This window comes from Taurulus bubalis (assembly GCF_910589615.1).
Source record: "Taurulus bubalis genome assembly, chromosome: 2".
NCBI classification, from domain to species: domain Eukaryota; kingdom Metazoa; phylum Chordata; class Actinopteri; order Perciformes; family Cottidae; genus Taurulus; species Taurulus bubalis.
This window is the reverse complement of record NC_136590.1, coordinates 38,978,552-39,050,640: the sequence shown is the minus strand read 5'-3', so window position 1 is coordinate 39,050,640 and position 72,089 is coordinate 38,978,552. Positions and strand designations below refer to the sequence as shown.

The following is a 72,089-nucleotide window of genomic DNA, read 5'->3' as shown; positions in this document are numbered from 1 at the left end:
TTTACTTTTCCTCAGTCTGACATCCAAGGTGCTAAATGCTGAATCATATGTAGTTATTTCAAGAATAAACATGGGGAGTTTGAAGTTTAAACTTCCGTTTGTATGAATATTGATTAAGAATCTCTGATTGTAACATACACCAACAGTAATAAATACAAATGTCATGGTGCTTCAGCTCATAAAGAAAATATGTGCTGTTCTAGAGTGCATTGACAAATTAAGCATTTAGTTTATTTTTGAGGGACATAGCACAACCTAATAACTGTCAAGAAGTCCTGTGCCTGACCAAGAAATACTCCTGCACGAAACCCCCCCTAAAGCCATGTTGTATTGTCAGTATTTGCAAATTAATTTAACATATTCATTATTTGGATTTAGAGGTGCCTGAAGATGGATTTTGTCACCCTTTGGACAGAGACCTTTGTTTCCAGGCCTAATGCTAAGCTAAGCTAACCGGCTGCTGGCTGTACACTGTAACAAGATGACTGTAGAATTTACAGTAACGTGCAGGCAGCAATTAGCAAATTAGTAACTGTAGTATATTTCACAGTATACTGTAAAATTAATCACAGTACAGTTTATAGCAAATCCCAGTTTACTGTAACATGCATCACTTTATTCATTGTAATACTGTAAATTAATAACTGTAAAATAACTACATACTGTAAAATGAAGACACAGTTTTTTTCAACAAAAGTAATTTATTTTAATATTTCAACAATTTAAATACACATTTAACATTTTGTTTTTAGTTTGTAAAAACATTTTTTGTAAACAACAACATTTTTTATGGTATTCTTGAACATACAACATTTTAAATGTTCCTCTTTCTTCAAGTTACTATGACAATTAGGACATGTTTTAAAGTATTTTGACAGTAAAGAGTACAATCCAAGCACTGGAAGCAATACAATATTCAGGTCAAGGGGGAAATGTATAAAAACAATTTGAACTGAAAAAAGTACAATTTCAAACAATAAAATGTCCATGACTGACTTTATTGTTACTGTATTGAACTGGAATCCTCTCCCTGGGCGGTCGTCTTCTCCATGAACTGGAGTCTTCTTCCTTGGCAGGAGTCCTCTTCCTTGCAGTGGAAGGACAGAGAGACATTGGTTACAGATTCTCATTAGAAATACCACAATATGTTTCTACTACTGACGATGTCAGCCTATGTTGTGTTTTGTCTGGTACTGGGATCTTACCAACATGATGAGCCTTGGAGTGCTCAGTAAGGACACCTGGGCCTCAACATCAGCCTGGGTGGAGGTTTCCTGCAACATAAAATAAACAAGCAATAGTACTGTATTCATAAGGGGAGACATGAAAGAAACCCTTACTTTGATTTTCCAGGTGTATTTAGGGGGAAAGTGAGAAGATAAGCATTGTTTAGTCTGGAAGGTGTGGTTCACGTGGGGGGATGGGCACATGAAGCAGGAAAGAGATGGTTCTCATAATAAACACCTGCTTTTTTGGTTTGAAGTTTGAAATGTGTACAACTTTATGGGACTGCGAACAGGTGTTCACACAAGTGTATGCAGGGCTCTCAAGTGTCACGCATTGAGCGTGACTGTCACGCATTTCGGTCTTAAGTCACGCCCTCCCGCCACACATCGTATTTCTCACGCTGAAAAAAACCTCTAGGCTATTTAATGTGCCGAGCGCACAAACATGACCTGGTCGCGCTGCCCTCACCATGGAGGAATCAAGCACGTCTCGGGTTTGTGTCTCTTGTGTAGCTATGAAGTATCCATGAGTTTCTATGAGCTGGGTGGCATCTTAAGCATGCACGTAAACTGTGGATGTTTTGGAGAAAAACTGCAAGATACACCGTAAATATTCAAATTGTATTTCTTATGAAAGAAAAGGTCCATAGTCCTGCGCGCTGCCTGGCAGCACTGAGTTCACTGGAACATTTTGTTCATGGACCTTCAAACTTTATTTCACGGACAATCTTTGTTGATTACAAGAAACATTAAGATTGTCGACCGAAAAGGCCTCAAAAACGCACCTCTAATATCTCACCTGCATGCCAACGTTAAGCCTGGCGTGTAATGTCTGGCTATAAAAAAAATGATAGTGTCCATCCATGGCTCATTTAGCAAATAAGATGATATCTCTTCGCATACCTGCCTGACAAAGTCACAGAGCCTCCCACTAATTTGCTTTATGACTTACTTCTCTGTGCTTGTGTGATAAGCTATGATAGTCACCTAATCTTGTAACTTCTTGGCAGCTGTGCGCTATCTCATCAATTAAAAACTCCCCAGTGGAGGATTGGATCCCAAAAGGAATTACTAAAAAATGATTATCCAATTATGATCTGCTTACAGCTGTGTAATTATACTTGACCACAGTTCGTCCTGCTGTGTCATGAGGGGATTGCTGAAGTCCATTTTTTTTAATTAACCTGGATGAATGTGGCTCAAAAACTTAACAGAACGGGCCGCCGCATTGGTCTGAGCTCAAATTATCAATCGACTGATCCCGCGTGAGCTCCAACCTGTGACATTTGCCGACTAATTATAGCTCATGTTTGTTGATTTCTGAAAATAGCTTCCACTCGTTTCTGTCACAAGTGAATGTGAACGCTCGTCTGTGCCTGTTTCACGTTTCGTGCTATTTAAGCAGGGAGCAAACGAAAAGCAACATCACAGGCTCTTTTAAATGTCCTGTTTCTTCTGCAGAGGATGTTGACACAAATCACAAGAGAAGCAGAGACTCAAATATGAAAATAGTAGAATTGACTGACACAACGTAAAGCGTTGTACCTGAAAAATGGAGCATGCACACTCTACATCCATCTTAATGGACAGGGCACATCCTGGAGGAATGTGGTTCATTTCCTGGGAGAGTTCCCTGCTCTTGTTTCCGATTGGAGGAGGATGGGGGAAAAACAACATTTTAGTCCAAAATGGACAGAAAGACACGTCGGCTTATCGGTGTTTTAATGCTTCGGCTTGTCGCTGTTTATTCATCTCCTCTATTGGTTTGTTAACTGAACACTCTGCGCCCGATGCTTCCTGCACCTACAGCTCCTTGCATCCCTATGCTAACTCCACTTTATGGACCTAAAAGCTTTTCAATGCATCTCAAAATATTTATGAATCTAAATACAGTTCTTTTGCTTCAGCAACTGAGTGCCGGCAGTGAATGCCGCAGAAACCGACCTATAGAGTCATATTTGCAGAGTCAAGCAGAAAAGTCCATTTGGGCAGTGCGAGAGACTATTGACTCACTATTGGGAGGATGGCTAATGGCACTGAAAGAACATGTTTTTGTGCGGGAGTGGATTAGGTTATCCCACCAGCTCATAGTGTGCTTTGCCACTTATTTTGAAAACACGGGCAGGGTTGTATAATTTTGAGGCACAAATACTTATTGCATGTATATGTGTGCGTGTGTGTGTGTGTGTGTGTGTGCGCAGCCATGCATGGTTTTGTGTGTTGGTACATGTTTTGTATTTGAGAGCATAATAAGCATCACGGCCCTCAATCTATTCCTTCTTTCTCAGCTTAACCGCGAGGCACATTGCCTTAGGTCTGTTTCATATTGTGAATTAATTATTCTCTGCTGGAATTGTGTTAGAGCGTGCGTGTGCGCGCATGTGTGTGTTTTTTTAGTGGCTGTGTGTGTGTGTACTTTGTTATTGCAAAGGAAATGACAGAGCATAGTATTATTTCCCATCTCCCACATCCAGACCTCATATTTTTGAATGTATTAACTCCATGGCTATTGCAAATGCATCTCCAATGCCAATCACATTCCTTTTGAATTTTCAAAGATGGAGAGAGCGTGAGGAGGGAGAGGGTGCGGGGGTGAGGGTGCAAGGTGGCTACTCCTCACTCTTTGTGGCTCTGTGCTTGTTAAAAAATAGAAAATAATTCTTAAATGCAGCTATGTGCACTGGAAAGCCTCTGCTTGCTGAATTTGAAAATACCTTTGGCTTCATTGTTTTTTTCTTTTTTCTTCTTCTTCCTCCTGTGTGTATACAAGCTGCAAGCAGTCACGCAGCTGTTTCCATGGCAATATCTATCTGTGTGAGGAATTCATTAACCCTTTCTCATAGGAGTTCCGTGTAGAAATCCCACGTAGAATACAGATAGGGAAAGAGGAAGGGATGCTACAGTGCTATTTTTGACTATACGCTACTATTTATATAATGCTACATATTTTTGGCGTGTAGTTTTTTTGCTCTGGTGTTGACATTCATTGTTCTGCGTGTTATGGAGACAACTGAAGGCTGTTGCATCAGGCTTTGACATTTAAATTTAAGGAAAAATGAAATGAGGACACTTTGAATGCAAATAAGGGAACTACACGAGTTGCCCTTTTGCCAGAGGAATACAAGAGTGACCAAATGAAGCCCCTAACTTACGGGCTTACATACAGAACTATATTGAGACTGTGTTTGATAAAAGATAAATCAATGGCATGCTTGAAATCCACCTAACTGAAATTCAGTGTAATATAAAAAATACATGGAGTGTAAAGAAACGAAGAGATCTATGACATACACATGCAGACTGCTTGTACCTACTCACACATGCAAAGACAAACAAGCACACTTACATACGCTCATTCTCAAGAGGGAGAGTGGGGTAACGCCGGTGACTAACTAGAGACTTTGCCGGACGACGTGCGCGTCACAGACGTGCCGTTTTGATATTGATAAAACATTGAGAAGATTAACCTCGTGTCAGACCTTTACAAACACTTAATTAATTATTTTGATTGTATCAATAAAAGGCCACCAGGGTCTGGTTAAATATGCACCACCCCAAATGTTCTATAAATGAAATGCACTGAGAGTCGCAAAGGGACGCGGGTGAGGTGTGGGACAGAATTACAGACTCGTATTAGTGTTTGTCCTCCATCAATAGCTATTTAGCATCGAGTGTTGTGCCCCGCCCATGCTAATTTTGGAGCTGGCGAGCCACGTGAGATGCGTACTCCTCCGGTGGAGAGGACGGATGAGTGTTTCAGGTCAGTTGGCTGTGTGGCGCCTGCAGAGGGAGGGGGAGCCTTAGTTTTCTCACTTAGAGGGATGAACAGGTAGATGTTAAGCTGCTTACATTGCATGTAATTGCACAAATTGCACAGAATTATAATTTATTTTTACAAAGGGTGGTGTGACACATCTAACCTTTTGCTTGGTCGGATAAGTATTGTTCAGACCCCCCGGGGACGAGCACCTCATGTCATCGCTATTGATAATTTTGAAATATGTATTATATTTTCCCTGCCTTTCTTTAAAGGGCCACGGCTCTCTTGTTTATGGTCAATCAGGACGTGTTCATTAATTTCCAATTATGTGGGAACATTGATACATTGCTGTGAGCAACTTACCACGGGAAGGAAACAAAGTGCTGAGTGCTGAAGGTGAAGGTGAATGTCTGTCAATTCTATGGCCATGTTTAATAATCGTGAATGGATGTCATTCTGTCTGAGGTCATAAATCATACAGGATTCTCATCTGCCATCCTGCAGTGCACCACATACAGTATTATGATCAATAGAGGATATTATTCATGATGCATCAGTCTGGCTTGTTTACATGATTGTGTTTTTTCCTTGCAGAATCCTGAGATGGACTAAGCGGAAGCATTAGCATGCATTTCCCCTTCTCTCTTGTGTGCTTTCTATGCTTTGAGTGTAAACAGCGCTCTTTTACAAGTATTTGGAACATTGTGGTGCAGTTCAGCCTCAACGAGCAACACACTGCACTTTGATTGGGCTTTCTGTATTAGCATAGCAACAATTGCCTGGTAGCCTGCTTCGAGGTAGTGCTTCAGAGCCGTGCGTTTTCAAAGCCTCCAATCTCATCACTGCGGTCAATGAATGGTGTGATGTACATTGAAGTTGAACCTTCATTTTCTCAAAGCTTGCCAGGTGTACTGTTACACAGCGGGGAGGTGAGCTCATGCAGCGCTGCTTTGAGCTGCCAGTGTGATCACAGTGTACGACTCCATGCCGAACAGTGAATAATCATCAAGTTTAGTCATACAGTGCATACATGCAGTACTCCTATACAGATTCAAGCTGACTCATCTGCCTTTCGAACTCCCATATACAGAACCTAGCACAGCGCTGGCATGGATCGCAACTTTTAACTTGACTCTAACTTTATAGTCAGATAATTAGGTCGTGACTCGGGGAGGTCAACTAAGCACCCAATTTTGAGAGGCTTGTGTGTGGCCGGGGGAATGGAGAGAACTGAAAACACACCTGTGGATCTGCTGGAAAACGTTGTGCCTCATTGGGTACATCCCAAGTCTCTGAATTGCATCCCCGTTTCCCTCACTCCTTTCCTTGCGTCTTAGTTATATACTGTGTTCTGTGTCCTGCTTATACGCGCAGGATCAATTTCTACCGGCGTAATGCGTCTTATTTATTTATTATTTACGTCGGTATGTTTTGAAATTCTGATTGTGACATCATTATAAAATAACCCACAATATAAATATGGTTGCTCTTCATTACGTGTTGTAAAAAGTGTTTCCTCTCTCCAGCTCTCTCTGATTTTAATCACATACATAATAAAAGTTATTGAGGGAAACAACAGATCAAATCTTTGAAGACAGTTGTTTGAGGTCCTTTTGTTATTCAGACCTACAATGAACATATTTGAACCAGATGGTGAATAAGAAAACAGATCTATTATATAACTTGAGTTTAATCTGTGATCCTCTCTGGTATGAAATTCCAGCGATCAGTCCGCTCAGCTGCAGCGTCCAATCACATAACAGATGAACAGTGAGGGGGCGTGTCCAGCGTTAAAACACCTTCTGGAAGCCTGCTCTCGGGGCTCCTCGATCATGGCTCCTCCGATTTCCCTCCTCGCTCCTCGCTCCTCGCTCCTCCGAGCAGAATAAGAGCTTTGGGACGGCCGTCAAGATGGCGCCGCAGAACCACTTCCGGTTCAATCGAGGAGCGAGGAGCGAGGAAACGACAATTTAGAGACTTGGGATGTAGCCATTGCATAGGTTTTGGTTTTCCTCTTGTGTCATGCTTCACTCCTCCATCTGCATTGAATAGCCTGAAATTTGATTGGCCACCGCAAGTGCCCCCATTGTTCTAAACTACGATTGGCTAACTGCCCCATCAGAGGCGGGGACCAACTGTTACGACTAAACCGGATTTTTATTTATAGGTGCAATTCAATCTTAAAACGGAGAGGTGACAATGCGCCAGAGCAGATAAAGTATGCTTTATATCAAATATGTATGCGTTTATCTTTTTAAATTGCAATTTTTAACATGATGAAGTAAAAAACTGAAAGATACTGCAAGGCAATTAAACTAGATGTGAGTGGGCCAGTTCAGACACACTACTGTCCATCTACTCCAGGTGAGTCTGGGCTTGGTAACACAACACAGTAAAGACAAAGGTTAACAAGTTCACACTTGAGTCGGGTCAATATGTCAGTCTGTCTCTCCGGGCAGGTTTCCTGCTCTGCTTTTCCAAACCAAAGTGAGACAGCCGAGACAGCGCTTTGATTCAACCAGTAGAGGAGAGCCCTCTCGCAGTGAGGTGGACCAAACATGAACTTGCGCTGTCGTTTCACCTCATAGTTACAGATTGCGTTGCCTTAAATTAAACCGAACTTCTTTGTGAGAAGCCCTGATTGTGGTCTCTAATCAAAGGGACTACGCAAAGTCCCACAACACATCAGCTCTAAGCGAACCCTCATTAAGTCAGCCCATTTTATGAAACTCACATATTCACTTATGCCACTGACTGATGGGGAAGTTGCCTGAAGAAAGGATGAAATGTTGAAATGTCTCTAAACACGTCGGTTAAATATATCATCTGTTACTTAGCAGATTGGGGTGTGTGACAGATATGAACAGCAAGAGGAACAGGGAGTGACTGGAAGGCACCAATGCATTAACCATGTGATACTATTTATATCATCGGAGCATGGGTGACCCAGTAACTCACGTGTGTTATGCAACATATGAATGGAGCAAAAAAGAGCATGGTACATCCCAGGGGCTGGGATCTCCTTGTCATAGATGCCAATTAAAGGTAATTGCAGTAATCAGGGAACGGGAGCACTATTGAGAGCGTAAAAACACGGACTGAGCATGCCCAGACATTGAAGCATGGTGCCACATAGGTTTTGACTCCATATTGCACATTGCTCTACTCTGGCTCTCACTAACATAACCTATGGGGGATGGACTGTCTACAAAGAATACATATATGGACAAAGTTTGCTTTTTCAGCAATTATTCAGCACACAATTACTGTTGCCTTGGCACCTATGCATGAATAGACTGATTAAAAAACGAGAGTACGTCAAGCTAGTTTATTCTCAAATTGCCTGGTGAATAATTTGCATTTAAATCACTGAATCCCATTTTGAAAACCAATGTGGTGCTAGTTAAGTAGCTACCACGGATTCAAAAGGTGGAAGCCCACTGAATTAGGTTACAAACAAACATACAGTATTCTCTCCATGTAGGGACTGCATGCAAATCATTGGAGGGTGTTTCACATCTTCAAAAACAAGGGTTATTAATATTTCTTTGGATTCTCCCCTCTCCACTCAAACCTAATTGTATGACTAATATGTTAATGCAAATTTGTTGCACATCCCAAATCACACATGAGGAATTACCACTCACCAAAATTATGGTAAACATAACAAATGGTGTGTCCGTTTAACCGAGCTGCTACATCAATGTTATTTGATTCCCTGAATAAGTGAACGGGGTGCAGGTGGCCACTCAGTTGCTGCTAAGGGGCTTCAGCACTATAATATATTTGCGTTGCTCGTTAACAGTTTTGGCTCTGTTGAAGATGCATTATGTTACAGCTTAGATAATAAAATGCTTATTAAGGATATTATTACTTGTAATAATTATTTGTAAGGCTGAATAAAGTGAAGGTGACGGTTGTGAAAAAATGGCTCACTATTCCATCCATCCATTATCAGCCGCTTATCCGGGGTCGGGTCGCGGTGGCAGCAGCTTCAGCAGGCCGACCCAGGCTTCCCTCTCACCCGCAACACTTTCCAGCTCATTCTGGGGGATCCCGAGGCGTTCCAAGGCCAGCCGGGAGATATAATCCCTCCAGCGTGTCCTCGGTCTTCCCCGGGGTCTCCTACCAGTTGGACGTGCCTGGAAAACCTCTAATGGGAGGCGTCCAGGAGGCATCCTGACTAGATGCCCGAACCATCTCAGCTGACTCCTTTCGACACGAAGGAGCAGCGACTCGACTCCAAGCTCCCTCCTGATGTCCGAGCTCCTTACCCTATCTCTAAGGGTGAGCCCGGCCACCCTGCGGAGGAAGCTCATTTCGGCCGCTTGTATCCGAGATCTCGTTCTTTCGGTCACGACCCAGAGTTCGTGACCATAGGTGAGGGTTGGAACATAGACCGACCAGTAAATGGAGAGCTTCGCCTTCCGGCTCAGCTCCCTCTTCACCAGGACGGACCGGTACAGCGCCTGTTTTATTGCTGCAGCCGCACCGATCCGTCTGTCGATCTCCCGCTCCACCTTACCCTCACTCGTGAACAAGACCCCGAGATACTTGAACTCCTTCGCTTGGGGTAGGCAGTTTGTCCCCACCTGGAGGAAGCAATCCACCGGTTTCCGGCAGAGCACCATGGCCTCAGATTTGGAGGCGCTAACTCTCATCCCTGCCGCTTCACACTCTGCTGCAAAACGCCCCAGTGAATGCTGGAGGTCACAATCCGAGGAGGCAAACAGGACCACATCATCCGCGAACAGCAGAGAGGCGATCCCGAGACTCCCGAACCGGATCCTCTCCGCCCCCTGGCTGCGCCTAGATATCCTGTCCATGAAAGTCACGAACAGGACCGGTGATAAAGGGCAGCCCTGGCGGAGGTCAACACCCACCGGGAACGTGTCTGACTTACTACCGAGGATACGAACACAGCTCCTACTGCAGGCGTACAAAGACCGGATAGCCCGTGCCAACGGGTCCGGCACCCCATACTCCCGCAGCACCCCCCACAAAAACCCCCGAGGGACCCGGTCGAAAGCCCTCTCCAAGTCCACAAAGCACATGTAGACTGGTTGGGCAAACTCCCAGGACCCCTCCAGTAGTCTTGCAAGGGTAAAGAGCTGGTCCACTGTTCCACGACCGGGACGGAATCCGCACTGCTCGTCTTGAATCTGAGGTTCGACAAGCGGTCGGAGCCTCCCTTCCAGCACCCTGGCATAAGCTTTTCCCGGGAGGCTGAGCAGTGTGATGCCACGATAGTTTGAGCACACTCTCCGGTCCCCCTTCTTGAAGATGGGAACCACCACCCCGGTCTGCCAGTCCATGGGCACTGTTCCCGACCCCCATGCGACACTGAAAAGGCGTGTCAACCAAGACAGCCCAACAATGTCCAGTGCTTTCAGCATCTCAGGGCGGATCTCATCCACCCCTGGCGCCTTGCCACCAAGGAGCTTTTTGACTACCTTAGCGACCTCTGCCAGGGATATGGGAGAAACCACCCCAAAGACTTCCGGCGCTGCCCCCTCTCCGGGGGACATGTTAGCCGGGTTTAGGAGTTCCTCAAAGTGCTCTTTCCACCGCCCGATGATGTCCCCATAACGGGTCAGCAGTTCCCCCCCCCCCCGCTGAGAACAGCCTGGGGTAGGCCCTGCTTTCCCTTCCTGAGCCGTCGGATGGTTTGCCAGAACTTCCTTGAGGCCAACCGAAAGTCCTTCTCCATGGCCTCCCCGAACTCCTCCCATGCCCGAGTTTTAGCATCCGCGACCATCGCAGCTGCAGCCCTTTTGGCTCACTATTGAGAAGGATAATGTTCAAAAACCCTCAAGATCCACATCTAATGCAACTGAATATCGGTCGGAATATCGGTCGAAAATTCACCTTTATAATCTGTTGAGAAAAGGATTATTTTGACGTTAATTATTTAGTTTTTAGAGTAAATCCCATGAGAAAAGGATAACATGAAATATAAATCAAGAGCTCGGAAAATATAAAGACCCTCCCTTGCTCTCCCAAAAAATTCAGATCACCCTCCTATTAGCAAAAAGGAAGAAAAATAATAGATCCCCCTTTTCTGTTTTTTTTTTTTCAGTTATAAGTTCAGTATTGCAGATTTTAAAGTTTCTATGACTGCTTCAAATGATTTCCTAAGTGGTTGAAGACACTGAAACATCAGACATTTACACGTCGCTCTCCCCGAAGACTAAAGTGAAAAGCACCTCAAGAAATGAAAAGCACATCAGTCAACACATATTATTAAGATCGCACACAAACTATTCTGGATAAATAGTCTTGAAGAACTTAACTGACTTAACTCAAAGTCCACTAGACAACTTTTCCCAATGCTTTCACCCACATCTCACATCTATGGTGGTATGTTGATGTAAGTAACTACATTACGTGACAGAAACAATTTAAGGTTATGGTTCAGGCAGGAAAACAACTTAGTGAGGTTTCGTAAAAACGTCAAGGTTTTGCCTCATATAAGTACATAAAGTATGTGAAACCTTCACAAATGTAACTTCCCAATCAAGCTGTGAAAGCTTGGAGGCAAGCCTCTTCACTCATGTGATGCAACAAGTAGGCCGTGAACTCTGAAAGCCAGTGTGTGTGTCTTGCAGATCATGTTATGTTAATTGCTCACCCTTGGGTGCCAGGTCACGGTCAGTCATGGGTGTTGCCCGTTTGATGCACTGTATGTAATTGCAATGCCATTTCTTTTTGAAAATGTCCACATGATGTCAGACTTATGATTGAGGGATTGAGTATAGTCATGTTCAAAGGCCATGCCTCCTCCGACGCCCGAGCACTGAAAAAGCCAAAATACAAATATATAATTATTTGAGGCTTTTTAAATTTTTAATTTATTTTACATTGGCACCCAATAAGTCATTTAAAAAAAACATTATAGTCCATTAGCAGGAAAAATAAATCCTTCTTTGCCACTTGTCAAAGGTGCTGTGCCATCACCTGCAGACAGCAGAGAATAGTCAAAAGCAACAAATACCTGTTGAGTATTAGCATGCTTCAAAAACATCAACAAGCCCTGGACTGATTGATTCATCACAGTGGCCCTGACAGTGATGGTGATGATGAGGAGCATAGGACAATGATGATGAAGCAAATGTGTAGTGTGAGTGTGATATCCCAAACAGCCACATGTATTTTACATGTATTATTGTCGGCTAAATGGCGTCCCCCACCCTATCATAACAGAAATGGCTCCATAGCACATCAGTTGCTGTCAGCTTTTGTCCCACTGACACCCCGGTGGTGACAACATCGGGTCTACTCCTTTAAATGAGCCTTTGCGCAGAGCCTCGAATCACCACAACTGCATCAGTGCTGGCTGGGTTGCTTAGCAACTGGACAGCACAGAGATCCCTGAAGAAAACCTCCTCCTATAAAACACAAGCTCGTGGGATTCGTCAATTGTGGCGTGCGCGTTAGCAGTTCCCAGTAAGGACGTGCATGCATGCTTCAAATACACAGGCGCGAGTCCTGCATGGGTTCACATGAGGAATTAAATGAATAGAAATAGATACACTTAAACAATCTCTCTCTCTCTCTCTCTCTCTCTCTCTCTCTCTCTCTCTCTCTCTCTCTCTATATATATATATATATATATATATATATATATATATATATATATATATATATATATTGCGCGTACTTTTTGTGTGTATGGGTGCGTATCCGTGCGTGCGTGTCTCTCTGTACGCGTGTTCCACACACAAAAAAAGAATTGTGGCAAAGTGGAAGAAATGCACGAAAACGCACCGGCACACACTCGCAGCATCCTAATGGGGCTCGGAGAGAAGAGACAGACGCGATTCAGCGCATGGACACACTGTCGCTAAGGAATTCACCTTAGGTGTCCCCCACCCACCCACCCACCCCCACCCTCAAACCCACCATCACCACCACCCTCTCCCCCCCTTCAGTAGGCTAGGACATCATTTTAATTTCAACTAAGAACTCAAAAAGACAACCGAAAGGAGACGATCTATCCTTGGCAGTCTCTTCGGACTGTTGCATGTCTGTGGTTTGCTCAGTGTTTTGGAGGAGACGCGGCGCGGACCCACACTAACGTGTTGAAACGCCATTCAGCGTTGGACAGCGGACGCAGGTGGACTTTTTTTTGTTGAAATAGGTACGCTGTCTTTGACATGGGATCCGACCCGGTGGTCCACGCATCGTCGTATAACGGGGCCATCCCTATTTCTCGGCGTCTAATTTGTTGTGTTTTTTTTTTTTCACCAGAGGAGTGATATAGCCCGCTCTGACGTCTGCATCAGATATTACCCAGTGCTTTTTCAATGTGCATTTTCCCCTCAGTGACTTTGCGCTGATCTACATCATCAGCAGCAGCGGCAACGGGGGGGTGGGGGGGGGGAGAAAAAAAAAAAAAGGGAATGAAGATTTCATTTTTCTTTTTTTTAAACCCACCGCTCCCCTTGAGCCGACCAGCCTTTCCAGCTCAAACAAATATCTTTTAACAACATCACGTTGTGGAATAGTCTGGCGCCGGAGCATCGCTGGAACCATGCCTCTTCTGCAGATTTGGACTGGGAAATTTCATCCACCGATTTGATCATCAAGAGGCTGCTGCTCAGTCATTCATGCCAGTGTTTGTTTTTTTAAGGGGAAGAGTACTTGTCATCACTTTCAAAAGTATTGTGTATGCTGTTTTTTGAGCAAGATGTCTGATCTTCTGGTGTTGGTCGAGGGGCTCTGTGACCTGCACGGATTTCCATAGCCGGGGAAAACAGCGGGGGCCAATTACGAGATTTAAAAAAGAAAGAAAGAAAAGCAACAACCCAAGAAGCATATTACAATGAACACATCGCATGCGTAGATGTAGGTTAGTTTCTTCGGCATTTTTAAAAGGCAATTTTTTTTTTTAATTGCCCTTTTTTACTTTGTGAATTTCCTGGAGGACCACTGGACTGGTTGGATTATAGAAACTATATCTAAGGATTTGTGGAGATGTTGGGTCGTCAAGAAGATAAATTATGTGGAATTTGCTCTGCTCTGGCGGCTTTGTCCTTCTTCTTCTGCTTTGTTCAAAGGTAAGAAAACGTCGCTTGGAATAAAATAATAAAAAAATAAAAATCCCCATTCACACTAACAGACGTGATTGCCGGTCAATAACAGGCTGAGATGTGGCAAATCGCATAAACGGCCTACTTATTAGGGGCATTACTGCCGATATATGCTCTATTAGACGGTGCTGTGGCGCGCGCGAGCGTAAAAACATGCGCGTGCACGCGGTATCAAGCCTATTGTGAAACGTAACCCACTCCCGATATCAAAATGGGGAGATATACATGTGTGTGCTGCAAAGGGCGACTCTCAGTATGATGATGCCTCTAAAGTGACAGCCCTCATAGGCTACACTATATATGCTGGCCAATGATTAGTTGATGGGATCAATCAGCTGACAATCGATTGATTACTCCAGGGTAAAAGCAGCCAGATGTATGTCTCCAGTGCTGTGGCAACACTGTCCGAAAGCATACTTGTTGTATGCATCTCTAACAACGTGAATCCTATAATCAACGTGGTTGCATTGTATCGACCCTAACCAAATGAATGACCACCCCAAAAAAATACTCCCTCATCTGTTGTTTTGAAGACTGGAGTCAGGGTGTCCGATTTAACGTTTCAATACATACGGGCTTGTCTCGTTTAGCCTACAGTATGAATTACTGCACAGGCCTTTAAAGAACATCATCACAGTCCCCAATATCCAGATCAACCCCTTTATTGTTGTGTTGTTAAAGGCACTGATACATATCCCTCGTGGCCCACTCCTTTTCCAGGGCTGCAGGTCACTTGTGAGATTCAGGTGCTCAGAGAGAACTGGGTCGCACTTTTTCTTCTTTTTTTTGCGTGCACATTCTGATCCTATTGCAATAACCGGGCATTTAAAAAGAAAGGGGCGTGATCTTGCATGTGTTTCAGGTGTCATTGATAGTCTTCTCAGAATGATGCTCTCAGGTGTCAAACGCACAAGTCCTGTAACCGGCCAGCTTGATGAACAGCTGCACTACCTATGAGCTAATTGAACAGAGCTTCCCTGACTGAGCCGAGGGCTGGTGCTCCTATCAGGGGAGCAATGTTAACCCACACTCCCTCCTCCACACACACACGCTCATTCCACACCCTCCCCGTAACAAGGAACCTCAGCTGGAGAGCCGATCTCGGTCAGGTGATGCAGGTCATGGCACCAATGTTATAAGTGTCAGTCAGACTAGTGCGTTCCTCCTGGGGATCGTCTGTCTCCAGTCCAGGCTCAGACCCACGGAGCCTGTGCCTCTGACAGCACGGAGGGAGGCTGTGTTTAAATACACGGCTCACCAATAAGACTTGCATGGCCACCTACTTGTTACTTGAGCGGAAAAAAGGCGACAACTTTAACATTGTTACTTTTAATGCCACTTTTTTGAAGGGCCCACATCAATACAATGCTTGACAGGTGTATTACATCGCAGCCCTTAAACGGATTAGATGAATACACTGGAGGTGGGGCTGCAAGGGGGGACATTTTTTAACATTCCCCATGACAACACTACCGTCAGCATGCTTACATTTATTTGTCTGATAATTAACTCTAACAAGCCCCCCCACAAAAAAAGACATTTCCTAGCTAAAAATATTTGCATGGTGAATGTGTATTCTTCTGTGAATGTGGTTAAAGCCCAGAGTGAAAGATTACAACTGAAGTCGACTAAAATTGAGGTTGAAATAGATGAAATATGACAAAAAATAATGCTCACTTTTGAGGAAAAAGGGATTTGTGGATGATTGTTTGTGGTAGATGTTGTTTAATGCATCCTATGTCCTCATTCCCTTTTGTCAAATCCTCACCACGTTGGCGTAAGGGCTTCTTCCTCTTCCAATGTGGCGTTCATGGCATTAATGTTGAGAACAGAGAGCGGGTGCAGTCATCATTTATCGTACAGTTGGTGTGCTGGAGAGAAACAACAATATCTATGACAAAAGTATCAGTTTTCAGTTTTCTCTCACTACTTAAAATGGCTCTTACACTTGTGGTTTTTTCCCTCAGCTCTTCCAATGGAAGCACCGGAATGTCTGTGGCCAAGGCCACCGTGGACAAGTTGCTGAAGGGATATGACATCCGTTTAAGGCCCGATTTTGGAGGTAGGTGTTGCGGCTCCGTCCTTTTTGGGGTCTCTGCTATCGAGGGTGTGTGCACGTCAGGTTGTGTACACAATGCTGCTCACGAGTCATCCCTCGGAAATCTGTCGAAGAGTGGGCCTGTGGCAAAATATAGGAGACGGCTTTGATGTGACTTCTACCGCGTCATTACTATGCATCTATTCGCATATCGAAGATGGCTGCTCCTGGAGCACACATGGAGAAGAGCAGTCAAACACTGTATTTTTTTGTTACGACCAGGGATGGTGAACATATTGATTTTTGATACTTTTGTGATTTTGTGATTTTCAGTATTTGTTGTCGTCTTTGTAACACATGGCGGTGTTTCTCAGCATTTGATCTGCAAATCAGGGAAAGCACTTTTGCCCCATTAACTTTTATTAGAAATTGTGCATCTTTTTACATCCACACTTTAGAATAATGGATAATGAATTATTTTTGAGAATTTGAAGGCGTGGGGGAACGACTCATTAGTGTATGTCATTCGGGCTGATTGTTTTTGCTGAAATGATTGAGCCACAATAGATGTTAAGCAATATAAAAAAAAGTTTGTCTTTTTACAGCATACTAGCCTAATGGCTAATGATGTATGACCACAATGGGCTACTTAAATCTTAAATTAAAGGTTTCCAGAAAATGTATTTTCGCAAATTTAGTTTGGCACTTCTACCGACGTAGGATTAATATAAAGATGACGCTTCCTGTTTCATGGTTCTGATATTGGCAGCTGGGCCCTGGTCTGTGCAAGGCAACTCACTGAAGACGTCATAACTCAACGCTGACTGACAGCCACACTGATGGCTCTAATTGAATACAGTATATGATTGTATCTAATCATTTCAGCACCAGCTTTTTTGGCTTCTGCTGTACACGTGATCCAAAACGTTGTGTGCAGAAAAGCTTATTGCTACTTTAAAAACAAAAAAAAGGGCTTTTTACTTCCAGGGCACGTTAACGGAGTGTGATGTTAATTTAATGAGAGTCTGTCGACGCTTGAATTTGCTCTAGCTCTCGTGTTTCATAGACAAAAACATCTATCCTATATGGAAAAATGTCAACAATCTGAAAAAAACCTGCTTTCAAAATTGATGATAGACCCTTGTTTAGTTACAATTACTTAAAATCGTATTCATAAATAACAGACGTGACATTTAACTTATTAAACTTTTTTTTTAATGAATGGTAGCTAGAGACAATGTTACATCACTCACCTGCAAAATATCTGAATATGCTACGCTATGCATTAAGCATTTTTTTTGCTATGTGTAAAAAAGCAATACTGCATTAAACAAATCATATAATGATCACATGATGCACAATGATGTTCATTGCCTCAAGAACTTAACATATTTAATTCACTCTGGCAGGTTGGCTTTTTCTGTGAAGCTAAAAAAACATTTTAACAAACATTTTCAAATTTAAAAGTACATCGATTAAAAATGTCTTGACGGAATTTGGCCTCTTATTATTATTATTATATTTAACAGATTGAATCTAATTTACATCGATTAAATATATACTATTCCCCAGTATCTTTAAATAGGCTTGTGGCAGCAGCTTGTCAGTCATGCGACCACATCACACTTGATGAGAATGAGAGCAAGCAGTGAAAAGCATATAGCAGGTGCACCGCCTCATATAACCTTCCTCTGGTTGGATGCTCTGCCAAAAAGCAGATGCTCTGATGAAGACGTATGTGCCAAAATGCGTTATCCTGATGTTAACCATTGTAAAAAATATGTTATCATTGAGGTTATGTCTTCGTTCTGTGTTTTGGAGTGCTGCCATTTCAAAGTTGTCACATAGATTCGGTGGAAGGAAATGAGAGCAAAGACATGTCTCATTTACAACTGTGTCAAACAGTTGAATCAACAGTTATGAACATTTCAAATTCAAGACATTTTCAATTTGCAGCCAATTTCAGTTGGGGAGCTATCATGCAGTTGCTTCTATAACATATTCACACCTTACTCAGCCACACTAAAGGCATTTCAAGGAGCGCCTTCATGACGGTTGGCGGCAATTATAACTAATCTAAATGACTTTAAAGACATTCTTGTCTTCCTCAGCAACAGTGGTGTCACTCACAGTTCTACAAGTCAAAGCAGACAAAATTATGAAATGTGACCAAGAAGTGTTAAAAGTCTGAATCGCAATTTTGGTGATAAATCTGACTAAAAACAGTTAAAAAAAAATAAAAAAATAACCTTTTGTTTATAAAACCTACACATAAGTCAAAATGCACATCTTATCCACAATGAATTATGAAACTATGCATTTATTATGATCAGAAGATTGGATAAAAGAGGTATATGTACAGTATATGTCTGTGTACACATCTGAAAATATTTCTCAATATTGTATTATTTCACCTATGTGCAATTCTTTGGTTACTTACATTTTATATCAAACAGACAACTAATGGATTAACGACAACAACACCACTTTGTATCGCTGACAATAACTGAGTTCAGAAAAATGCAAGAAAGAGAAAATGGAAGTGTTCAGGTTGTTTGTATTATACTTCTTTATCAGCAGGTTTTACACATTTTTAGAGACAGCTTGACTTAAAAGTGATTTCCACAAACATTTCTACTTCGATGTTGGTTTCTGAAGTATTTGTTGGCTGCTGCACACTATGGTCTCGCAGCCTGTGAATGCGTTGGAGTGGGTAGAGCAAGTTTTAGAGAGTAAGTATCCCAAGCAGAGAGTAACTGTGCTTTGCCCTCAGGCCAGGGGAGCTGTAGTCCATCATGTCTTGATATTTCCAACATCAGTCAGCTACTTCTATCGTGACACACACTGCTGACGACCTTCAGCTCTCCAGATTCAACAGGGAGGGTCTTAATTTGGCACAACGCTGGACAAACACTGGACTGTGGCTCCTAACAGCCTGGCCAACACCCATATTTGAAATAACAAAATATCGCTGGTAAAATATGGTCAGAAAGAGCTTGGCCATAATTCAGGATCAGATAATTGTATTTTTCTTTTGTAATTATAGTTATTCATTTTATTTAATTTGCAGAAAAAAAACTTGTCCTTGTGACTTTCCCCTGACTGATGCATCTGTTGCAAATGGTGTCTGTATCGTATTGGTATCTACTTGTTTGGATTATAGCCCTTGGATGTAACTTCTTAACATGAAGCTGAATCATAGACCAGAATCCCCATGTAACCTGGATGTTTAATTACTTACATTTATATTCAGCAGAGCATTGCATACCCAAAAGAAAGAAAGTATAATTTTTTGAGGATTGAACAATCTTTTAAATTTTTTTGGTACACGTTTAAGAGCGTAACATCAAATTGATTCATACTAGCATATTATTATTACTGCTTAATCCAATATTGGAATTGAAATATGTGCTTTGTAAGGAGGACTGTCACATGTGTTTGTATCACACTCTGCCTTTGTCTTTGTAATGTGATTATAAGTTACTCTAAGTTGGCATTGGGTACTAGTAAGGAAATCAGGCATGTCATAACAGTGATTATAATACATTATAAAAAGATTATAAAGTATTCCAGTAATGGGAATTTTAAAACACTATTATCCTTGAAAATTAAATTACAGTGAGTGACCAGCAAGTATTATGATACTTGACCATATAAGTCATTATAAAATGCTTTATGGGGTCAGAGTAAGAGTAAGTGTTTTTATAATGTATTATAGATATTATGGAAAGTGACACCATAAATGCTTGCTATCTCAGTGCTGTTTATCTCATATTTAATATTCAACCCTAATGAAATAAGGATGAGCACTTATTCTACTGTAGTTATACTTTCTCACACCCAAATGTCTCTTGTACGCTAGCTTTACCTAGCAAATGCGTGTAAAATCGAAGAAAACTCTATTCTTCTATGTGTGCGATATCCCACATGAGGAACTGGTCTTAGAACCACCGTGATCTAAAGCCTTGGTTGGCCAGTTTCAAAGTTCACAGCCATTTCAATAACTAAGGCCAGTTTGACATCTATATTGTGGCAGAGTTGTACCACAGGCTGCTCTGAAGGGTTAGCGGTACAGAACCGTCTGTTGGAAACGTTCCCTTACTTTTAAGAAAGCGATTTTCGATCTTCGATCAAGGACCGTAATGATTGCAAAACATGTTAGATTTAAATCTTCGAGGTTGCTACATTTGAGACTGATCTGAGGTATCATCAGTCATCATGATTGGCTCAGAGAGATCTGACTGACATGGCAAAAAAAAGAAATCAAGCCTAGCACTATATCCAAAGATACTGTGATGTTCTTAAGAAGGAACTGGGCACCCTCGAGGGTTTCAAAGGGAGGGAGCACATCGATCGAGAGCCCACCCTATACTGTTCCAAGTCCAGCATGTGCTTTATGCCATGAAAAGGGAAAAGTATAGAAAGAGTTGGAGCATTTGTACAGACTGGGGTTTATTGGGCCATTGCAAGTTCCCAAGTGGATGGCACCCATTGTATCAGTCCTAAAATAAAACATGAACATAAGCCCAATATTAAAAGCACAAGGATTTGGGTAGAAGAGGCCAAACATTTGCCACGGAGAGCCAACGGTCTGTTTATTTTCCGACCAACCAAAGAATGCCTGTCCTGATTAATATCCATCACAAATATTGAGAAAGAACCCACCGATAAAATCACCTGCAAAAGTAATCAGACTGTTGGCACATGGTACATGGTTACCCTCCCTTGGTTTTGTGTTAATGGCATCCAGCCCCACCATTTTCCAGCAGCAGTTTAAACACTGTATAGATGACCTGATCCTCTCATACATGTCCTATATTGGCTCAAAACAGATGCAACCTTTGGGAGGACCAAAACGGTTGTACCTCCCTGTGAAGGAGATACATGAGGATCATTTGGGTTCCTCTGCCAATGGTCTGTCGGGTGGCCCGATATTGACAAGGAGGTAGAGAACAAAGGCAATCAACGAATGGTTCAACCATCTCCTTACACGCCTTAGATTTCTGATCAAATATCTGGATTGGAATTGTGGAGGCTCATTGAAAGTAAATTCATGGCCTCACCACAACAAAGGGTTTGCAGTCCGGGCCCCACATGGTTTAGCAGAGCAATCAGTTCAGACAGTAAAGGAGGGCTTTGGGAGATTAAGAGGGACAAGGACAGGATTGTCTTGCACCGTCTCATGCCAAGGATAGCCACGAGCTAAAAGTTGCTTTGAGCTATCCAAACCCAGAGGGGCCCTGTCTCATTTATGTCAAGATGGCAGACAGGAGTGTCTTTGCACTGAAACCATCTTCATTTGTGACATATCTTACGATGATAGTGTCTGTTTTCCAAAACTTCTAGTGGCGGCACCAGTCACAAGACGCTGTTTGCACCAGTGCACCTGGTACCATCAGTGTTGTTGCCAGGAGACCAGAGAATGGCAGACAGTTCAGACTTAAAGGGTAGAACCTTCTCACAATAACGAACAGGATCTTTTACACCATCGGCCCCTGATTGCCGTGAGCCTCCTGCACCTATAAGGTCTCCTGTGACACTGGGGTTGTTGCAAAGCTCTCACTTGTAAACATCCTCCTGTTAAGTTAAACATGTCTTGTTTTTAAGGTATTTGTGCTTTTATGGCTGCTAGTTAGTCCCGTGTGTACAGCTCAGCGACCGTTTTCTTTTTGCTCGATCTTTCAGCATGCTCAGGGACATTCTACAAGATTTACAGTTTGCTTTGCTTTTCTAGTTTACCCAGCTGAAAGGAGTGAACTAAAGCAGTGGTTTGTTAAATGCCCTGGCAAAGACCTACAGTGGACAGAACATGTTGGCTCTTTCAATGATTTAGTCACTATAATAAAGGCATTTAAATGATACCTTCCTCGATGTTCTCAGATGTTGAAAGTGCCTGGATTGCCTTCCTGTTTATCCCCAACTACAGCTGCCATAGGGATTCTAATGAGTATCGCCCAAATGCAACTAATGTGCTCTTTTACGTAAGATGTGAATTACTAAGAAATCAATTTTCTACTCTAGCACAAATGCATAAGCTATGTAAGGTTTTGCATTTAGTCAAGCTATTTATTATTAAGATCATTTTTTTTACGTAAGATGTGAATTACTAAGAAATCAATTTTCTACTCTAGCACAAATGCATAAGCTATGTAAGGTTTTGCATTTAGTCAAGCTATTTATTATTAGGATCATTTTTTATTTTTGTGGGAAGTTTTTGAATAATAGGATAAAAGGATAATATCCTTATAGTTTGATTTAGCATCTTTCATGGTATTTTTGGGAAGCAATTTAAAACTAGGGTTTTGATAAACTAAACTAGCAAGGGTCTGCTAGATTGAAAAAGTATCCAAACGAAAACCATGCCCAGTGTTGCCAACTCTCTTCCAATGAAAGTAGCAAGTCCAAAAGTCTATTAATCTAGAGAGAAAGTTGGCAAGTTGGCAACCAGTCCTTTCAAGCCACTCTCCCCAAAATTATCATAATGAACATAAACGTATCATAATAAATGTAAAATAAGACCAATAAGAGTCCAATGATTTAATTTGGGCTAAATGGTTGGATGGGCTTATAATAAGTCCTTAAACAGCCACAGATACCAGATTAAGTTTCTTGCTTTTGTCAGAGCATTTGATTTATTTATTTCGATTTCAGTTCAGCATTTAACACCATCATCCCCTCCAAACTGAACACTAAACTAGGTGAGCTTGGCATCGACACCTCCCTCTGCAGCTGGATACTGGATTTCCTAACCAACAGACCCTAGTATGTTAGGTTAGGCAATCGCACCTCCTCGACCCTCACCCTGAACACTGGCGTTCCACAGGTGCGCCAGGTGCGTCAGGTGTGCTGAGTCCTCTCCTCTACTCCCTGTTCACCTATGACTGCACGCCTGTACATGGTTCCAATACCATCATCAAGTTTGCAGACGACACAATGGTGGTGGGCCTCATCAACAACAACAATAAGTCGGCCTACAGGGAGGAGGTCCGGCACCTGGCGGCGTGGTGCGCCAACAACAACCTGACCCTCAACATCAAAAAGACCAAAGAGCTCATCATGGACTTCAGGAAGACAAAGCGATGCACACACTCCCCCATCCATATGTGTGTGTGTATATGTGTGTGTATGTATATATATATATATATATATATATATATATATATATATATATATATATATATATATATATATATATATATATACATACATGTATATACATGTGTGTATGTATGTATATATATATATATATATATATATATGTGTGTATATATATGTATATACGTATATGTGTATGTATATATATGGATATATTGTATATATATATATATATATATATATATATATATATATATATATATATATATATATTTATACTGTCTTCATTATATTATCCAAGACATTGCGCTGCACCTTAACTGCTTCTCTTTTGCACTCTGGACAGATGCAAACTCCATTTCGTTGTCATAGTACTTGTACTATGTGCAATGACAATAAAGTTTAATCTGAATCTGAATCTGAATTTATTGCTGTCCAAACCTCGCCTTTTTTTTCAAGTTATTCATTATCTACATGTATATGCATTTAAATTGGGCTTTTTGTTGCTCATTAAGAAATGTGCAGAGATGTATTATCCTACAGTTCTGTCTCACATCCGCTTGGCCATTTGCCAAAATGAAGGCCTACTGTATCATATAGCAATGTATGCTGACAAATATGCGATTAATCATGATAATCACATAAATACACAAATTCATTGCAACATCGACAATAATTGCCTATCTATAAAAAAAATCTCACTTTTTAAACACACACAAACACGTAGGCATTCAAGAGTGCTTGAGACCGTGCATGTCTCTACATCTATAGACTACAACAGAACTACGGCCCCTCCTGGACAACACTGCCCACCTTGAAATAGTCAAACCCTCTGAAACTCGAGGCACGGCTTCTCTGGTATGGTTGGATGGTATGCTCTATGATGAAGTGGTTTTCATAAACGTCCAATAAAATGCAACTGAATAAATTTATTAAGTAGAGTAATGAAATACATGACCCAGCTAAATCAGTTTCATAAGAGGCCCATTTAATTATTAACCAGTCTTTCATTGCGTTTACAAATATGGTGTTGTCTTGAAGTAGACAATTATTCCAATTTTTTTTTTAATATATCAGCAACAACAGCAACAAAATGTATGTTTTGACTGTTTCTTTTCGATAGTGATGAAGACAGTTATGCTGCTTCTCTGTATGCTGAGCATTGTAATCGTGGTTAACAATATTGTTACCTGTAACATGACGTTTCAAGTTGTTCTCCAGACAAAAGTTGTACATATATTCTATCTAAATGTACGCAGCGATCGTCTTCTCTGCTCATTACTGCATGAAAAGGCTCCTGAAATGCTTGTTGTTCCACCGAGTAGTATCAGCTTTCAGTCCAGCTTTCCAGAATTGAGAAATACAGCCTATGGCCATGAAGCAAATGCCAATCACCAGATAGTTTGTTTGTGCCATTTAAGTAGGTTACTTGGTGTGTGGTCATGTGTGTGTCTTCATCTGTGTCCGCATGTTATCTAGTAAGAGGTTATTACTTTGTGCGTGCACTTTTGCACTCAGGGGTCATGGACAGTGCCGAGTGGGGTTTGACGGGCTGATCTGATGTCGCTTCTGTCGTTATTATTGATTTGCACAAGGAACTGGAATCATGTTGAGTAATGGGTCACCAGTGGGCAGACTTTTTCAGATTCTATTGATCTCAATATTTAAAAAAATAACAAATGTGACATCCAGTCAGTTGGAGGAGGTAACAGGAGCCAGCTCAACCCTCACCTCTGTCACACAATCGTCCTTCTGGAGGACATATTTTAAATCAAGCTGTCATCATCACAGGGATGGGTTTTATGATCTCAGCTTCCACCATTAACAAAGCATGAAGGGTGACATATCACCAGTGCCATGAACATGCCATTCTTCCTGCTGCGCTAAGTGCACAACATTGCTGGACTACAAAGAACTGACTTTGTTCAAATCTATATTTACACTGGGCACTACAGCATTTTATGTATAGTTAAATTCTGCTGGGGTAGGATCAAGTTTAAGACAATTAGACTGGATATATACGGTAACAGGCATGGCAAAATTTGTGTTCAAAAACAAGTGCTGATCACAAAGAGAATTCAGTGAACTTGAAAGCCCCCTCTCCACTAAATATAGTTGACAAATGTCCACGGGGGGATCTGAAGCAAGCACTTTTGAGATGGTGACTTTGGGATGAGCTCGTAGTCATAGAGAGAATGCATTTTGAAATGACCAACCCGATGTATGCTGAGCGGTACAATACCAGAGTGGACTTAAGTCATTGAATAGTACATTGATGTACGCAGAACCAAATATATACAATTAAAAACATCAATATTCTTTCTGTCAAGAGTACACCATCTGAATTTTGTATTTCAATTAAATTATCATTATTAATTCATCCTTATCATTAAGTGGGAGGTGCTACGCTGAAAACATTTCTCCTCTACCTGATCAATGTGTGGCACGTACCCCGGTCTTTGATGTGATTACAGAAAAATGCAGGTCGCACAACATGCAAAATTATACAGGGGGGAAAAATCTCTTTATTAACTGATTAAAATACACATTTATCTTCTCCTCTTCTTTGTATAGAAAAGACAAACAAAAAGTGAGCTGGTTGGTTAGGTTTTTAATGACTAACTATGTAATCCGCTTGCTGGCAAGTCAGCGTCAACACATTAACTGCAACTAAAGAGACACATTGATTCAACTTGGACTATGATGCAATGTGTTGATGATTTAACTTCCATTGCTTCTATTTAAGGTAGATGATAGTGGACGGCAAAGGTTGGCAAAATCATCAAAAACAATTATGAATAATGTTGTATAGCAGTCATGATTGCCCTCAAAATCGTATTTGTACTGTATGTAATGTATTTCATGCTATTCAGCTTTTTTTTGACAATGGTTGTTGATTATGTCAGCATTTACATTGTCTTTCTCTCCTTACTATACTGAACATGGAAAATAATTTAGATTATCAGCACAAATACGGTTCTCTGTTGCTTTCCTAAGTTACTCTCCCTCCTTACTTTGTCCTTGTCTGGCGTAATAAACAGTGATACTGGCTTAGTGTGTATTAAATGGTATTCTGTCAGTTGTGCAGCAGAGAGAAAATGAATTTCGCCGAGCATACTGTTGATGTGCATAAACAGGATGACAAAGAAACTGGAGAGCCTGTAAATGTCTAACAGAAGGTGCCGTACTGGGGTGATTTATGGAGTGTTGTCATTTGTTGTAGATAGCCCTGCAGATTTTAGAAATCCTTGTGACTGCTCAAAAGTGGAAATCGGTTTTGCGATTATTTTGGATTACTTCAAATAAAAGGCTTGCAGAGGTGCATGTGGAGATGCAAAATGTTCCTGCGCAGTATGTGTTACTGAAGGTTTACTTGGGTATCTTTTAGGTAAAACTGACTTAATTGTCACACATGAAGCCTTGTGTGAGCGTTCAATATCAACATACTCACAAAGTCCGAAGCACTGTGAATGTAATGCTAGTAGAATGCACTGTAGATCAAGACATGAGATATCGGCATCACCCTAAATGGAAAAAAACATTTGAACCTATGACATCATAAAATACAGCCTTAAAAATACCGCGGAGTTGCAATAACACAATAACAAAATGGAGTTTTCTAAATGTTTCTGAGCTATTGAATTACATTGTAGGTACAGTAATGTTACCCTGTATGTAGCCAATAAAAGAAATACAAGTTCAATGTTGTTATTGTCAAAATACATTTCATTTTTGCAGAAGTGATCAAATTAGAACATGTGATCACTTAACCACCAGGATAAACTGATTAGGTTCCTTTTGTTTGATCAACTGTGCAAAATATGAGATGTTGCATGATGTCATTGTCTTTGATTTTGAATTTGAGTGTTTTTAAAGCCGCGTTGCTTTAGTTTGGTTCTGCACAAACTGTACGTGTACACTGCATATTATTGTGTATGTGGACAGCATGTATTGGTAACCTCAGCTCATGTGCTCTCATACAGTATGTTCTAACCTCTAATGTACAGTACGTTGAAAGTCACATTCATAGCTGCAGCAGCAACAGTACATCTGTCTCTCAAGGCTCCATTATGACTGAACTGAGTATGTATCACAATGTACCCACGAAGAATTTGACATGAGCCATTAATGGTTCCAACTGAAGGAGCATTAGCGCATGTTTTGCAGTTTCACCATCTCAACCATGAAAAAACATCAAAAGGTGCCAGGCGTACAGGGATGTGAGAGCCTGACTTTTTGTACGGCAGCTTGCAGCCATACCTGTAAGCACCTGATCCCCGGCCATATAGGCGCCATTCATTTCACCACTCCGATGCAGCTCGGTGCCAGTTCATCCTGCAGCCGTGTCATCAAAGCGTGGTCACCTGTCCCCATCTGCCGTACGCAGCCTGGGTTTTACTGATCTCATTTCCCATTGACCCAAATGAGCCCCAGCTGCAGCTTGATCTTGTTTGTAATGGAAACGCAGTAAATGTAGCCATGAAACTGCAGATCAGTTGCAGTGAGACTGGTGAGTAGAATAGACACTTAATTGACCGAATATGAAAGAGAGACCCCGGACGTATGAGAAAAGCAAGAGCTGCAGCACTTTATGTGCAGCTTCTAATGTACTCTACTGTATGTAATGTAAGTGCAATTGATCTTAAAGGCTCTGTGTTGTGTCCTTTGAGATAACAGACTAAATGCTCTTCACATAGTGTATGTGTGCAGCCATTTACAAAACCCCTTCCCACACGGTATTTTTACCCGCTGTGAACATGACCGCTGATTGATGCGTGCAGGACATCAGCTGCAATCTGCATTTTGGCGGCCGCAGTCATTAAGTGATGTATGGCAGCAGTTCTTTCAAGACCAGTGGATGCTTTTGCAATACTGAGGACGATCTCTTAGTCTGTGTGCTGCCACATGTCCGATGGTGGGCCGCTTTGCATACAGGCGGAAAGCACCGGCCGGCCGTCGTAACTCAGTCTCAAAGGAATGCCTATTCAGCGCAAAACAGCAGTGTGTTGTCAGAATCCCAGGATGGATGCTGGGGCATGAACAAGTGGTCTATCCTGATGAAGAAAGAACGCCCCATGATTTATTTCACAGGAAACACAGGAAAAATGCTCAAGCTGGGCACTTTTCCCTTCACTTAGATTTTCTATTTGAATTAAATGAGGTGTGTATGTAGGCAGACAGAGGGGAGCAAGGGGGGAGGAGATATAGCATGCAGGAGAAAGGACATACTTCATCTTCCCATTCAAAGTGTTGTTTTCAGCAACTTTGAAATGAAGGAGAAAAATGCTGATAGAATTGCACCGGGATGTATCGCAGTGGACTGCAAAGTACAAAAACCTTAGGTCAGACTTTGGGGAGGCATCCTGCATGCTGGGCTTTTTTACTCCCCCCCCCCCCTTCCCACTCTCCTCTTAAGGTCCCCAAGGACACACTTTTTGAACCAACAGTGATTGATGGGAGGTGTGTCCTTGACAGGCCCGGGACAGGCTGGCCAAGGGCAAGATGCTACTATCCAATTGTTTCACATAGATAAACAGGGAAAGAAATGGCATTTACAGCATCTGGAGATAGATGCTGTCACCCTCACTACCAGGATGCACGCTTAAAAGCTCACCTCATTATTGTACTCCAACAGCCGGCCGTATGAAACGGGTTTCCACATAAATATGAGTTGTGCATCATGCAGAGCTGGAGGGGGAAAAACAAGATGAGAGGGTGTAGATGTTGAAGTCAACAATATAAGCGAAACATAAAAAAACATAAAAGCTAGATATTACGCTTCACAAATATGCTTAAGGTCAGAGATCTTGATAATAAGAGGCCTTTGTAGTTGCATCCTCTCTGATGTTTGGCTACTGTGTTCACTACTATACTAGCATCTATCTACACAACCATATATTCTTTGACTTTGTACCACTCTCTCATGGGTATGCGATTGCTCAGCATATACTAGACCATTTTGCATATTAAGAACAGTTTGTGGTTCATCTGTGAGTTTAATCCAGTTGCAGTGTCATGTCTAAAATAGACAGAAACATTTTGTTTTCTGATTGGTTTGTTCCCAGTCTCCGACGTATTCATTTCAACTCGAGATGAAATACAAACAAAAGCATTTTTAACCCTTTGTCCCTGGTCATATTGTGGACCTGTTTAACAATATATGCAAAACATTAAACATTAAAAAAATATTTATTTCGTAAAACAAAATATCATGTGTGCCTAAGTAAGCTGATACCAACTACTTTCAACCAATAATATCACAACATCTATTCGTCAATTAAGCTGCAACTTCAAGCGACAAGGGAGGTGTGTGTGTGTGGAGCCACAGGCGCTACATTCTCAGCCCGCCCACTTTGTATCTGTCCATTTAAATGCAAAGGATTTGATTTATATGCCTCTGCGAGCCGTACAGCGCTCAAATATTCTGTTTCTCTCTGTGATACTTACAGTACAGAATCACTGGCGCTTTAAGGGCCTAGAACATTCAGGACGCCCCAAACAAGCGGTAGTTCTAGTCAACACATTGGTCACCATTCAGATTCCAACTGCAGGTAACCATAGCAACAGAACGTTCTGCTTTGTGCTGCGTAGACCTTGGTATAATCATGATAATGCACTCTGAGGTGCTCTGATATAGAAAATAACCTCAACACCATTTTGTGTTTTGTCACTTACATGCAACTGTTATGCATCGTCAATTTTGAGCAGTGGTGAACCTCAGTGTCAATGCAGGAAGAAGTGATATGCAGGTCCAGGCGGTTCCACAGTCGCTGCCAAAATTCATCCACGCTGTAGTACTTAAGGTAATGTATTGAGACACTGAGGTGCTGGCATATAGATTTTGTATAGATCCTTCTTGAGGCTCACATAGCATCAGGCCCTTGAAAACACGCCTGTGTTTAGAGAAGAATTCAGTTAAACTAAAAATGGTTCCATTTGCTATACATGCCATCGAAAAGACAAACTCATGGTTTTTATTTTTTAGTCAGTAGTAATTTATAACAAAATGATATGCTTATTCTACATAAACAACCAAAACTATAAATATACTAGAACAAAAATATTAAATTAATGAACTTCTTTTGCATTTTTGTCATACAGATATGCAATGCTGATTGCTGAGTAATGTGCATGTTGATATTGTCCAATGTAAAGTCTGTATTTGATCATGAGATGATACGATATGCGTTAGCTTATAGCTTTCTGTTTGACCTCTCTACTTTAGCCTCAGGAACTCATCCGACTGTGAAAACACATTGTGGTAAAATATGTATACGCCAAATGGTGTCTGTGTGTGCGTGCCTATGTGTGCGCTCCCTACCCAGTGTGCACTGGGGCCCGTCGTAACTACCTCACGCCACTGAAACAGCAATTTTTTTGCGGGATATGATCCCTGCAACCACAGCTGCGTTCCAATCACGCGCATTCACTTAGAATAAAGCCGTAGCTCCAAATATTGAGCGTCGTTATCATGAGAAGTACATAACTCCAGCTGCTGGCTGTTTTTTGGCACTGTTTTTAAAGTGCATGCTTTCAACAGATGATCCATTATTCAAGACTGGTTTGGTCTGGTGGGCGATTTGACGTCGCGGGTGCACTGTGGCTGATCTTGTTGAATTTAATTAAGTTTCAGTCAACGACCGCGACGCAAACACTTGCTAATACTTAAATGTGTGTTCTTGTGACAGGACCTTTTTCTGCTGATTTGGTTCATAATCACAAGGCCCAATTGATGGTCTCTACATATCTATATAAAGTTTGGACATTCTGTCCTTTTCACAGTGTAGCTGCTGTGCACGTCATACATGTACAGCGTAGTCCACTGTCTTCTGCACTGCTGTCATTTACTACCTGCAAAGTGCTCATTTAGTTTATAATTTATGCTGTCTGGTCTCCATTAAAAGCATCTGGATAGATCCGTCCATTTAGCCTCTGAGGTCACATGCCTCTACAGTTGGAATATATACGTACGACTCAACGGCCGATGAGCTGAACGTCTTCCTCCCGTCACCTTGCACACCTTCTCTACTTCCCTCAGTCTTTGAGCACACAGCAGCACACAATATCACTTCTCCTTCTGATCCCACTTTTTCCCATTTGGTCTCTGTGAGTATCTTATCTCGGTGTCCTCACTTTACATTTATGTGGTTTGTTTTTGATATACAATTTTTTCCTTGTTTTTGAGTCTGTCATTTAGAGCCTGTTATCCAGCTCTGTTGACTTTTGTTTGTCACGTTGTTTTTTCTTTGTTTTGTTTGAGGTGAGAAGGTTTTTTTTGTATTTCTTTTTTTATCTCACCTGCACAATGTGACTTTCTCTGTTCCTTTGGTGTGCCATCATTTCATCTGCAGATAAATGAACTCTAAACTTTAGATGGCGGTGCGGGAGGAGCAAAGATTATTAGTCAGATTCATATGGGTAAAATATAAGTACTATTATGTGACACACGAGTTTCTCTGATTCAACATTTTCATAACTCTCTTACATCCCGCACTAGTCAAGTTAGTAATATTCATTTTGTAGCTGTTTGTCATTTATAGTTTTCATTGAGGCCATTTCTTGATGGCAGGACTACATATATATGATGGGAACACCCAGAATCCAGTTTAATACTGAACTTTTTATTGTCATGGCATTGAAGAGATGAGGGGTAATATATAGGGGATGACATGCAAAGGTCTCGGGTCAGACGTGAACCAAGGACTTTGCGATTCATCATCTCTGCTTTAACCCCTCAGCTGCCAGAGTGCTCCAGTATTTCACGTTTTATGGTCTGTGGTTGCCTTTTTAAACACGCTCTTTGGTCACTGTAGTTGTCATTGCAGCTTGGAGAAAAAAAAATCGGCAGTAATAAAAACGTGTTTTTCAAAATGGCAGCCGAAAACATTATCCCCTTTTCACTTGCACGCACACCAGAGTTGATGTAATGGCCACAAATTAATATATTAATAAATAATTAAATCACAAATCTAGTCTCTTGAGACACATTAGCCATGATCGTTGAGGAGGATCTACACATAATTACCACAGGTTAATGTAATTACACAGGCACCTTCGGCAGGACTTACCATTACACGGCCTGCCACTGAGGCAACTGGGATTTACTGCACATGTAGGGGTTACTCGGGAGATTAGCTTTGAAGGAGACAGAGGCCGTTTCTTCAGAGAAAAAAGCGCAAATGCCTAAAAAACGTTACCTTTCCCACTTGGTCATACTTCAAAATGTTCACTTCAAAATCATAAAGGGACATGGAAAACAAAGGCATTGATTAAAACTGCCAATGTGTGACCTGCTGAATAAATCAGGTCTATAAATAAATGAATTAGAAGTTGGACCATAAATGAATCATACACTTCTTTAGCCAATAAGTTTCCAATTGGCTTCAGGATAAATCCTGCTACGAGCACACTTTGTCCTCAAATGCCCACATTGGGCTTCGACATATTTCTTTCATTTATTCATAAAGAAACTAACCTTCCAGGGTCTTCTTTTTCATTTAAATTTGAGTTTAAAACAGAAGCATGACATCACACGATCTTGCACTGTACATACCGTGCTTTGTTTGTGCAGCACATGGCCGTCAAATCCAGCTCTGCACATCTTTTGACGGTGTGAAGCATAATTTTGAGGTATTCTAGTGTTATGTCAAATTGATTTCCCTTTGCTGTCTCCAGTAAAGACGTCTCACAAGAGAGTGAGCATGCATTTTTGACTTACTTCCCTGTTTAGATATTTTCACAAAATTGACAAATTATTTAACAGCTCACGCGATTTAATTACACAAAATATGTATTTTATACTTTTAAACACTATCGTATTTGCCTGACTAATGTACAATGTACTCAATGAAATGTAATTAAACTAAACCTTCTCTTGGAATTCACTCTTCATCCCTTTGGAGTACTTTAATAATGTTCCTCATGGGATTGTAATTTATGAGTTAGAAAGGCAGCCGGTAGTATGCGCAGTGTTTCATAATTCACTGACAAAATCTGTGTATGTAAGTAGGAAGCATTGTTCATATGCAGCAGAATCTTAGTGTGGAATCAAAGTAGGTTTCATATATCAGGTTGGAGGTTTGTGACAGGATAGGACGATAAGATGAGGCCACCTTTACTTATCCCCTGTCTCTCTGGCTTCCTGTGATGTACTGCCTCTGCTCTCCTGTTTTACCTCATCATTTTCTTTTTCCTTCTCCTCTGTCCTCTTTCACTCGTCGAGCCAGAGCCGCTTTAATGATTTCCCGTTATTCACCAGCTATCACTAATCTTACCTCGCCGGTTTCTCCATCCATACAGTAGTTGCCATAACAGTGTGCTGTATATTTAGAGCTGCTGTTCAACAGCGTTAGTGATAGAAATGTATTATCCTCAGATAATGGCTGCATTGCATGTAACCTTTATGTGATTTGGAAAGTCCCATCGAGATTGAGATTCCGTTTTTTAAGGGAGAGCCGTGTTAAAACCTGTTAAAAAATAATAATACAGAATGAAATATACATTTGTAAATAGTCAAAGTAATAAATATAATTAAATATATATATAATTCTGTGTTACATGCATGTGATATCATGTTAAATGTGCGATCAACAGTGCTGAAAGCATGGGGAGGGCAATAGTTGTATTGGCTCACAGATAAATTAAAAAGAAACATAATCACTTTGAAGAAAATTTGAAGGATTTCAACTTGTGATTTCATATAATAATAGAATCGATGGAAATAGAAACAGTCCAGGTTACATGACTGAAGTTGGAAATATATGACACGATTAATTAGGCTTCAAGAAGAAAAAAAACATTAAGCAGAGCTGCAGAATGAATCGCCGTGTCAAGTCAGTTGGTCTCCTGCTGGCCTGTTGGGCAATAAAACTGAGCAGCTCGGCTTAGATCAAATCCCACTGGGGACGCTACTAAAAATGCTGAAATATCAAGTGTACCATTTCCACATTAACCTTTTTACTGCAGATATAATTCAAAAACAACAAAACCCTTATATTTATAGAATGATCTTCTTTTTTATATTTTACCCAGTCAAGCTTTTGCGTTCAAAATCAACATGCAGGTGTTTCTCCGTAAACACATTGAGGTCTATTGAACCACTTCATATTGTACTCATATACAATAACATGTACAGAAACTTGCCCCATTAAAAAAAAAGCAGGGCAGCATGTTATAGACTACATCCATGTTATTGCATGCATGTAAATTCTCCGTAGTGTAACACTGAGAAATAGATTCACACACAGTGTTTCCTATTGCAAACAAATGACAGTGGAGGTATTATGTTTTACCTTCTGTACTGCCACTCAGTAATCAAGCATTTTATTTTTGAAATGGCTACCGGGAGGGAGCACTGTGGAGTGGAGACAGTTAGACGACTTATAAATGTTTTGAATATTTATTAAGACCACATGGTGGCTCAGCGGTTAGTGCCGTGGCCTCACAGCAAGAAGGCCCTGGGTTCCAATCTACCAATCTGTTGGAGACTGTGATCTTTCTATGTGGAGTTTACATGCTCGCTCCATGTCCGAGTGGGTTTCCTCCGGCTGCTCCAGTTTCCTCCCACAGTCCAAAGACATGCAGGTTAGGTCAACTGGAAACTCTGAATTAAATTGCCCGAAGGTGGGAACGTGTTCGTCAGTCTATATGCGTGTTAGCCCTGTGATAGACCGGTGACCTGTCCAGAGTGTGCTCACCGTGGCCAGTGCATGCTGGGATATAGGCTCCAGATCCTCGCAATGCGAGCATGTAGAAAATGGAAGGTTGAGTATTAAATAAATATATGCGAAAACATTCTTCTTCATTATTCTCAAAAAAATAAGAGTTTAAAGACTTTGTATACCTTACCGAGCTGTAATTTGTATTTTTGAAGATTTTTGAATTGCAAATTAAATACAGCAGCGCGCAACACAAGTACTCTGCATCTTTTTAATTGCCCACTATCTTTAAGGATATTTGTAAGGGTTTACATTCCCATACCCATATCTCAAACTTTTCACATGTACACAGGAGCTCAATTGGAATATTCTAGGCGTCCAAACCTACGATAAGCTCATCACAGCCAAGCGTATCATGATCAGAAATCCCTTATTAATGTAGGCTGCAGTAATGGAATTTAATTAAATACATTCATAAACACTGTGTTGAATTTTAGGGTGTCATTGTATTTGAGATCTTCTCTAGTTGATCACTGTCGATGCCGAACAAAGACCCTCTTTGGCTTTGTAAACCTTTTCTGCATTCAATGCAAGTGCGTTGGTTGATGGAAATGCCGCGATGGAAATAATTGACGAGGCCACTGTATTAAATGCAGGGGGAGAATTTTCGACGTAACATGTTGTTCAATTTGTTAATTTCTTGGTAAAAAGGGCTTACACTGCTGAGGGCAGTGGCCATTGAAAATAAAAGCAAACACAGACTCGACTGGATAAATCATCATGCTTCTCTTGCAACACTGTAGGGAAAATGCTGCACAGTTGCTATGGAACCCTCTGTTGCTAGGCAATGGGTTGATTATCAGAGTTCTTTTTTTTATATAAGAGGCAGAGTGGTGTTTTCTTTGCCGTCGACCAAATTTGCTTTCAGAACTGACAGGTTTTTACAACTGACAGGATCGATTGAATAACATGACAACGCTATCCACGATTCAAATGCAATTCATCCAGTTTGATGTATTCACACACTCTCCAGGCTGGAATTTGTGCCGCACTGAATATTCAAACGCTCCATATTTACATGAAATGTGAACATCATGAAAGGTTTCGTTGGTAAACATCGATGTTGGGGGAAAGAACAGTACTTCTCCTCTCTATGTATACTGTACAAAAACCCGTATATGTGACTGTCTCGCTTCCTCAAGGAGCCTCTTTAATCAGATTTCATCACGTACTGGTGCTGAATGGGGTGCAATGAGAAGTCTTCTCATCGGCTGAAAACTCATTTTTCTTGGCACAAGTACAGAATCAACCCAGATATGCCAAAAGATTTAACTTAGCCCCTAATCTCAGCACCTGTTTGCTGGTAATTTATGCTGCTCCATTTATTAAAATATCCAATTTATAAGCAGTGGAGATGGTGAGGGAATATAATAATGTTGCCCTCTTGTGGTTGCATTCAGATATCAGACTGATTAAGCTTTTTATAAGTGGAGAAAGTAATCAGTCTTTTTTTATACATTTTTTGTACAAGCAACAGCTTTTGCAGTGCCCCTTTCTTTTGTTTTCAGACATGTCTTGAGATTAAAGTGTGGGTTGAAAATCACTGCAACGTCTAAAGCCGAAAATACTAATGTTCATAGTCTAAGAAAAGAAGAAAATACTACTGTAATATCTTTTTGAGGTTTTCAAAAATCCAAGTTTGCCAAATATAAAGCTCAAGCAATGGATAACAGCAGGGAGGTCCGACTCTCTCTGCATCCTCCTCACATGCTTTCGGCGTCTGACGGGGGACTCTCACCCGACTGCCCTTATGTCTAATGAAGCCAGCAATTATTCAAATGCAATGCATATCTTATATTACATTTCACAAGACTAAAACTAACATTGGTCACCCTAAGGCCAGAGTAAGCAAAGGCCTGATATATCCTGCCGAACGCCATCAAAAATCAAAAGATTTATTGATGCTTCTCTTATCAGTAAATGAATACCCAGGTAACGCTGGCCAACATGTGAACATCATGCAGTGTTTAATTTCAGTGCCGTGTGAGTTTGTAATATTTGTAACACTCTAATAAAGAAACCAATATCAGACTTTGTCAGAAATAGAAGATGAAGTAGTTCATGTCTACATGTTTTATCTCTGAGGAACAAATAGATGTACCTTTGACATTGACAATCCGTAATAAAATCACTTACATGTTTTTTGCGAACCTGTCAAGCACCCATCTGGTTACTCTCTCTCAGACTAAGGAGTGAGACCCCATTAAGTACAAGCTATGACTCCCCATTACAGCCATCTTTACGGCCTCGGCCTATCGCTGGCATCACGGTGACATGGAGTGGCTTTCTGAATCTGGTTTATTCTGTGTACAACCAAGAATAATTTCTGAAACATTTGTTAGATTTTTACAACAATTGATACCATGAGATTTGGAGATGTTAGACATCTAAGGTCCAGCTACTGTGTGTAGGTGGCTCAAATTTGAAAACACTAAAAACAAAACCAAGATGACCACTCCTTCACACTTAACTTATATTGTTTTCATATGCACTTCCATTACCAAGGAAATCATTAAATAGGCCAGCCTCACCGCCCACTACAGTTTAGCTCGTCTGCCCTGAGGGGAGATGAGACTGTCAGACTTGAAGCTGAATGTGGCGCCACATTGTTGGAGTTGAGAGGACAGCATACATACATACATACTAGGCGGAGAAAGAACAGATAGGACAACTAAATAAATAAATAAAAGCAACTGTCAACAAGGAGTGGAAACACGATGAGTCCAGCGAGATGCATGACTGGCTGGTTTTTGATCCATCGAGGGAATCTAGATCTTGAATCCGGCAGCGATCGCCATCGCAAGGTTCCCAACCTTGCTACTAATTCCCTCATCCGTGATCCAGGTCAATCATCCGATGCAGACAAACACTTTGGATGTTGTGGGGATGGTGTAATAATTGTAAACTGTTACCAAGGGGATCATCAGGCAAGCAGCACCATTCAGTAAGCACGTAATGTAAATGTTACAGCGTTTAGTTTCAAAATGCAGTCATGTTAGTATTATTAAGGAGGCATTTCCCAATAAAGATAAGAGGAATTAGGCCCATGACACCCCAGAAGGCTAAGCAGTAGTTATTTCCCTGCTCACAATATGGACACAATTCCATCAAGCACCATTGTTTTTTTTAAGAGTGAATGCCATTTTATTATGCAGTAAAAATACCATTTGTTTTTGATATGTTGTTTAATTGATCACCTTTAGTTCTGCTAGATGGCCCTTTTGGGACAAGGTACTGGCATAATCATTAGCACATAATTTACACTGTAATAGGAAGGATTTCTGATGAGGTAATGATATTCAGGGAAGCCAGCGAAACTGTTACACGATCGCAGAGATGCATCATAAAGAATAATTTCACTAAAGGACTAGTTTGTGTTCGTTAAATGTCCTCTCAGTAAATGAAACCACCTGAAACCAGATGACTTTTGGTAAAATACCAACAAGCTTGGATGAAAACAGATGCCATACAATATAGTATGAGTACTAAAGTTGGTAGATACCGCTCCTTTAAGAAAACTATGTATCTGGCAGTTTCTCAATCATTTTGCACTTAGTGATCAATATCTCATTGGCACGGAAGCGCATGGTGGTGGTTGACTGTTGATACACTGTCAGCTTTCCTCTCAGCTCTCGAGAATTGAATGTACTTCATGACTTGATTGTGTTCTCTCTTATTCTATTTAATAAGAGTCACCACCTCTGCCGCCAAAGAGAAAGCTGGAGGATGACTTGTATGTCCCGACTTGATGCTCAGCTCCAGAAGCTGGAATGTGTTGGACAATCTTAATATGCCCTGAGCAAATTTCAGATGAGGATTGAAGCTTTGTAATTTGTATTATTTGGGATATACTGTATCATTTATTATTGATTGCTGTCCGATACAGAAATTGGATTGGGAATTTAAATGGATAGTTAGTTGCCATGGCAATACTTGCAAGGGTGGAAGAAAACGTAAATCACATAAATGACTGAAAATATGTTTTCTTTCACTTTATTTCTGTATTTATTCATGAGTGAAAGGACAGCAGCAGCTTTGTGGGAGCCAGCAGGGTTCTTAGGTTTCAATTGTTGTACAAATTAAACAAACAGGTTCATTAGTGAGCTTTAGATGAGCTGATATCGGCATATTTAGTTTCCCTTGAACAGAGCAAGGCTGGCTCTGTTCCAGTTTTGATGCTAAGCTAAGCTAGCAGACTGTTGCTGTGAGCGTATATTCACCCGACAGATATACAAATGGAACTGTAACAAACCTGCAAGTAAGCAAATGAGCGAATTTCCAACTTTGAATGAATCTAAAGAAATCACTGCAAAACACTGCCTTATTGTATAATATCGTAAAACTGCTAAATAGTAATGATTGGCTATTGAATTTCAATAGATCTGTATGGATGCTAGTGTCAGTTGTGCATTTATGAACTGATAGAAAGACACTAAGATTGAAATGCTCCTCCAAAGTTAAATCTCTTCATTGCTTAAAGACAAACCCGAGATTAGTTGCCCACTTCTCCTCTTTTATTGGCGTACTGGTGCTTTTGAAGCGTATACCCACCAATAATTGTTCCCACCCTTTGCAGTCCCTTTGTGCTCATGGCATGGTGCATTCTCATGTGCATGCTGGCAGCACGTGTAGTCCGTACTCTGCTACACCTCAAATGGTCAAAAACCCCACAGGGCACCTTTCATTTTGTCAAATTTCAGTAAATCTGTTCTATTGTCTGAGCGCTGTCGCTGTGCCCAGTTCCGCGGGGGGCCACACGCTGCGTTCAGTCAAGTGGCAAAACTGGACGACAATTAGAGATCCGCGCATATTGTTTCTTTGTCTATTTTGTTTTAATGGACTCACATCTATGCAGCCCGTCATCAGACGTTTATTGAAAGCTGTTCCTGTTGTGATATTGGCCTGACATTGCTATAAAATCAGAAGCGCGTTGACTCATTCAGTAGATTCTTGGAAAAGTAGTGGATACTGTTAACACGCTGATATGATAATTGTTCAGAGACAATATGGTTTGCCTGGGGACGGCATGTTCTCGTTCACTCACTCACTCCTTCCTTTTATATAAAACCCAGACAAAAGGATAGACTAAAGGATGACTGTAGTACGCTGTTCATCTGTTCATTAGTATTGTTTTTTTGATGTCCAAATAATAAGTGGTAAAAAAAAATCAAGCATTTTCTCGACAATGTTGAAAATGGTGGTTGACACTGAATTGAGAAATGCTTATTTAAAGATGTAAAGGGGTGTTATTGTTCTCCCAACTTGTGAAGTACGCATACAGGTAGCGTTAAAAAATAAATAAAAGGCTGTGGTGACAAAGTGAGTGCCTCCGTTTCACAAAAGATGGGTCAAAATATGCAGAAAGAGAGAGAGAGAAAGCGAGAGGGAGAGAGGAAGAGATTTGATGCTTTCTGTTTTCATCTCGCGAACAAATGTACTTTGACATCTCTGGGGAAAACTGTTACTGGTTGCCTTCACAAAGTGCGATGGAAAATGGCCCTACTTTTTCCCTTCTTCTTCTTTTTTTTCTTTTTTTAAAGAGATGGGTCAGGGAATATGACAAAGCTTCAGGGCATTTAGCGTAGTGGGTGGAGTGGAGGGGAAGGAAATAGGATTACAGAATATAACAGGGAGGAGATGAGCCTCTTTTTTTTCAGTGAAGTGGTTTGCTAGTTAATATTTTACTACAAGTATTTGAAGAGAAACATCATAATTAACCAATATCTGCAGGAAGGAATACATGTTGTTTCAGTCATTTAGGCGAAGCAGAGTACATGTGTGCTGACCATCATCGTTTTTAAACTATTTGTGTTGTTTGGTTATATTACGGTCAGCGTGCCCACTCCCATGATGCATCCAGTAGTGTTGAACTCAAAACAGAAAGGCCCCAGAGCTTTACACCAGGAGTTCTGTATGCCTCCTAACGCTGTGATGTCACAGATGAGTACAGTCACGACTGTCTCCCCTCAGGCTTCGGGGGAGTATTTCCTGACCCTAATACCTTAGCAGAGAGCACAGGATAGTACAGCATGTGACATACAGTAGGTTTGTCTGCAGCACAAATAAATCACAATTGTGATCATGTTTTTTCTAATTTAGATGTTTATCAAAGTTTTGACCAAATGGTCCAGTTGAGATAATGAATAACATATTTACTCAAATTAAATCAGCTGGTATGGCTGCCTGCCCACATAATTCCATCAAAGTGCATCGGTTGGTTCCCATATTTCTTTCTACAGTGAACTTGAGAACACACCAATACTACTCCGTCGACTTGTTAACGTGTGCATGAATTGCCCAACACACACAGCTGCCACATGTTGGGTTTTTTTCAAGCAATTAGCATTGTTATACCAGGTGGTGTTTAGCACATACATGCCAATCCACTTTCATCTGCAAGCTGCACCACAATAGCTACTTAGAGTTCAAATGGATCCATGCTCTGAAACGTGCGCAGTAAGCATATTTCGGGCTGTTAATGCGTATTCATGGGATGCTTGCCTCTCTATTTTTTTAGCAAACAGTGCTTAACGTAAGAGACGTGTCACTTGTGTGAATGATTTATTTGGAATAGTGTTGGTGCAGACACAGACTCAATGGTCCCTGTGGTCTGGCGTTGGATCGGGTCCTGGCAGTGTGCCTGGCAGGAGGGCGGATACGTCTGCCCAAGCATGCAAACAACCCTGTGTTAAACCACCTGTTTACACCTTATTTGTTTTGGGTCCGAGAGACGTGGTTGGACTTTGCACGGGGTGCTTGGACCCCGTTATAATTTCATGCAAGGCAGTGCGTGGCGATACAGTGAAATGTGCTGATGCAAAGTACAATTAAATATCTATTAAACTAAGTGGGCATCACGCTTGGTGAATTCTCACCTATATGACGAAGAACAATTCTCGTTTTCTTTTGTTTCATCAGAGCAAACTTCTTTATGAAGTTTCCGCTGGTTAATTGTTCGTCAAACTAAATGCTGGTCAAATAATTTTCCTTAACAGTTTATTAAACAAAATATTTTTGCTCATTCCTCTCTAATTTCATTCACTAGCATGTACGATGAGCTCCATTCTCTAAGTAATTGAAGCCAGACACACGAAATGTGGCTCTACGCTGTTATTACAGTGATGAACACTATAGTTAGCGAGGGTAAAGTGCAGACTGACAGCTTTGATTGGACTGTATTTTTAGCCATATCAAATAAAAAAAGAAGTATAGCCGTATGGCCTTTTCATGCACTTAGATTCTTTATTGAGGGTTGTATTGTACATTTTTATACATTGTCAAAGATATTCATGGGATCTGAACTCTGAAAGTCTGCAACCCATAAACGTCACTATGACACATGCTGTCTACAGTAACTGTCAAGATCTTTTTTTTTCCCATTCTTTTTGCATTTCAAAGCGTTATATTTTGAGAGGATTCAGAAGAAAGCCAAAGTTGTAGATCTGATCTGCTTTGCTATATGTTAAAAAACCTGGGCAGCACATCCATCAACTGAGCCTAGAAATGTGTCACCCAGTCTTCTGTGACTCACAGTGGCCCATAAGAGTCTGTACCTTGTCCTAAAAAATGAAGAAACCGAAGACTCCTACGTAACTCTTGCTTCAGCTCATGACTGTCACATTGTGCTGATACGCCTGTGTGGGGAATGAGACCTTCCAAAGTCTTAAAGAAGAGAGTAAATGTGAAAACAAGTCATCTAAACAGATGTGCAAGGACAAAACCAACAAAGTACAAACAACTAACTTCTAGCTGCTTTTGATCAGGATGCTAAGAAAACTGTCCATTTCTCGTCATGAGCGTCATCTGTTTTGTTCTTGATGTGTGCAGTGAGTCAAAGAAGAGGACGAAGACAAACAGTGGCAGGGAGAGAAGGGGTCTACAGGGAGAGGGAGGGATAAGAAAAGGCTCATAAACATAATGTTTAAATTGGAATAAAAGCAGCTTCTGTACCTCTTGATTGTGATGAGACATGCAAAAGCTACATATTGAAGTACAGCTGTTTTCCGTGTTATTTATTATCCTTATGCTAATGTCATTTCCACGGTGATACCGCGAAACATTATCTGAATATACTGATTCAGCACCGCCTCATAAACCAATCACTGGAATGTTTCTGCTGCTTCTGTTCTCTGCGTCAGCACTTCATATTTTGTGGCTCGATCATTCTCGCAGAAGCAATGTAAGGCGGACACGGTTCGAAGAGGAAGGGACAGAGGAGGGGGGGTTTAGGTGCTACAGATATCATTGGAACTAAAAATGCACGGAAGGACACATCATTTGGAATGATAAAACACTGAGAATCCGCGTAAAAAATAAATGCAAATCTATTCGCTCACAAAGTCCACTGCCTGGGGTAACAGCTTCTCAAGCGGTGGGGTCTGGTCGTCTTCATTTTGCTGCATGCTAGGAAAAGTACCAAGTATAGAACAGATGAAAGAAAGACAAACAAGTAGCTGTGAATAGACTCCAGCCCTCTCTGCACTTCTGCTTCGAGCTTCTTCAGCGTTACTGTCTGTGTTGACCAAGCAGGTGTTGTTGGAGTGTTATCTCTATTAACAGACATCTGCAAGGGAATGCATGGATCTGTCGGCAACGGGACACGATTTTGGTATCGGAAGCGTTCTAGTTTCTGTGTGTAGTCCGTTTGTAGTCCGACTATTATTGACCAATTGCTTTTAAGAGGAATTTGGTAGCATGCAGTTAAACAGTCTGTACGGCGGACAATAGATGTCGGTAATGCCATCTCTGGAACCCATTGGTTCTTGTCGGACAACGATTCAGCTGCCAGCTGGCTCCATCTTCCGATGGTTGTTGTCCCCCGAGGGTAAATCAACGTCAACTAGGGTTCTGAGAGCGGTCGTAGTGTGGTGTTAATATTTTAATTAATAAATGAATATGTATATTTGGATTTAACCTCATCTTAAAAGAGCTGAAAACAAATAAACTAATTAACTCCAGGTTCGCCTTAAATGGCAATTATTCAAAATGTGTTTCAAGCACATAGACGTGAAGCATGTAATTGAATATGTTGAACATGGGCTTTTCCATGTGATCATACACAACATAGCCACACGTTATGTCTGAAGGCACCTATTCATGGTTCCAGTGAGTGCGGGCACACAGGCACGGTGAATGGATAATCCTTGTAAATCTTAAATTGTGTGAATACTGAAGTGGGCTAAGTGTTATCTGCACATGTAAGGGAGATGGTGTGCATAGCTGTTTACATGTCTCCAGCATGTACGGTAATCATGTAAATGAGACACAGTCTGCTCTTCCCGTTCCTTGCTAGCCCAGAAATTAGGATGGATGAGTGCATTTTCCCCGTGTTGTTTCATAAGCATATGCTGAGAGTAGCTGGTCTTTACTTGCTGTTTTATGTACACTCTCTGAACGGCAAAAAAAAAAAAAAAGATTTACATTTTTCATCAATGTAGTTCAACATGTGCAAAATGCAAAATGCAAGTCTTCTGTCGGGTGTTGGACTTTTAACAAGGAATGTTGGAATCAGGTGTGTGAGGGAAATCTATTCCTCTGAGTTGCAAACATTTCCCACGATGCAAAATCTGACGTGTGAAGTTAACATCATCGTTTACTTTGCTTGGTGCGCACACATTGGAAGTACAGCAGTTCCTTGTACTTTTAAGGTGACAGATTGTGCTTTGTTTCCTCAGGTCCTCCAGTCATCGTAGGAATGAGCATCAACATAGCGAGCATCGACTCCATCTCAGAAGTGAACATGGTAGGTTACAAACCTCTTTGTGCTATGATCCCTCACTGGCTTCCCACTAATTACTGCTGCCAGTTGTGATTGTTGGACAAAATGACCAAGGGAGCCAGGCCTCGAACTACTGATATTTTGCTCATATTGTAATCCTTACACTACTCTGCCAGACAGCACCTGGTGGGATGCTCTGACAAAGACGTTGGAGCAGTCAGGAATGCAGGCTGAGTTGTGAAGAAGGCAATATGGCCGGTGTCTGAGTGACGTCATTCAGTACCGTGGCACGCACTTTATTTCACTCAGCTGGACTCCAGCTGGACTCGCTTTCGCTTCTGAACCGATCGAAGGATTTTCAACCTGTTGAAATCCACAGCAGGCTTTTTTTCTTTGATATGTTCATGATCTACTTGAGATGTCTTTGATCATGAGATCATAGTAGGAACATATAGGAACCCTTTTTTTTGATGAATCAAATGAATGCTAATTTTTATGAAGAGTATATATATATATATATATCTTTCATATTGAACAAAAAGCCCACAAAATGACAATGTTTGTCAGCGGCTTGCTGACAAACATTTGTGCAAAAAAGGTTTGTGCTCTGTGTTTTTGTCAAACAAATTTACATTTCTGCATTTGAAATTGCAAATTTTTATCAACAGATATGATCGAGCGGGTTGATTGAGTTGTTTTTCGGTGGCGTGGCTGAGACCTAGTTAAGACCTGGTTGTTCATTGTTCCTTACCAAATGCACTGCATTGTTAATTACAAAACAGAATGTAAGGGTTTGTATTAATAAGTTATGCCCATTGATGCCCAGCATTGGAAAAATATCCTTCCAAATCATATGTATAATACTTCCATATGACAGATTAAATATTTACTTGGAAAACTGTTAAAATGTGTCCAAAAAAGAGCGCTTGAGGGTCAGTAGGAGACAGCCATATAGTTTAAACTTGGAAAGTGGTATTATGTATGTCAGTATTTGGATTTTCCCTCCCAGAGTGGTTAATGCTGTGCTGGGATAATATAAAGTCTAGGGTGCTTGGATATGTAGTGGTTGTCTACATTCAGTCAGGAATGGGTATTACTAGACAGTTGCAAATAGAGTTAGATACAGCATAATACAAGAGTACTAGCACAGCTGTATCTATTGGTTTGGTACCCATGTGCCGTTTTACAAATGCTGAGCTAGTTTTTCTGATTGTGAAACCATTGTCATGATCTGAGAGCATAACCACAGTGTCGTAGTGCGCTGGTAGCAGATTATTGCTGTTGCTGCCTTATCAGAGTTGCTTCTTCCTCTTTCTTCTCCTTCATTACATGACATTGTGGTAAACTACTACATGGAGGGATTATAGATTAAAATGTTTAATATACTTTAATATATCTGTTAGTACACGCCGCCCTGTTTGTGGTCTCATATGTGACATACATTATGTTACTGTCTTTCAATTGTGATTTTAGGATTGACTAAGATATTAAAGTTTTTTTATTTTACCTATGATAACATTTGTGTTCATGTGTTACTCCCACTTCAATACACCAAACTCAACATGAAGGGCTCACTCAAATCCAGCACTTGTCAGCACTTGTTTTTTTACAACTGAGTTTTTGTATTTTTGTGTGTGACTTCACATAAGTGTTTCCTTCTCCCCAGGACTACACCATCACAATGTATTTCCAGCAGAGCTGGCGGGATAAGCGTTTGGCCTACACTGAGATGAAGCTGAACCTGACTCTGGACAACCGAGTAGCAGACCAGCTTTGGCTCCCTGACACCTACTTCCTTAACGACAAGAAGTCATTTCTTCATGGTGTGACAGTAAAGAACCGTATGATCCGACTGCACCCAGACGGCACTGTGTTATACGGGCTGAGGTAAGAATGCCGTACACTCTGCTTTTTTCTCATGGTTTGTGTTAGAATTTCTCCTTTTAATTTCTTGCTAATCAATACCGTATATACTTTTTGTTCTTTTCCATCCTATATGGGTTTGCTGTCTCCATTTCAACATGTTCAACTTGAACTACTGGTACTGCATTTCGGCTACATTGTATGACTGATCGTTTGAACTGAAACAATGTGCGTTAAAGCTAAAGTATGTAACGTGTTTAGAGAACTCACACATTCTTCCTCTAACAAATTAAATTATGAGTTCATAGGCAATTAAAGGCACTTCAATAAACTAAATGTCACACGCTTTATCACACGTGTGCAATAAAATCTGGTCTGCACTCGGCTCATTTACTGGCAGACAAGCGTTGCCAAAAAAGTTCTCTCAGGCCGAGCGCAACCAAAGAGCACCTGAGCAGAAACCAGTCCTTTATTTTCAGCGCTGTCTGTGGTAACCCTGCAGCATCGCAGCTAAACGTTGCACTTCACCGACTTTATGACTCCTCGGCACTTTCTTTGCTCCTGCAGTCCGAAGTTAAAGAGAGCAGTTGAACCGCCGTCTCTAAATTGCCCCTCGATGATTTAAATGCGAGTGTTACTGGATGTGTCTGCCTGTTCCCAGCAAAGGACCGTACACCTAGTCCAGGGTGTTTCTCTGCCTTCTGCCCAGTGCATGCTGGGAGCTACCCAGAAAAGGAAGGCGGTACGGTATAGAGAAGGGATGGATGGAGCTTTCGTGTCTTTTTAAATTGTACTTTCGGAAAGATTTAATAATGCAAGAAGATGAAAATATGGATATTCAGGAAAAACATTTTATTCGTGCCAGGATAGGCTTTACCCTTCCGTGACCCTAGACAGCATTATCACGTTCAGAAAATGGGTCGATGGCATCACCAGTAGAAATCTAGAGCGAGAGCAAAGGCTTCGTTGAATATGAGACCAGAGAACTCTCTGTAATTGACGGATGGAAAAGACGAGTTAATCGTGCCAACAGTAAACTGCTGAAGACCCAGACAAACTCATCATAACTTTTGACTGCTGCCTCACATGTGGCGCCAGAAAAACAAGATCACCGCTGCTCGTGTTCTGGTCTCAATTATGACACATTTATTTTTGGCAAGAAAAAATAGACTTGAAAGTTTTATTTATAAAGTTAGTAGTCCACATAGTTCTAAGTGTGACTCAGGACAAACAAAACCAATATTTTGGAAGGACAGGGGCACATTAAATGCGAGACTCTTTGTCCCAGAAAGGCTAAAAAAAGGTTCAAAATACTCACCACCTCAATGTCCCAGATCACTGTGACAAACTAGACAATTCAGTCAACAGTAAATGTGCACAGAGGGACCCATCTCGGTTCCTCTGGGGACGGATAAAAGTACAACAGTGTCCTGAGGTTTGTTCAAGCTCAGAATGGATTGGTGCTTTTCTTAACACAAGTCATTAAAATAAAGTAGTTTGATGGAGGCGAGGAAGCTGGGAACGTGTTTTGTCCCATGAATAAAAGAAAACGGCAGTGTCAAGGTGTAGATCACACAAAGTAATGAATTATTAATGCAATAATCAGTATTCAGAAACTCTGAATTACTGAATTGTCGCTGACACAAAAGGAGATTTGATGGCACAAGTTTTTTTTTTCTTCTCCCTTTTTCCTTTTATGACTCTTCACAAGGTATCAGCTTTGTGGAAATGCAGTCTCACTGCGGCTTTAAAGGCCGCGCTGCAAATGTCTGCCTGCTGGATGAGTCTTTAAGGTTTGCTCTTCTCCCTCTGTGACAGTCACACATGGGCCTGGCAGTGCACAAGGGCAGTCTTGGAGCAGCATGGTGAGAAGGGAGCTGGATGAATCTATTTTTTTTTTTCTTGCAATACGTGAGCAGGTAACCGTTGCTGCGTGCTTCAAGGCCAATCAAATCTCCTTCTGTCTTCCTATTTAATGGCTTCTGAACTGAAACAGAAGGACCTCACATACATCCAAGCAGCTTTAGATAACATTATACGGAACATGTTAATTCAGTGGTAATCAATTAATTAAATGTATCATTGATTGTTTTAAACGTGTACTCGATGAAAAACTTTGCGTGTGCCCCTCCACCAAATAAAGCAAGTGGAAACGGGATTAATTTCCAGCCATTTGGAGCCAAAATGAGACCGCGCCACCTGATCTGAATAAACATTCCCAGCTGCTGCACTCGGCCCACGTACCTCCCCACATCCAGGTTCCTTTGGAGCCACAAAAGTACCAAGCAGGCCCAGGAGTAGTAAAATGGACTTGTGCCCAGAGAAAAGAGCATCACACCTGCCTTTGCACCTCTTCTGGCTCCGTGCCTGCATAAAACAGAGAGCTAAGGCTGTTGCTAGGGCCACTAGCATCTTCCAACATCTTGTCTTCAAGCATACTGCACAGGGTTTTACTGTTGCCATCACCCACTGCAGTAATGGCAAAAGGCAGATGGCATCAGGCCCTTGGATCCGTCCTCCAGAACATTTTTTCAGCAGTGTACAGTAATTAGAAGCGGTGCATAATCTACATGCCATGGTGATTTCAGGACCTTTGCAAGCCTCCTGTAAGCATGCAATTAAACCGCTTTGGGAAAATGTTTGACTTTGCCCAAGGGTTGTGTGGACATTTATTTTTTCCTCCCCGAGAACAATATATTTAACTTTAACAATAAATGTTGCGTTCTCAGTTCAATGCTGCGCCTTTCGAGTTTGACCACTTGAGGTTTTCTTCAATGCGTTTTCTTGTAAAGGCCGCCTGTTTGAATCCATCCCCCGTGCTACACTTGTGCACAGTAGAATGCAAACTGTGGACAATCACATTACACACACTGCTGCACCTACTGCTGCGCTCTCACCTATCCACTCACTGTGAAATGTGCTGATACTGGTCTTTGCCTTTTTTCTTCTTTTTTTTCAAACCATCATTTACCTTGAATCCTAGCGCTTGAAGTGATTTTAATCCAAGATCTGCTTATTTGTGTTGAACAACCTCGACAAGTTTCACATTCATTTTAAGCACAAGCTCTACTTCACAACTGTGTCCAAATTGTTTTGTTGGATGGTGCATTCTCTATAGCTGCGTCTTTATAAACCAAGTACAATACAGAACTTCAAGTTTTTTAGGGTGACTTCATTTTAACCAAGATTGTTTTATATTTCTGCAATCAGATTATTGGAAAAAAAATCCTATAGTCCTATAGTCACATGAAAATGTGAAAAAGGCATTTGAAGTGACAGAAATGGAAATGATGTCGTATCTCACAAGTGTACATTTGCCCATAATTCCTTTCTCCTGCAGTCTGCGTGAATTTTAAGAATAAAACGAAGGAATGATGGCGCACGAGAAGCCCCAAATTCATATAAACTCTGGAAAACGTTCCTCGAATGAATGTTGTTTTTGCCAACCTTGCTTAAATTGACATTTTTGTATACTGTAGTTGGTGCTTTATTTTTATGTGAAGAGGAGGGAGGGGGCCGCACACGAAGACTGCTGAGTGGTGCAGGAAAGCGTTTGGGTGTTGCAAACAAACAAAGTCATTGAAAATGTCAATAAAATAAGTCGGTGTCAGTAGAAAGTGTCCGGCCTGTGTGCGTGACAGAACTGCTTTTTTTTTCTCGAACTTGCCAGTAATCGAGAGGCTGAATCATCGATAGAGAACGGACAGCCCAGGTTTGGTATGGTGCACGTTGTCCTGAGAGCTTTTTTTTTTTTCGGAAAGCGTTCGCCAGACGGTGATTTCTCTCTTCCAATCTTGTGCACCTCTGTTTATTAATCCATGGTGTAGTACTATGATCTTCTTTGGCAAGCGAGCTGCCTCACAGAGAGGGATACAGGAGTAGACTGTGTAGGTGTCAAAACTATTGCTCATATATCTGAAAGCCTCCCTGTCTGCAGTGCTGAGCCTCTTGGATCCACCTCCAGGTTGCTTTCAGTGGCCACGTAATGCAGGCACGATGCACGGTCTGAACAGCCAGGAGCGGCCCCAGGAAATGTGTGGAACTCACCTTTTAGTTGTGAATCACAAGTTTGTCCTACCTCAGATGCTACACCCCACTAGTAAACTCTTAGTTATAATGGCAGAACAATAAAAAACAACTACCATTGCCTATCATGTTGCGATCTACAAAGTGAACAGATTGCTGAGTGTGGGACTGCAGTGGCTGCTCAGGTCTGAGGTTGCTGCTTGACCGTCTCTGGTGGGACGGGAAGTTGCTGACCTATATCTGCTGACATTTCCAAATCCCAGGCCCGTCCCAACTTCAATCAATGAGAATTCTCTCCTGACTGTCACATATAAAGTCAATTGTAATCGTCCTGGGTTTTTACCCCCTCTCTGCCACGGGGTAAAGAGGCATTACTCTGAGCTGCTGCTGCCAGGGTTCCACTGCTTCATTGTGCTACCAGGGGGTATTGTCTTTTAAGAACGGTAGCTGTGTCTTGACAGGATACGTCTTCCTGTTTTACGATCACGGGGGACAAAGGACCTCGCGGACGCTTTTGGTTTCAGGCAACACATTTAGTATCTCCATATTTTAGTTTGTTCCATTTTTCTCTTACGAGATGCATTTTTGGCATACTTTCTTCTTCTACTGATGTAATTGTATTGCCACTACTTCACCTTTTGTACTTGGTTAATGCGGTAAAAAGAAAGGCTGTGCTTCAAATGTGTTGGAAGTTCACTCTCAATAGACTTAAAGGCCCTGAAATGGAATTTCACAATCAGCGTCTTACTCTGAAGTCGCTGAGATGTATTGCTGAAGTTAGAACAGCGTTGGTTCTCTCAGATTAAAGAATGTAGTCTTTATTCCTCTGTGTATCGTAGCTAGCCATTTTATTTGTATAAAACCGACATCCAGCGCTCTGCAGAGAAACATTGTGGAAAAGATGGGTTGTTTTTCCCCCCCAAACTTTTTGCCAGGAAGATCATGATTGCCTAGTGACCTTTCCTATTAATGTAATTAGGCATGATGTTATCTCCTCACAGTGTGTGTCAGAAGTGGCCCCGCTGTACACTCAGAGCAGAGGAGCCCTGGGAGGCAGCGGGGCGGTGCAGCACCGCACAACAGAATGCTGCTAGAGCAACTTAGTGCTTGTGCAGCAGAATGCTGCTCAGTGTCATCGTGAATATATACCTGTCACACATTTTGTTTATGTACTATTTTCTTTACCCTTCTGGTGCCTCCTGCTCTCATGGAACCAGAGGCGCCACATGCCTGTGTGCTTATCCGGCCCAATCAGCTTTAGCAGAACATATTTTGTTTTCCAATTACCCGCCGACAGCACCTCTGTTCACCCCACCATGACCAATTTACAAACTCGGTGTTCAAGCAATATATTTTCAATGCAAACAGCTTATTATCTACTGTATTACTAATTATAATACTGTAGATGGTGGTGCACATTTGCTTACTGCAATCACTGTAAAAACAACAATAACAACACCGCCTGTAACTGCATTGGTGGCTTTCACTTAAACATGATTGATAATCTATCCAAAATGTGAAACATGCTTTAAAAGGTAAAAGTTCACATTACTCTCATCATGCTCTGTGTCAGGAGCCACCAGCACGTTCACAGGGGAACGAGCTGGTGGCTCCTGACACCGAGATGATGAGCTGAAAATTAATTTTTCTATTTCATTTACACAGGAGGGCAGTAAGCGAATGAAAGCTAGTATGATGAACACATAGCAGCTGGTATGAACAGCAGAAATGTAATTACTAAAATGTGCTGCACCAGTAAATATTTCAGTTAAATGCCAAAGACCCCTACATGTGTAATTTGTAGCCAAAGCTTCTTTTCTTTTTTGCCCTGTGCTACTGGGTTTATTGATATTAATAAAGTGCTATGCTTACATATTTTCTAAAGCTACCTGGCAGAAATGCACATCTTGGAACTAGCAATAAATAGCGTGCATTGACAAAATCGCCAGTGCTGAGCAGTTAGTGATCCACATTAAAGGATATATTTCTCTAAAAGACTCACAGAAACATAAAACATAAATCATACTTACTATAGTCTCTGGAAGTACTGTAGGAAATATCCCTTTCAATATAAGAGAGCAATGGGTTGCCACATGTACACCATGACCCTGAAACATGAATATGCTACATAGTTACAAACAGTCAAACCCACAAAGAGGCATGTGATATAGACAAAAAATAGGTTTGAATGCTAGTCGTGAATTATTGGATTGCTTTCACATTTTCAACAAACAGCCACGAAATAATGTATATGAAAGTGCAACTTGAGTAAGTGGCGGACACATTGGTGGTTCATCATATTGTGCAACATGTTAGGGTCACGTCCTTTTTCTAAGAAAACATGTTGTGCGTCATTGTGATAACACCTACATCTCTGTAATGTTTCTGTTTTTCTTAGAATAACCACCACGGCTGCGTGCATGATGGACTTGAGGAGGTACCCTCTTGATGACCAGAACTGCACCCTGGAAATTGAAAGCTGTGAGTATAATTGTACTTTGTCTCTCACAACAAAGATTTAAAAACTGAACTTACAGCTACCTTCTAATGCAATAAACATAACTGCCAGAAAGCTGTTTGCCCTTGTTAATCTGAAAAGTGTCAAATTACCTCTAAAAAATTACATGTAATTAATTAAGTTTTTTGTGGTAAATACATTTTTACGAAATCATTTAGAGGTGCCATTGGGGAAATATTTGGCACCTTTGCCAACGTGTGCCATTTGTCAGATGGCTTTAAAAATAGTGATGAAGTCACATTGCTTGCTGATGTGCATTGATTAGTATTCGCTCAGTGTGACAGATGGACAGGCCCACCGCTGAATCTTTGACTGGTGAAGGCAAACTGCTAACATTAATATAAGGCACCTTACTGCATCCTTAACATCTAAATTATATTAGTGCCATGCAATGTCTGAATAAACACCCACCACATCCACAATAATCATTTCAATGATTAATTTGCACATGTGACACATGTGTAAATAACAAGAAAATAATATTGAGTCATTGGTTAGGAGTCATTTCACACCTGATTAATCAGTAATCATTCATTAAAGAAGTGGTCAGTATATATATATATATATATATATATATATATATATATATGTGGTTTAGTAAGATAGTATATAGCAGTGTTTTCTCAATAATAGTAACTTCAATTAAATAAAATCTACTATTGTCCTTAAAGGGAATAGTTTTGGGAAACACAGGAGGTTAGATTAGAACAGCAAGACAATAAATAGTCAGGCTCAAACAAACAAGATATGATGTGTTAATTATTGAGTTTTGGAGGTTCTTTACATTATTTATATTGCTACCTTCTGGATACAGTCAGGCTTGCTGTTTCTCCCTGTTTTCACTCTTTATGCTAAGCTAAGCAAAGCTAACCATCTCCTGGCTTTAGCTTCATATTTTCCGTACAGATGTCAGAGTGGTATTCAATCTTCTTTTCTAACTCTCATCAAGATAGCAAATTCTCAAAGTCATTCTCAAAATCTCCAAATATTGCATCAATTCAGAGTTTTTCAGGAACTGCTGATTCGTCCCTCTATTCCAGATTTGTTCTGAGAATCTACTCCGAGAGCCACGGGAGTTATGATCCATGTCTTTTCACCAATTGCGGAGTACTCCCCATGGCTAATAAACTGGCATTTATGTCTGAAATTGGTGGAGTAATCCTTTAAGATCATGATAATGAACATGCTCGTGAACTGGTAGCTTGACGCTCTTGAAAAAACTGCAGACTTTACACGATATCACACGATAATGACATCTCACGTCTGATTTTTTTTCAAATGCTTTAATTTAGATCAATCAATATCCGGGAGAAAATGTGCTCGCGGTGTAATTAAAAATGGTATTTGCTTGATCATTTTCATCGAACACTCTATCAATCAACCCACTTGCTCCATACAGCAGATATTTGTGGTCCTTGTTGTTCTAGATAAAACTGCAGAGTGTTTACCCTCGGGGACATCAGTAGGCAATGAAATATGGATATGCCATGAATCAAAAAGTTGCAAGAATATCTGTTAATGCTCATGGAATAAGCTGCGCTAGTGGGAGTCATGCACATTAGCCATCAGTTTGATTGATTAGGCAGGCAGTTGTTTCAATTTCATGAACAATGTCACATTTCCTTACCCTATAACCTCAGAGGGTGATTTAATGGTAATGAATCCCGGTCATTTAGTGAGTTTAAAGCCATGCAGGGTCTGGATGTGTGGTAGTAGAATGTAAAATGTACTAGCACTTCCCGGAGTGAGAAATTGCTCTGCAGTGAATGCATACTGGCCTATTGACATGAATCTTCTGCTGTGGTCACTTTCAATTGCGCTGCTAGTTGAAAATGTGTGGAAGCGCCATACCAAGTGACATGTGTTAATATATATTCATGCACCAGCTAATGCATGCATTGGTATAAAGCTACATAGGAGTCTGGACAGTAGAGCATGTGATTGCAGGCCGAGACAACACGGAGATTTGAGTATCAGGTAGAAATGTTTTCCAATTAAGACAATTTTTTTCTTTTAGTGACGTCATTTCATTGCTGCTGCGTGGTTCCACAGGAGAAAACATTTCTCTTTAAAGCCCATCTCCTCACACCGTCTGACTACAAGCTGTAATGCGTCTTTAGGATTAATTTGATAAGCCTTATTGAAAAAATAATTGTACGTAACTCAACCTGATGGGCCCATCTCCAGCACTAGGTTTGAGTTTGATCAGCATGGTCTCCTATAAATGATATTCCCATTAAAACGAAACTGCATTGTCAATTACGATTCGAGGGGAAAGTAATTTCTCCCGGCTTACATTTGTTTTTGATGTATCATAAACACATTTCTAATTATAGTCTGCAGCCATCTGCATAGGAAGGAGGTCGGGTCAAAGCAAGACTTTCATCCAGGAGACAGCTGTTCATGTCCCGTGTGAAATCAAAGGTCCACGTTAAATTACGGCGGTAACTTAAATAACTTAACCCATTGAACATCACCAAGTTTTTTCACATGTTTGTTTCAGACTGAGACCTTGTCAGGTGGCTTCCTTCCAGTAAGTTAGCTTTACTTGTAAAGGTCTCACTGAACAGAATGATGTAACGTCAATGCCCGAAAAGTCTGATGACTTTGTAAAAAAAAAAAAAACAGGCTCTCCCAATAGGTAGAAATGTCCATTGACTGCAAAATTAGTATTGCAAAACAATTCTGCAGTTATACAAATATAGTTTTTCTACGGGATACAAAGTTTTATGATTACAGTTGTCACTTTGATAAATCTATTGCTATTTCATTGTATATTTGTTGAAATTATTGGACATTTTAAATTAAAATACAGTTAGCAATCAGGTACATACAGGGTGATACTAATAATATTGGCAGTAACGAATCAACAGAGCCAAATTTAATCACAATGAGAGTTGTGGACATTGACAAATCTCACTGTGATTATTGGGTGCTTTGTAACTCATGCCCAAAGGGTAGATTTAAGTGTTTAGGGAATATTAATGGAAAAACCCGAAATATAATTTAAAAACCTGTTGTGCTGTTGACCCACCACACATATTTCAAAATGTTTCATGCTTATGTTACTGGTAGCTTTTGTATGTTTCACATTGCGCTTGCCGAAACAAAGACATGTGTAAAAAATATATATATATATATATTTTATGGCACTTTAATAGAGAACATAATATTTCTTCCATTGATTTTACAGGGAGGCGGTTATATTAAGATAATCACTAACTATTTTAAAAAGTTGTCACATATTCTTGCAACGCGACAGCCTCCAAAAGTCAAGACAAGGGGGCTGAACACGTTGCTAGGCTGCTCAGCTCTGAATGACTGTAATGAACCATAGATAGAAACAGTCAAAGCGAACCTCCACTCATTATCCATACTCTTGGAACAGACTTTAAATAGAAACATGGTTATCTTTAATGACTGTTCCTTCACCACACTTACACTCCCCATGTTGTATTTCCCTCTCTCCTCCCTCGCCCTGAATGTGCCCTGACCTTGACAAAGATGGATATACCACGGATGACATCGTATTCTTCTGGCAAGGAGGAGACAACGCTGTGACGGGCGTCGAAAAGTTGGAGTTACCTCAGTTTTCCATTGTAGACAAAGGTTTAGTGTCCAGAGAGGTCCAGTTCACCACAGGTAAGGCTGTTGTAAACACAATAATATGAATATAAGTGTCCACTGCATGATTCGTACACGCTCTATAAACACATCTGGATCTGTGTCACCACTTTGAGTTCTGTGAGTGGGGGCATCAGTAGCTACGTCATTGTCACTGTGGGGAATATGATTATATTTGGATTGAACAGGAAGACAATTTTCTTTTTGCTGCAGCAGATTGTCGGGGGCCATTTCCACGAGTTTATCAAATGTGCACTGACAAAACAAAACAAAACAACAACAAAAAAGTCGACTGAAGTACCAAACGTTGGCTCATGATAACTAATCTGATAGATTTCATCATCAGTGTTCCTGTTCCTGAAATGAAGCACAATAAATGTACACGAGCTGTTGAGTATTTTTTATTTTTTGACACCTTCCACTTCTACTTATGTGTGAGCTGAATTAGGTTGGCAGATTTTTTTCACCTTTGCACAGAGTTAATGTTTCACTCTTCATGCTAAACTAAACTAGGGTAAACTAACTATATATATTCAGTGCACAGACATGAGAGTGGGATTACTCTTCTCGTTTAACTCTCAGCAAGAAAGTAAATAAGTGTATTCCTCAAAATGTGGAACTTTTCACTGGAAGTAAAGAATCTGATTACCTCTTCTGCCACTGAGCAGGAACATCTGGATTTAAACTACAGAGTCTGCGTTCAGTTCTCTATTTGAATCTCTGACTGACTGTTTAGAGACGGCTCACTGACTTTAGACAAGTTCAAGAGTGTAAAGAGCCCAATAATGTCTACCCGAAAGACAAAAGTAAAATTCAAGTGTAATTCTTATGTTTGAGTATAATGAAACCCGTGAACATTTGTCGCCCCCATTAATCTCGGATGTACTTGGGTGATCTAAGCCACTTGTCTCAGGTTTGATGAAGTATGTTTGCTATGGTATTGATTCATTAAAAGATTTACAGGAACCTGGAGATGATGAGGTCATTCATCATTGTGTGTTCCCCCATAGCAAATAGCCTTTTAGATTAAAACCATCACGCTTATCTGAAGCCTTTTCTCTTTGGTGACACATTGGAAATAAAACTGTAGATAGAATACATAGAATGGAATTTAACTATATTTAGTGTAATTTGTATTGTTTCCAACATCGTAAATGTCTAGTTTTAGCTGAAGCAGAGAAATCCTGCCTTGATGTAAATATTGCTGTTTGCATCAGCATTGCATTGTTGTGGTTGTTTGAATTAAAGTGCAGTCAAAAGACCAATTAATGTCTTGGCACAAGCAGCTGATGTTTTACTGTAAATTGCACACTGGAGTGAGTTACCACCTTGCAAGTGCAAAGGCGTGCGTTGCAATTATGCACCTTTAAAATGCCGTTTTGGTAATGTTTAGAGGATGGAGAAAGTGGAAAAGAAAAGCAGTGCAGCTCTCTGTGACAATTCTCAGAGGGATGCTGGAGCTGCCTGCTGAGATAGGGGGTTGCAGAAAAATCTGCCGTGTTTGCGACTTTCTGCCATGTTTAATTGGAATCGAACTTGTCCCTGGAAAGGAATCCATCGCTTTGGGGAAATTAAGTGCTCCATCTGAACAAATGGAGAAATGACTACCCTGCGCGTTGTCAAAGTGCAGACTTTGGAACTCTTAAGTTGTGCCGATGCCCCACCCCACCCTCCCTTCTCCCCTTTTTTCCCCCCACTGATGTGTTTTCACTCTGACTCCTTGCCCTTTTCCAAACTGTCGCTCGATCCTTTCTCCTCACAGGTTCGTATCCAAGGCTTTCGCTGAGTTTCAAGATTAAGAGGAACATTGGATATTTCATCCTGCAGACATACATGCCCTCCATCTTGATCACCATCCTCTCCTGGGTCTCCTTCTGGATCAATTATGATGCCTCTGCAGCTCGGGTGGCCCTGGGTAAGAAACAGCCACCGCCGCCACATTATCAAACTTACAACTGTCCGTGTTGAAACCCGCGGCTATTATCACGGCAACGAACAGCATGCGGTTGACACAGGTCCACTGTTGTTATGCACATTGTTTGCCTATCTTGGCACAAGTAACCATCAACTTGATTCAAGTCAGCTGGTGCAACAACACTGACAGTAGACCCACTGATGTCCAAATGTGATGTCCTGATATCCAGAGATGAGTAGTATTTAAGTATCTGAGATATACAAATATAATGTGTCCAAATTACCTTAAAGTAGAACATGTCACAATGTCCAACAAGACTCCCTCACTGCTTTTATGAGGTTTCATTTGCATTACTGTGTGAAACAAAGAAGCTCTCTCACACTCTCATATTTCAGTTTACTGGCCTTTCACTCTAAATAACTTATTGACAGTGAGTTTCACTAATATTTTGTAAAACTACGGCAGTAGCGGAATATAACTAAATACATTTATTCACGAACTGGACTTCATGGGAGTTTAATTTTGACGCACTTTTACTTTACTTGAGTATTTCCAATCTCTTCTACTGTATAATTCTACTCAACTATTATACTGAAGCCTTTTATGTACTTTTACTTGCAGGACTGTACTTGTGATGCTGTATTTCTACAATGTGTTTTTCCTTGTACTAAATGATGTGAATACTTCTTCCGTCTCTGAGCTACAGTGACGTAGGTCAGATGATGTCAGTGTAAACAACTTCTGTGTGTGACGGCAAATTCTTTGTTTCTGTGTGTGCTGCTGTGCTCAGGTGTGACAACGGTGCTTACCATGACAACAATTAACACCCACCTTAGGGAGACTCTCCCAAAGATTCCGTATGTGAAAGCCATCGACGTCTACCTCATGGGCTGTTTTGTGTTTGTGTTCCTGGCCCTGCTCGAATATGCCTTTGTAAATTACGTGTTCTTTGGCCGGGGCCCTGCGCAACAGAAGAAAATCAATGATAGGCTGAACAAAGCCAACAACGAGCGCACAAGATACGAAGAGAAGCGCCTGAGGGAACAGGTTTGCATCTTCATCTGCTACCTCTCTTTTACTCTCCGTGTCAGTCAGGGCTCAAGTACAAACCAGCCAATGTTCTGCACATAACATTTCTAGCCACAGCCATTGTATCCACAGACACATATGCAGTATTCCCCTAAGTAATCTTCCAGAAGCATACTGATGCCACCACAGCCCAATATGTATTCACCAACCATCATCTATTGCTTCTACCTCGAGCACTGACTGCTTTTTATCGAGCATAGACCTTTTCATTGAGATAGCGATTCATCTAGCCCAACAGTGGTGTAAAACATTCTCATTTCTTATTTAGGTTGTTGTCTATGTTTATGCTGCAGGCTTCATTCATTCTCACTCTGCTACCTCATGTTTTAACGTGTATTTTCAAACTTAATTGGACCAAATATCAAAATGCGGGCACTTTTGGCCATGGCGGATGCTGAATTGGTCAGACTGAATGAAGCCGCCTCCCCAGTTTTTTTGTGTGTGAAGTACTAAATGCTATGCTTATTCAAAGTTGTTGACTGTTAACTTTATGTCTAATGCATTGTGTAATTTTGAGAAAATGTACTTATTTGCCAGAATTTTATAGCCGTTTTAATGTTCTCTTCATTTTTCTTTCACATTGCAAGGACTCCATTTCCGTGCCGTATCAAACCAACACCTTCAGGTCATTTACACAGCGAAGAAATCTGTATCTCGAGGAACAAAGAAAAGTTGGGGTACATGTATTTAGAAATCATATCAGCTGTAGGCTAGCAACTCACAGTAAAGTTACTTGTGTCACTTTTTTGTGGAAAGTCACTAATATATATCTGTATAGAGAAACTCTTTGTTCACTATTTGTGTGGCATGCAATAAATGACGTTCCATATCATCCCTGCATTTAGACAGCTTTGGGGACGGGAGGGGGCTTGATATAAGTTTAATAATTTAGGGGATTTGGGGCTACTGCTCGACATTCCAGCCCTTCCTGACTCGTAGTGTCCTCCCCGTCTCCTCGCAGGTGGATGCTTATGGAAACATCCTCCTCTCCACACTGGAGATGAACAACGAAGTGATGCCTTCTGACGTGGGAAGCAGCGTCAGTGACTCTCGGAATTCGGTCATGTCCTTCGACAGCTCCGGGGTCCAATTCAGGAAGCCCATGGCGCCCCGCGATGGCTTCAGCCACCACTCGCTGGATCGGAGCGCCATGCGGAGCCGGGCCAACTGTCGGCTACGACGTCGCTCCTCCAAGCTCAAGTTGAAAATCCCAAACCTGTCAGATGTTAGCACCATTGACAAGTGGTCCCGGGTCATTTTCCCTATCACTTTTGGATTTTTCAACCTAATCTACTGGTTGTACTATGTGAATTGATGTGCATCCCACTAGGAATCATGGGCCATATTTTGAGAGCACATTAAATTGGCTTTGATACAGTTCCAAAATATGTATACACATATACAAGTTGAACATATGTATATGCATATTTATATATATTATATTTATATATACACGTGTGAAATCTGAAGGACCTTTCTGCTGTACAAAGTATTAATAGGATGACTTGAATGTTTAAGAATAATTGTGAGAGAAGATTTCAAGGCTTTGCGTTTCTTTTTCCTCCTGAAAGAAAGAAACAACAAACAAACACAAACAAACAAACAAACAAACAAACAAACACAAGATCCCACCTGGGGGTTTCGGAACTAAAGACTGCATGATATTTTTGCTAAAAAAAAAACAGGAAAAAAGAGAAGGTGAAAGCTCTTGAGAGAGAAAAAGATGTCTCGGAGTCCTATTGACTTTTTATTGATACCTATTGTAATCAAGAAATCCTCGACTGCAGCTCATGAAATCAGTGGTGGCTCGTCTGTTCAGGCATCAGCTGAGTGAGATCCTTGACACCCCGCCCTCACCTGACCCCACGACCCCGCACATCACCCATGGATAACATGCACGGAAATCTCCGGTTCTACTATGTACAGCAACCTTGTTTGGATTATGTGTTGTTCCTTGGGTTTTTTGAAGTGATATCGTTCTCTTTATCAGACATCCGCTCTGGTCTAATGGGCTCCATTAGAGGCTCGCGTGGATGGGATGTTTGACCGCCGCATTCCCGCCCAGAGTCAACGCAAACTTGTGTTCCTTTCTCTTCTCATGCTATTTTTAGAAAACGCGTCTTTGGTGAGGAAGGGGAGGGAGGGAGGGGGGGGGGGTGGGGGTTAGGGGAGGGTGTGGGGGGGTATTTTTCATTATGGTTGAAAACAAGTGCTGATTATTGTAGATATGATTTTGTCTTGAAAAATACTGTGATTTCAGAGAGTGTCGGAACATGTTCTAGAGCTAGGGCATTATGAGATAAAAGAGTCAAAGGTATGCATTACTCATTTTGATTGTGTGAAGAAAAAAAAAACATATTCTATACATTTTATCATTCAGTATTCTCATGAAAGTATACTTGTACTGTTTATTTCCTCCTATTGATTGATTCTCCTGCTCTTTAGACGCAGAGTTCATTGACGTCATATCCTGCTTTGTGTTTGCGAAACGGAAATGGGAGGAGTGCTTTTGTGATTCGTTTGAGATTATTCCACAGCAAAGATGTGAGGTCATGTATTTATATTCAAAAGAGTCAACATATCAGCCCGCAGTTTGACCAGTTCAGTATACAGTATTTCTTTGTTTGTTCGTTGAGCAGTTCGTGAAGGCAAGATTATTTGATTGGGATGATAATGGGCAGAAGACGCGAGGAGAAGGACTCAACATTTCACACTTTTACTCGATCAGTGCCGTCACACAAACGCTCCGAACCAGAGGATCAGAAACATCAGCCTGATCAGGAATGATGCAGTGATTCTTGGGGAGGAAATGTGTGATAAATAGCCATGAATTGAAATAACGACCAAAAGGCCTATAAACCATATGCATTATTGTTTGGTTTTGCTCACACGCACGCACACGCACACACACACACACACACACACACACACACACACACACACACACACACACAGACACACACACTGCTCAGGTTCATTTGCAAAATAGGGGGGGAAAGTAGTGGAGGACCTTGAATTTTTTTAATTAGACGGGATAATCACATGTTTTTAGGTTGTGGAATCCAAATGAGCCACCGAAAGAAAGTTAAAGAACTTCAGATGAAGTCAGAAGCAGATGGACAGTGGACATTAGTAGGGAGAAAAAAATTGTTTTAACAAACCTCCCGTGCCTGTTTAGCTTCAGCTGAAGTGCAGATCAGCATCTTGTGTCATCTTCACTTCAGGCACAAACAGGCTCTACTGGGAGCAACAGGCTCTGAGGAAAACCTACATAACCAAATTTACCATTGGGTACCATAGCGGGGGGGGGGACAGTCATTTGAATACGCAGCACAGCATGGTCCCTTAAAAAAACACAAATGGAAAAGAGAAGGACATTTTCATATACTGTACGCAAACACATGGAAAGAAGAGGAAGATGGAGGGGCTGCAGAGTAATACATTTATCATCAGAAACATCCACTCCCCTCTGGAGCGCAGATGTAGTTCACATAAGATGTCTTCAAAAAAAGGAATACTGATCAGAAACCAAGTTTTAGTCCAAGTTTAGTATTTTTTTTCTTTCAGTTTAATGCATCGTCATCATAATGCTGCAAAAGCAAGAGAGAAATACCCCTTTAAGTATCAAGTGATCCATAAAAATAGACAGGAAAATGGCGTGAGAGTAACAGGAAGACGTACCGAGCTGAGTGTTATGTTTCTGTCTGCCGCTGAACAATCTGTCGTTTGTCTCTCAGTCAACTGTGAGGTCCAAAGGATTACATGACCAAAACATAGTGAAAAGTCTTCAATGTTAAAAAAAACAATTTGTTGTTTATGACAATGAACGAAATAAGCAGTTTCCATTGTGTTATACAGAGATTACATATTCAGCATTAAACTTGCAGGTGGCTGGTCAGAGTACCGGCTGAAATGGTGGCATATGTGCACAAATTCAGAGTTCTTCAAAAGTTGCCAAATGAAAGTGAGTCAAGATTGAAATGCAATGAACTTGAATACGGTAGCATCATTTGTTTAAACATGGGTGTGTTACGCTAGTAGCCCCTTATGTAGCCTCGAGGCGCTAGGCTCAAGCAGAGCTGAGGAGCGGTCTGTGAAGCGCACTTCTTTCTAAATCCACACGTCCAGATTTATTTCATCGTCTTCACACGCTGACTCAAGTGACATCACTTGAGGACGTTTACCGGACGTCACACAGCTCCCTCTGGAGCCACAAAAGGCATTACACCGCTTTTTCTTCTCCACATATGCAGTAGTTCTCCCCAAGACCTGTAGACAGACTTTAGTGTGTGAAATCAGTGGAGTTCCCCTTTAACAATCTGTGAGATATTCACGCTACAATTCAAACTCCTCGTCTGAGACACTGCAGTGTGCCAATTGGGTTTTGCAATAAGATAAAGAGCAGGTCTTGATGGTGTTCCCACAGTATATATTACTCCACGTTTGGGTATATGATGTTAGACGTCTCTGAGTCAGGGTGTATTCACGCCCTTTTGAGGTGGTGATTACCGGGGTGCACATTCACACTTTCAGGTAACCTTGTCCTTTAGAATAAAAACAAAGGAAGGTTGTAATAGTCAGTGGAGAATGAATGCAAGTTCATTCTAATAACACCCTTTTACAAATTAGTTTTCCATCCTGGTCTGCACACTAACGGCTTGACAAACTGTAAAAAGGCAATATGATGGATCTTTACGAAGAGTAAGAGTCAGAGTGTGAGGTGCAAGAAAAGGACATATTGTTTGGAAAAGTATGTGGCTTAAAGGCAACCATAGTGTTATTTAAACTAAAACAAAGGAACATGTTTGACCAGAAAGACGCCTAATACATCTACCTTGTGGTTTCAAGTGGCTATAGTAGAACAATTTCATTTAGGTCGGTTTATCCCCAGAAACTAATATATAACTTCTTCTTTTTCTTGATATAGTTGATGCATATCTTTAATGAACTCACAAACACACACAGTGGAGAAACTAAGCAGCCCTTGCATGCTCACAAAATATACTCACCACTCACTTCACTTCACTACACATGATATCAGCACATTCATCCCAAAAGCTGTGAGGATCTTCTGTTCTATGCTTTTACTTTAGGATATTAGCTTATACAAGAGAGAAGATAGATTTCTTTTGACACATATGTTCAAGGAGCAAAGGAGGAGAAAAAAAAGTGTTGAACTGATTTCAATGTGAATTTTCTTGCCTCTAGTGTATATGTGTAATTACATGTGAATTGTACTGTAAATATGATATCTTTCACTTAATAGTTCTTAATGCATGAACAAAAACATGGCAGTTCGTAATACCAGCTAGCCTCACTGCTAACGGCATGGACAGCTTCTCTAGCATTGGCATACTTCTGCAAACGAAACCTAAAAAATGAAACACAAGAAATACATGGTGTGAACAAAATAATGGAGAGATCAATGCAAAGTCCTCTCACAGTGAAGGAGTTTCTGGTGGCTCTGAGCTCGTATTGGTTCCCTAGAACAAGGCTAATGCCAATGCTGCTGGAGACTCCTGGAAATTGCAGTGCACCTTGGTTCACTGTCAGCGAATGGGATGGTGCCATCTTGAATGAAATTCTCTCGTTGGGCTTTTCCCATTTATGAGACAGAATTTAGGATATGCTGCAGATTACAGAGCGGTTATACCCGCAGCGTTTACCTCAGCCATCAACAAATCACAGAATCGTCCAGGAACCTGCTAAAAAATATTACGGGCATGATTGGCTAGCTGACTTATAGAGGCTAGAGGAGCAGGATAGCCTTAAGAAGGCGAGTGGGATGTTCTTTCCTGCTCCTCAATAAGACAGTCATGTGTGCCCTTGAGCAAGGCACTTAGCCAATTGCCCTAGTGCAGCTGCTCACTTGCTAATAACAGAAGTCTATGTCTGTGCGGTCTAGCTCCTGGAGGTAAATTATGTTTATCTACATGAGGGTATCGATAGGAAGTTGTCTCCTGAATAAATAAATGCAACTAGTTAAACAAATTCTGTTCCACAAAGGCCCCTTTGGTTCTGTTCAAGTAACTAAGTATTGTGGTGGGATTAAACCGTCTCATAAGTGCTATAATTACCAGCTGGGATCTAAAATGATAAAAGTTATGAATCATGTCATTTTTTGTTGACCCCAGTCTTCATGCTGGGGCGTTTCATCTGGGATCAAACCACTCCCCGATAAAAGATTTGCATGACGAGTTATGAATAGCACTGACGCTAACCCTTAATAAAAGAGTGGACCACAAACATGCAAGAAAATTTCATCCACCAAACACCAGAACGTGGCTGACAAACTCCTCACTGTTGGAAGAGCTTTTGCTGGTGAATTCATTATTTCGTATGTACCTTGTAGGTTTTGTTTTGCATGACCTGAGTTTTGAAAGGTTTATTTTCATATATTTTTACCCCACACCATCCGATTCATCTTCACAACCAGGAAAAGAAAGATCCAGTGTTTACATGCTCAAATTGCACTTGTTTTACAGCCAACTCTTTAAATCTTGTGAAACAAACCGTTCGTAAAACTGGAGGAAAAATGTAAACATGTAGAACGTACACGGTGGGATTCGTGCAAATCATGAATATGTACTTCTATACAATGTATTTACTGTAAATCACACAATTTGGAATAGATGCACCAAGTGCATGCTGTAGATTTATCAGGTTCAGCATAAGCATTAACATCAATCGCCCTTCAACTACAAAGGATGTAAAGGATGCTCAGCAGTAGCATCTGAACGTAAGCCATGTGATTGCACACTGAGTGGGTGTTCCCTGTATTTTCTCTTCAATAAGTTGCCTCTGGTTATGGTCTGTTGTCGATTACTGTATGATGATGCTCGCAAGAAGCAGTTACAGTTACACATCAGTATACCTCCCTCTTTGAAAAAGCATACCAGGGAGACTATTTCATGTTTAACCTATGAGTAGGAAAGATTTTCCAACACTTTATAAAAAAATGGCAACGAGAGGAAAGAAACCCACAAGACCAACGGTTCATTTATTTTTCAATATGAATTAGTTAATGATTTGATTCATTTCTGTGTTCACTTCTGATTTACTGTATTTGTTGCATTTGTTATGGATTGTTATTCTTACTGTTGTTGTTGTTTTATCATAAGAGGGAAATGTAATTCATCTGATATACTGGCACTGGAAGAAAAATGCATTTGGTTTTTGTACTGTAATTGTTTTGTTCACATTGGGCGCTTATTTGATTCAGTTGTTTAATAAGGTGTTTGATTTCATTTGGAGTATCAGTACTCATGGAATCGACATTTGTGTAGTATGAAGTTGTATTTTTTTTGTCAGTGCAAATTAATGTTATATTGTCAATCAGCTTTTTTAGGTGTTTGAACAAAATGTGTTTTTTACAAATACAAGGTGTTCAAGTATGTGGTATAAAAAGGGTTATCATTCAAACAACAGACTTTTTACAAATAAAGGCTTATACAGTAAAGAAAGCTAATGTCTTTTCATTTGCCCTTTGAGGACTAATATACTACATTGGTTTATTTGACGTTTTATTCATTTATTTTCAGATATTAGTCCACAAAAGGTAAATAGCATACAATGTTGCAAATTAAGAAGATCAAATCAGGTATATACCACTGCTATTCCAGGTTGTTGTCAGAGCGCTCACCTCTTAGTTGGTGTCTTGCTTTTGATCGGGACTTTTTGAAGAAAGTCCAAAAACAAAATTTAAGAAAAATTAAGAGTATCTTCTTTTAATTTGATTACAAAGCATTGCGCGTTTATGAGAATATACCTCCTTTCATACCCTATTTCCTGAATAAAGACGCAAAGTGACACCTGCTGACAAGTGTAATATTTCCCCCCTTTTAAATTTAGGAACTAATTAATAGTCATTTTTTTACATTGTTGACAACAAACAAGTAAAAATGATATACTGCTGTACAGGTTGGATACAGTAGCGTTGGGCCATGTCTGTGTCGGTTTGGGTTTTGCATCTACAAAGCACAATATCATTAATTTGTTTTGTTAGAAGGGCAGATGCAGGTGAAACTCTTTGCTGAGACTTTTTGTCCTCTGTTGGAGGACATGACGCTATGTAGGGTAACACATTTGGACTTTTTTTTGTTTTGCTGGATGCACCCTGGGCTTGAACCACAGCAAATGGTAGGTGGCGAAGAGAAGGTGGAGAGAGCAGTGACTGCACCTGGAGCAGAGAACACTAATGATGCAGTAAGACATTTGACATATTAAGGTCCCCACACACAGCCTCTAAGGATTAGGAAACAATGTATTGCTGTCCAAACCAGCTCATTGATTTTATAGATTCATAGCAGAGGTAGTTTGAGGGCCTTTGTGTACAACCTCTACCTCCACCAGTCCTATGTGAAGCAACAACCTGATTAAAAGCACAACCTGGGTCTAAAAGGCGTAAACAAAGTAGCTATTAACAACATTCAAAACACAAAACTCAAATCTGCTATCACTTCCAAATAAAACAACGGGGTTTTTAAAGGGCCAATTTGAAGGATTTGGCCTTATCCAGTGGTGAGGTTGCAGATTGCAACCAACTGAAACTGTTAAGTCATTAGGAGAACTATGGTGGTCGGCACCAAAAACACGAAAATGGGAACGGCCCTATTTATGGCCAGTTTGTTGATTCTGTAACGCAGAAACATGGTGGTGAAAGTCACTGAAGAAGACCCGCTCCATAGGGCACAAAAACACAATGATTCTTATTTTCAGGTGATTATACACTAAAGAAAACATAGTCATTAATAGTATACTCTATACTATACTCTATACTCTGCCAACAGAACCCCCTAAAGCCCTTTGATACATCAACAATTTACAAAGGTATTTATACGTTCTATTTACATCAGTAATGTTTGTGGACACATCTGGAAACAGACATTGGAAAACAATTTTTCATATCCTCTAGACCAGATATGGATGTCATGTGCCTCGCTGTGTGGCGTCAGCATGTTCACTCTGCGTCTGTGTGGATGTCCTCCGGGTGTTGTGGTCTCTTCTCACAGTTCGAAGACATGCTAGGACCACAGGAGACTCTAAACTGCCTGGAGGTGTGAATGTGTGTCTACATGTGTGTTAGCTATGTGATAGACTGGCAACATGTCCGCGCCTCACGCCCGATTGCATGCTGGGAAAGATTCTAGTTCCCAGTGACCCGTAACAGGATTAGCAGCTACAACAACAAATGGTTGTACATTAAATGTCAAACTTCCTCTTTGCATTGAAATATGCAAGACAAGTAGTCGTCTTGGATCTTTTTGGATTTCTTGCAACTAAACCTATAAACCTGTACTTGTAATTTATATTGTCAGAAAAAACGCTGATCAGGTTTTAAGTTTTTGGTCATCAGTTCCAGGCTTCATTAATGATTTTGGAGCAGTGACATCCCCAGACACTAATACTTTAAAGTCGTCAGGAGCAGGGCCTCGTGTGTGAATGGTGCACACGCATACAAATGACACATACGCAGCTTGGTGTGCAACAACGTTTACTATTTACAGTATTAAAAGACGTGATAGGGAAATATTACTTCACTATACAGTCATTAGAGATCAAATGTAATGTGTGTTATGTTAGTAGGCCTGTTCCTAAAAATACTGACTCACAAAACCCTAAAACTAGTTCAAAGCCACGGTTGGTAATCTTGAGAAACTATCCAACTGAGGAAACTCAGCCCAGTGTTGTCAACTCTTTCCCAATTAAATATCCAATACAATTATTATAGAACAGTGAGAGATTTAACAAGACTATGCATCTACCGCCTGTCTTGCAGCTCTGTGAGGCTCATGCACAGTGGTCACAATGCTCACAGTGACAATACTAGCATGCTGATGTTTAGCAGGTTCACCATCTTGTGTGCTACATTAGCATGCTAGCATTTGCTAAACTCAGTTGAGGCTGATGGGAGATATTTAGTCACAAAATTAAGTATTGGATAAATTACAATCAACTTACAGTCATTAGAATATATCCTCTAGGATCATGAAGGTCTGTACACACTTTTGTGCCAATCCATCATAGATATTGCAATATTTCACAGGATAAGTGTACACTTTTACCTGTTGGTGGGGCCAGAGGAAATGTCGGGGGATCGCTATTCAGTCAGGCAGAGTCATCCTCTGGGCACCATGAATGTCAGAACAAACTTAAAAGTCGATCAATTTAAGAGTTTTTGAGATATTTCTGTCTCGCCCACATTGCCATCCCGATGCCATTGCAAAAAACAAAGTGCAATATTCTCATTTGAAATAGATAGACGATACATAGAAAATTACTTTTGTCAAGTAAGCACATAATGGGGCATCCTGATGTTCTCGCGGTTAAGATGCATGCCACATAACCACAATGTCCCCTGTTCCCCCGATGTGCTCTGTGCTTTTCCTACTGTGACAACGCTCGTGGTGAATTATGTTGTTCTGTCTGGCAAGGAATGAACACCAAGGTACAAGTGAACAACCTTTGGTGACAAAAGAAAAGATGGGTTTCTGATGTTCGTTGCAATTCCCAAACAGCACTACTAAATTCAAAATGCCAAATAATATTGTTGCTAGTTAATTGTAATATTTGTTGTAATTCTGTGCCAAATTGGACTTTGATGAAAAATCTAATTGTGCATTTGATAATATTTCAACACAAGTGTCACACGCACAATGGTCCACTCTTTTTTTTCAAACACTAAAATGCCAAAATGTATTTGTTGCGCTGGTAAAAGAAAATTTGAAAAAATTAAGAGGAGAGAGGGCAAAGTTTTGGTTGAGATACCAAGCTGGATGGCAGCTGTCGGCCGAACCTAAAACATGTAAAATAGCCATTAAGATAATAGCTACAAACTACCTCGCTCTTATTTTTCCCCAGTTCTGCTTTTTTCTGCTCCATATCAGTTCTTTTTTGAGACATAGCTGTTGTATTATAAATAATGCATAGGCGCAAGAAAAGGCATGCGGCAGCACCGTCCAGAGAGGAGAGAATCATTCTCTAAATTTCCTGTCTGTTCACTACAAAGTATGTACCAATGTACTTAACACAAAATGTTTAAAAATGGATACATCCTTTAGTCGGATTCATGACGTTTTATTCGTTTTAGGAGTCTTTCTTAACAATACTTTAAAAAAACAATTGGCTTTTTTAAGCAATATTGAAAGCTTTTAATTCAAGAAATATACTGCATGCAGTTTGCTCTGATAATGTATTCAGTGTTTTGCACGTCAAGTCTTTTTTTTTCTGATCTAATGACAAGAGGGTTGTTTTCTAAGTGTCTTCATTGTCAAATATTTGATCCGTAACTACAATTACTCTTTGGATAGCTCTGTCAATACCCGAACTTAAACAAGAATGATTTGAGGCCAGAGGTCAAATATTGATTCCAAGAAATGAATGAACTCCCTAATAGATAACTAGGAACATAAAGACAGAATCAATGCCACTAATATGTGAGCAGGTAATAAAAGGTTGTGGTGAAGCATCTTGTTTGGAATATGAGTTTACTGCATCAACGCCCCCAACAGAGACCCAGTGACGGAGTTGCCGATGAATCATTTGGACCGTCTGAAACCTACACTGCATCGCTTTTAAATAGGATCTGCTCGCAATGCTTGAATGTATCTTTAAAACAGAGATGAGATAGATTGACTTATGTGGTATGTGAGTTTTGCATATGCCAAAGTGGCTGAAGATCTATTGGCCCAAACTTTCACAGGGGTGTACGCAGTATTACAGTACTAAGCTCTTCTGTTGTTGTTGTGTATTCCATCATGCTTAGACTCCTCTGACTGTGACCCGTGTAATGATCCTCTCCTGGCATGTCCTTCTTCAGATACAAGACTGATTTAATGCACAGGTTTGTCTCACCTAATTGATTTCTTTTAATTTCTTCTCAGTTGCCTCCACCGGGCCCTTTGACAGTTGATTACACCGCTAAGTGAGTTCACCTTGAGAGGAGCAAAGATGTATAAATGATATGTCCAACAGGAAAAGATGTACATAGATCAACCTATATTAAATCTAGATGAAATTATACCCTGTACAACTCAGTACAAAGGACAGTAAATCACCTTTGGAAAACAAACACAAAACAAGTATATGTGCGAATACTACTGCTGCTTCATTTCAACACTTATGTTGAGCGTGGATTAAAGATAACGCTGAATTCGCTGCTCTCTTTCTGCATCGGAGTGCATAGCTCTGCTGAGAAGATGGAAGTAGCCCGGAAAAATGTGCCTTCCATTTCTGTGTTCTATTGTCAGCACTCCATATAAAAACATAAAATATTGAAAGGGTGCATTAACATGGGTCAGGAATTGATGGCTGTTCCACTGCGGGTGTAAAAAGAACAGAAAGTGGCCCAAAAGCAGTGGATGCTTTGGCTTTGTGGCTCAGAATGCTCATGCTTTCTGCCACGTATGT

The 72,089-nt window shown here is 40.8% G+C and overlaps 1 protein-coding gene across 1 annotated transcript; it reads left to right on the top strand.

Moving 5' to 3' along the window:
• Nucleotides 1–13,962: 13,962 nt before the first annotated feature.
• gabrb4 (gamma-aminobutyric acid type A receptor subunit beta4) lies at nucleotides 13,963–60,996 on the top strand (the record flags this gene model as incomplete). Its single annotated transcript, XM_079214498.1, has 10 exons — nucleotides 13,963–14,045; nucleotides 16,046–16,140; nucleotides 44,603–44,670; nucleotides 46,313–46,533; nucleotides 52,934–53,016; nucleotides 56,558–56,695; nucleotides 58,440–58,592; nucleotides 59,383–59,639; nucleotides 60,269–60,358; nucleotides 60,643–60,996. The coding sequence occupies 10 exons, from the start codon at nucleotides 13,963–13,965 to the stop codon at nucleotides 60,994–60,996; spliced, it is 1,542 nt and encodes a 513-aa protein (XP_079070624.1).
• Between the last annotated feature and the right edge of the window lie 11,093 nt (nucleotides 60,997–72,089).